At 32.8% G+C, this 60,948-nt stretch overlaps 5 protein-coding genes across 6 annotated transcripts; 1 reads left to right on the top strand and 4 right to left on the bottom strand.

Annotated features, from left to right (window-relative positions):
• The first annotated feature begins 2,923 nt into the window (after nt 1-2,923).
• LOC126717449 (acetylajmalan esterase-like) lies at nt 2,924-5,522 on the top strand. Its single transcript, XM_050419194.1, has 5 exons — nt 2,924-3,343; nt 4,036-4,254; nt 4,364-4,512; nt 4,645-4,918; nt 5,015-5,522. The coding sequence occupies exons 1-5, from the start codon at nt 3,076-3,078 to the stop codon at nt 5,224-5,226; spliced, it is 1,122 nt and encodes a 373-aa protein (XP_050275151.1). The 5' UTR covers nt 2,924-3,075; the 3' UTR covers nt 5,227-5,522.
• Nucleotides 5,523-16,959: 11,437 nt separating this feature from the next.
• LOC126717448 (pro-hevein-like) lies at nt 16,960-18,895 on the bottom strand. Its single transcript, XM_050419193.1, has 2 exons — nt 18,412-18,895; nt 16,960-17,438 (listed from the first exon to the last, which is right to left on the bottom strand). Exons 1-2 carry the CDS (start codon nt 18,835-18,837, stop codon nt 17,232-17,234), a joined length of 633 nt encoding a protein of 210 aa, XP_050275150.1. The 5' UTR covers nt 18,838-18,895; the 3' UTR covers nt 16,960-17,231.
• Nucleotides 18,896-23,797: 4,902 nt separating this feature from the next.
• Nucleotides 23,798-26,765, bottom strand: LOC126719377 (wound-induced protein WIN1-like). The gene is made up of 3 exons (XM_050421941.1): nt 26,468-26,765; nt 25,001-25,308; nt 23,798-24,003 (listed from the first exon to the last, which is right to left on the bottom strand). The coding sequence occupies exons 1-3, from the start codon at nt 26,763-26,765 to the stop codon at nt 23,833-23,835; spliced, it is 777 nt and encodes a 258-aa protein (XP_050277898.1). The 3' UTR covers nt 23,798-23,832.
• A 1,319-nt stretch (nt 26,766-28,084) lies between these two features.
• Nucleotides 28,085-29,960, bottom strand: LOC126717447 (pathogenesis-related protein PR-4). Its single transcript, XM_050419191.1, has 2 exons — nt 29,505-29,960; nt 28,085-28,544 (listed from the first exon to the last, which is right to left on the bottom strand). Exons 1-2 carry the CDS (start codon nt 29,916-29,918, stop codon nt 28,374-28,376), a joined length of 585 nt encoding a protein of 194 aa, XP_050275148.1. The 5' UTR covers nt 29,919-29,960; the 3' UTR covers nt 28,085-28,373.
• Nucleotides 29,961-53,649: 23,689 nt separating this feature from the next.
• LOC126717446 (auxin-responsive protein IAA16) lies at nt 53,650-56,921 on the bottom strand. Of its 2 annotated transcripts, XM_050419190.1 has the most exons (6): nt 56,725-56,921; nt 56,391-56,634; nt 54,512-54,735; nt 54,247-54,382; nt 54,087-54,148; nt 53,650-53,989 (listed from the first exon to the last, which is right to left on the bottom strand). In XM_050419190.1, exons 2-6 carry the CDS (start codon nt 56,615-56,617, stop codon nt 53,952-53,954), a joined length of 687 nt encoding a protein of 228 aa, XP_050275147.1. In that variant the 5' UTR covers nt 56,618-56,634; nt 56,725-56,921; the 3' UTR covers nt 53,650-53,951. The 2 variants fall into 2 exon arrangements, with proteins under 2 accessions (XP_050275147.1, XP_050275146.1); XM_050419189.1 differs by having other exon boundaries at nt 56,391-56,921.
• Nucleotides 56,922-60,948: the final 4,027 nt, after the last annotated feature.

Here is a 60,948-nt window from a genome sequence, read left to right as displayed (position 1 = left end):
AATTTCAAATTCCTAGTCTATCTTGGTAACTAAAGATGAATGAGCACATGTTTGCAACAGCCACCAAGGTTCTCCACAACACATCTCCTCCATTCTTGTTAGGAAGGAAGTTCAGGAATCATGAAAGGTAGGTGTGAAAAGTTGGACATCTACAAAGCTTGAACCCAAGAGTTACAATCATGAAGATTTGTCACCAGACTCCTTACTAAGAGGGAATACAAATCCTTTGTACCACATTTTATATTCCACTTTATGTTTCACCAATCACAACTTATCATTTTTTTTTTTTTTCATTTTAAACTTTGGCTATTTTATAAGGAAATTTAAAGTTTAAACAAATACATGACAAGTTGTAATTAGTGGAATATAAAGTGAAACACAAAAAATGGTATAGAGGATTTGTATTCACCAAGAGGTAGTGCAAATGAGTAAGAAAACGAGTTTCCTTTTTTGATCACATGAGATTTCAATTACATTGCTACACTAACGTGTTGTATCCACCAAAAAAAAAAAAAAAAAACACAAAAACAAAAACAAAAACAAAAACAAAAACAAAAATAAAAAATAAAAAACAAAACAAAACACAACAAAACAAAAAGAATATCATACGAGCTAAGGTTAAACATGTATTTGTGCATTTGGATGCAACTTTATTCTGATTATTTCTTTCTTAGTTGTTGGAAGTTAGTTATGGTATGATGTAAAAGAGGTTTTAAAAATTTTCACATAAGCAAATAAACTATAAAGTTAAATGAAAAAATTGATGTCAAATTAGAGACTCCATTTTGTGCAATCTCTTACACAAAGAGAATAAAATTTTTTGAAAGCATGATTATGTGAGATGAGATTTGACATCTTGATACAAAATAGAAATTCTACTTTAACCTAATATAAGTGTATATATGTGTGAAGCTCCTTCCTAAAGACTTAAACCCCGACTCTTACCCCTACACCCCACAAGCATTTAATACTTGTAGAGTGACCATCGCGCCAAGGGTGTGCGGTGGTGAGATTTGACATCTTGAATTACATTAATTTGTGTACGACATAGATTTGGTCTTAAAATGCAATCTCATTAGCTTATTTTTAAAGAATGAAAGGCGATTTAATTTTAATCTTTTATTGAATAATAATAATAATAATAATAAAAGATGCATTTTTTGTTTTTTTGATTTGTTCCTAAAAATACTCAAGTGGCGACTCAATACTAATTAATATAGAAAATAAATTATCTAAAATAATTAGAATTTTCTTAGAAAAAATTAAAGTCTAATTTATTAATTAGATTAAATTAACATAATTCAACACTATTTTTTTAGAAGAATTCAACACTCTTTGAAGATTTAAAAATCATATATATATATATATATAGTTTTTTTTTTAAAGTAAAAAGTTTTTAGTGAAAATATTTTTGGTCAAAACATTTTCAAGTGTTTGGTGTGACATAAATTTTGGGTAAAATATTATTTTGATTCCTAAACTTTAACAATTTTTTTTCCACCCCTAAACTTTAAAAGTTCTTTCTTCGTCTCTAAACTTTATAAATAGTTTTTTCAATAGTTTAGAGGCAAAAATAGGGGTAAAAAAAGTAATTTTTTCAATAGTTTTGGGACAAAAAACAAATTTCTAATAAAGTTTAAGGACATAAATAAAAAAAATTTAAAAGTTTAGTGACAAAGAATAAACTTTTCAATAGTTTAGGAACTAAAAATAAATTTCTTATAGTTTAGGAATAAAAAACAAATTTAGGTAAAATTTAGGGCCTAAAATAGTATTTTACTTTAAGAATTTTAAAACTAAAAAGGGTCAAAGAAATTTCCAATTAATTAGCAAACTACCTGGCCCATTAGGTTTTTAAAAGGGTTTGCTTTACCTCCAGTACTTTTTTAACTGAATATCTCATTTTGTTTTAAATACACAATAACAAGTGGGAGTGACTTTTAATTTCCACCTTTTATTTAGTTAGTGGGGGATGTGACCGTTTTTCATTAAAACAAAAGAAGATTCCAATTAAAAAAGTATTAGAAGTAAGTCAAACTCATTTTTAAAAGGAATCTCCTTTTGTATTAATAAAAGACTACCACATCACCCACTAATTAAATAAAATGTGAAAAATTAAAACCTACTATCACTTGTTATTGTATATTTAAAACAAAATGACATGTCTAGTTTAAAAAGTATCAAAGGTAAACTAAACCCTAACTAAATTATTATTCATAAAGTCGAAATATCATTCAAAACTGCATAGGGGTGGCTTGATGCATTTGGAGACCAAAGGCAAAAACTGTAATTAAGGCATTTTATATATATTTAAATATGATTTAAAACATATATATATATTTATATATATTAATTAAATTCTACTATCTTGTTTTAGATACAAAATTATTACTAATTAATATGAACAATGTAGATTTTTTTTTTTTTTAGAAAGTCTGTAGACACAAAAAATTGACAAAACATTAACACCTGTTGATATGATAGATTGATAGTGATAAGTAAAAGAGTAATATTAGTGGTGGACCTAGGCAAAAACTAATAAAAGTTTATCAACTCAATTATTGTGGAAAACGGTGTGAATTTTTTCTGTGTACTGCTCTTTTTATATGTGCTACATTCACAATATTTTTCACAACAAATCCTATTTGTTAAGTTGTTACTAGTTTTAATTTGAACTCACTACTGAAATTATTTATTTTGTTATCAATAAGTAACAGCTTCTAATAATCTACTAATTAAAATTTATTGTAAAAATAATGTGAAAAATGTTGTGAAAAATAACATTTCTACTTGATAAAAAAAAAAAAATATATATATATATATATATATTTTATGTAATGGTTAATATTTGAGTTTAATTAAATTAAAATTTGGGGCATTTTTTCTACTTAAGATGACCGCAAAAAAACTTACCTCGCAGAGCCGGCACTGAAACTAGAGAATCAAAGTTAACAGAAGCTAGCATTTCTTTTTCTGTTTCTTTTTGTTTTGTTTTTTTTCTGACGGAAGAAGCTAGCATAGCCTCTCATTTCTAATCTTCATAGTTTCATAACCGAGTAATTCTGTTCTTGAGCAATGGCTAACACCATTGCAGTTTTCTCTTTGCTTTTCACTCTTAGTACTACTTTCTCTCTTCTTCTTCTTCCTCATTGCATTGATGCTCAGCCCCTTAAGGTTTGCAAGTTTGATGCAATATATCAACTCGGGGACTCGCTCTCTGACACTGGCAATTTAATTCGTGAGGTCCCAACTTCGACTTGTGCTCGGCTTCCTTATGGCCAAAACTTTCTCAACAATGCCACTGGGCGGTGCTCCAATGGGATGCTAATGATTGATTATTTTGGTAAGAATCTAACTTGTTGTCCTTGATGTTTATTTGTTTATTTTTGCTCTTTTTTACTTCTTGTTGGATTTTGTTAAAAGAACACAAAAAATATTTTGTTCCTTATATATATATATATATATATATATATGGATATAAAGGCCAAACTTGTCGGATTTTTTTTTTTTGGTTCTTCTTATTAGTTGCTGTTGGTTTTTAAAAGAACCCCAAAAACAATACTGTTTAGAAAGTTTTCAAACTCCATATATTTCAGAAAGAATGTTTTCCTCTCTCTCTCTCTTGATTCTTTAGAATGTCATTCAATACTGTTTCAATGACACATATCTGAGAATTTTTCTCTCTCAATCCTGTTTCGATTATGTCTGAGTTCTATCATTATCATACAAGATATAAGTGGGGTGGGGGATTAATTTGTGATGCTTCTTCCTTGTTGATTGCTCACTATAAAGTTTATACTACATGCATGTTTGAGCCTTGAAGAAATCCTCTGTTCTGTGTTTTCCGGCTAAGTATTATTTCTTATGTTTGAATTTTTTACTAGTTTTGTACATTATGGCATTATGCAAGTTGATTTTAGTCTTTTGTTTGACTTGATTGCATATGTTAGAATTCAGAACCACCTTATTAACCAATATTACTGTCAAAGTTATGTTATACTAAAAATTTTTTTGTTATGTTCTATAATTTCCCAGCTCAAGCAGCTGGACTTCCTTTTCTCCCTCCCTACTTGGATCGGAACTCATCAGTTAATGGCAGTCATGGGAAGAATTTTGCAGTAGCTGGTGCAGCTGCTTTGCCCACAGAGGTTCTCGTAAAAAAGAATATTTCAGTTGTAGCTACTAATAGCTCTCTCAATGTTCAACTGGATTGGATGTCCACATATTTCAATGGGATCTGTCACAATGCTGAAGGTTAGCCTCTCATTTGAAGCATATATAATACCAAGTCAAATTTATTGTCTTCATATTTTCAACTTTTTTTAAAAAAATTTTAAAAAAAGTTTCTTTTGATGTTGAATAGATTGTGCTGAGAAGCTTAAAACAGCCCTATTCATGGTTGGAGAAATTGGAGGGAATGATTTTAACTTTGCATTGGTTCAAGGCAAACCAATTGAGGAGCTTAGAAACCTGGTTCCAGAAGTTGTCAAAGCAATAAAGGATGCTGTTACGGTACGTTTTCAGTTTTCTTAGTAAACAAAGTAAATTCCTTTTATATAAATATATATATATATATATATATATTTTCATGCAAAATGACTTGATTGATTATTGATTCCTAATTGTCTATAATATTGGTTCCAGAGGATCATTGGTTATGGTGCTACCCGAGTGGTTGTCCCCGGTAACTTCCCAATAGGCTGTTTACCAATCTTTCTTACAGCATTACATACCAACAATTCTGCAGCTTATGACGAATTTCATTGCCTGAAGGGAATGAACGATTTCGCAATATATTACAATGATCAACTCAAACAAGCCCTTGAAGGATTGAGAAAAGAAAATCCTAAAGTTGCTGTAGCATATGGTGATTATTACAATGCTTTCCAATCGGTTTACCGTAATGCTTCACTTCTTGGTGAGTCTCTCTCTGCTTCTAATAAACTTCATGGATATTAATAATAAAATAAATCTGATGGAGAATAATTTTTTTTGGGTTGCGCCCAATGTACAGGATTTGATATTGAATCTTTGCGAAAAGCTTGCTGTGGTGCTGGAGGTGATTATGACTTTACACTTAGAAAAGGGTGTGGAGATCCAGATGTACCAGTTTGTCCAAATCCAGATAAACGCATCATCTGGGATGGAGTTCATTTGACACAACAGGCGTACAAGTATATTTCTGACTGGCTTATCCGTGACATCTTGCCCAACCTTCATTGCTAATTTTAATTTGGTTTAGTTTTGTGAGGCTTGCATAGAGTTAGCAAGTAATAAAGTTCTTCTTATATGGTTCTTTTAGAGAGTCTTATAATTTCGAGTTCTGTTTGTTTGAATAATGTTGATATACAATTAAATTAAGCATTAAAGTGCAGTAATTACAAAATTCACTTTGAGCATTGCGACTGTAATAGAGCAAGGAAATTAATCAAATTCACTTTCCCTATTTAGTGCATCATGTAATGCCATAGACTGTCAATGGGGATATCTGTATCAGAAATCAAATTTATTTGTTTGCCTTACTTTGATTAGAAGAGTTTATATTTTTCTTTGTTGAAAAATAATAGCAAGTTGTTTGTAGAGTCTTTTTCTAGATTCTGTTTTCCTTACTTGAACTTTATGATTTTTACATTGTTTAAATACATTGGACCATTCAATTAAGAGGAATGTAAGCATAAGGGTACTCTCCCATGCCTTAATGAGTCCTCCCTATGTTCTGAATACATGGGCTACTGAAGTGTGTGCCTAAGTAGTAAATGGGGCCCGAGGTAGAGGTCTATTAGACCAAGTTTGAACTAGACCAAACTTATGGAACGTCTCAATATGAAACCCCCGTTTAGAACCAAACCAAAGTTCCCTTTTCCAATATGCATCTTTTAAACTAGTGGAAACCAGAGTCCTTTTTTTTTTTTTAACCAGAATCTTTTAAACCAGAGTCTTCATTGCACATAGTGGGATCTTTTATCTTAAACTAGTCGCAACCCCACATATCTAATCTGACTATTTTGTTATGAAATATAATATATAATTTACTTTATAAAATATTCATAAAATCATGTATTAAGATTTTTTTTTTTTTTTTTAGAGAGAGTTTCAACCTATGGCGTTCACTCCTGATAATAGCTCTTAATTATCGGACCAAGACACCAATTAGTTTTTAATGTAGGCTAAGATTGAACCCCAAATCTCTTAAATAACCATCAGAGACTTTATCAGTTGAGCTAACTGGAATCCACATGTATTAAGATTAGTAATAAAGCATTTTTCTTATAAGATAATTTAATTTTAGGTGTATTAAAATATTAATTAAGAAATGTTTTTTTTTTTTTATATAACTCATTACAATGTTACATTTTGAGTTTTATATATTATATAAAAAATAGAAGTAAACACTCAACTCACAGCTTCTACTTGTACTTGTTAGAATGTGCAAAACAACTCTAATTGTAGCCATATAGTCCATTAGAACAAAACTACAATAGCCTTTATTTTGGTAATGGCGTATGAGTTTAACGCCAAAAAAAAAAAAAAAAAAAAAAAAAAAAAAAAAAAAAAAAAACCAAAGTGGTGATACTGTGATGGGTTTTTTATATTGATGTGTCACAAATCACAAAAAAAATAATTAAGATATTCCTTAATTATATTAACTAGAATGTAATTCCGTGCATATGTATAGGTATATTTAAAACCAATCACAATTATATATATAATTTGGAATCTAATTGGATCTAAATTTTTCGGTTTTTGCATCCAATAATTCACTTGTTACAAAAATTAAAAATTAGATGGGGCACATAGCACAAAATTGAACTTCAACTAAATTCAATTTAAAATCTAATTGAATTTAAACTTTGAGTTTTGAACCTAATAATTCACATGACACATAAATTTTAAATTAGATAAGACACGTGGCACAAAATTAGACTTTAATTTAGAATTTAATTGTATTTTCTCTCAGTTTCACCTATTATTATATATACATACATAGATTAATAAAATTCACTCATCACATACGTTAGCGTGTAGACTTTATGTTAAAGTCAAATTTGTAGTAATTTTAATAATTTAAGGTCTGTTTGGTTGTGTTATTTAAATAATAGTTTTCATTATTTAAATAACACAACACGTATTTTCATAACACTTTTCTATCAACACATATTTTTACAATACTTAAATAACGTTATTAAAATAATATTAGAGTCCTTAAATTTGTAAGAGAAATGCTAACGGATACCGTTAGGGTATTGACTAACAATTCATTTAAAGAAAATACTTATGAAAAAAAAAATCAATTAATATTTTGACAATTTTTTTTCATTTCTTATAAAAATAATGTTAAAACTTTTATAAAATGAATGGTTGACTAATACTTTCAAAACACGCATCAGCACAGGCCAATTTTTAACCCACCCACCAGTGTTAGGTAGGCACCATTACAACAGCGTCGGCAGTAAAAAAAGAAACATTTATTTCTTCTGAACATTTATTCAAGAAAGTCAAAGTATGAAGTACGAACATCTTTCATTAATCACCGCAACAGGAGGGTAGTTCTTACCGTACGTAGTTCTTTTTTTTGAGAAACAACCGTACGTAGTTCTTAATGGCCTTGAGCATTAACCTTTCTACTTTCTAGGCATCGGTGTATGGTTGTTGGAACATGCCTGCATCATGTGATCTACGTTAAGTTATACTGTACGTTGCTCGTGCTCTTGTTTGAGTTTTTGTTACTTGAACAAACATGATTTTTAGGCGGAGTTTAGAACTTTCCTAAAAACTAACATTGAAACTGTCACGCCCATAACCCAGGGAAAAGTAGTTAGACACGTGGCAACAACTACACATTTATAAAGTTTACACTTTACAAGTGTGAAAGACCTTTTTTACAATTAAAGAATATATCCTCAAAGAAAATTTCATTAATAAATCCAAAAAAATTTCTTCAATAATGCAATTATCAAAGGATCTCCAAAATAATAATCTTCCAACATCATAAAGAAAATAAACTAAATCTTGGAGACTAAAGTCAGAACAAAAGACAATATTAAACATAAAAGTCAAAATCTTATTATAATGATTCCTAAACTTCACTCATATGCACGTCCCAGTGGAAACCCAAAATATGTTATTCTTCTTGATCAGAATCTAAAAGGAGAAAGAAGGGGGGGGGGGGGTGAGTGGACAATTTAATAAGTAACCAAAGTCCTAATAAATTCTATCAAGCAAGTAAACATGTAAAATAATAAGTTGAACATAGGTCAAATATTTTAATCTTACAAATATATCATAGATGGATTAGAAAAAAAAAATCAATTTTCCATATATTAAGCTATAATTTACAATAGGTTCCAAAAAACACATAAGCAGTTTCAAGGACTTAAAATATTCAAATATTCAAACATAATTCATATTCTTAACAATCTTTACGATTATGGTCACGCTATATTCCCGTAACTGGGCATCAGATTCAAATGATATTAGTTTTGTGCTAATGTATATCCCCCATTAGCTGGGTCCAGAAACACTATAAACTCATGATGCCCTAGATAGAACTAGTTTCAATACCAATTAATGACCCCATTGGGTAGGTATCAGAGTACCAATAAATAACCCTCATTGGTTGGATATCAGAGTCAAAACATAGTTAGATTGTCTAAAATCATATATATCAAATCATAGTTCAAACAAAAATATATTTCATTCAAATACATACATATATATATATATATATATATATATATATTCAGTAATCAAAATATATTTATGATAATTCTTTATTCTTTACTTTAAATCAATGCAGCTAAAACAATTAAATAAAATTATAACAATTAAAAACAAATTTCAATAGTTAAAATACAACAGTATAAGCAAAATAAAATCAATTAGGATAAGGTTACTTACCTCAGCTAGCTCACCACAAAAAAACTTTTCCCTAACACTTTCTCTAAAATCCTTAAATGTCACCTAAAACAATTTTAAAGCACCATTTACTCAATAACCAAATAATTCAAGAAAAACTTATAACAGTACCCGACCAAAAGAGAGACTACTAAAAATATCCAATAACTCTCCATTATTATCTCACACCAAAATTTCACCTAATCATAATATTTTTCTTTATATATAAATTTTTTTTTTTTGCCACAACTAAGACCATAACTCTTATTACTATTTAGGCCCATGGGCCATCTTCAATGATGTGTGTTCCTTTGTTTCCTTTCTTTTTTTTTTTTTTTTTAAATAATTATAACTTTTCAAACTTCATTGACTTTCCTATTCACTTCTACCAAAATCAATAAACAAATAATAAGAAGAAGAAGAAGAAAGAAGGAAGTTGAATGTTGCTTTGTTTTAATGTTTTCTCAGAGAAAATTCTGGGTGAGACGGGCATATAAGCCCATTGTCTCATTGACATGCGGGACCCACGCTCATGGGTCCCATATTTCAGTGAGACAATGGGCTTATACGCCCGTCTCACCTAATACCTTCTCGTTTTCTCCTTTCTTTTTCTTTTTTTATTTTTTTTTATTTTTATTTTTAACACACATGGCTCTATGTCAGACCTCAAATCATGCCTAGACTACTAGGCTTCTATATTTCCCCCAATACCACTTCGGCTTCTGCCATATATCCTAAGAAGTCCACATCAAGTACTATTTATCAAATAAAATTGTGTAGAAACTTGAGCATTAAGCCTAAAAGTTTACAGCCTCTGTCTACGCTTAACGCAACAAAACTTAGAAAAAAAGGGAAAAAACTTAGGTGCTCTGGAAGCAATGCTCCCTAAATAAACAACAAAAATCTCTAATTCACAGTCACGATTACTTCACATTTGGTCCTCTAGAAAGAAAGGTGAAGCACTACGGTGGCTAGAAATTATACCGAAGGTGATGACTGACGGTGCTTCACCATTGCTTCACGATTATACCGAAGGTGTTTCATGATTGCTTCACGTTTCCAGATTTTCAAGCAATTCTATACTCATGGATACAGGAGCAACAAAGGAAGACAGAGGTGGTATTTTGTGTATAGCAAGAAATGCAAACCTTTTTACTCGGCTCTGACTTTAGCTAGACTTATCTCATAAAACAACGACCATTCTACTTGCTGTAAGAGAAGCTTTATTTAGCCTTAAGGAGCTTTGGATTTAAGTAGTCATCCTTTTGACTAGTTGGAGGGAAGTATTTTTGTTCTAAAGCTATATGAGAAAAAGTAATTAGGGAAGGAATGCAATAGTGATCTTAACAAGTTATGTAAAGCTACCTGTCAACAAAAATAAGAAGTTATGTAAAACTATTGCTCTTTTTTGAAGATTTGTAGATCCTACTTGTTATTGTGGCAGAGCAAAGAAAGTTGGCATTAGAGGAGGCCTCTTGGTCTTTTGTAGATAGATTTGATTTGTTGTATTCTCTTTTTTATCTTGTTTTGTGTACCGATGTGTTTGAACTTTTCTTCGTTTAAATAAAATTTTCTTGATACCCAATTTTTTGAATAAATGCTCTTCAAATGAATTCATTGGATTTTTTTTCCCCTTAAGTGTAGAATGATTTTGTTGTATAAAACCTGTGGACCCACTGGAATCTGAAGCCACTGGAATAGAGAAGGCGTCGCCGGAAGGAAGGAGAAAGCGCCGCCGGAAGGGAGGAGAAGAGATTTTGGATTTTAGGGAGAGTGTTTTACATGGGACTGTGAGTATCCCTGTTTAATGAAATAAACAAAATTCTTAATCAAATAAAAAAGATTTGATTTGGGTTTTTATATATATATATATATATATATATATATATATATATATATAAAAAACTGATGTGTTCTCTACCAAAAAAAAAAAAAAACTGATATGTTAGTCTAGGTGGCGATTGATGTGGCAATTTATTTATTTATTTATTATTTAGGCTGTTTGACATGTCAAACTTTTCCATCCAAGAGATAACGGCAGAGACTAAATTGGCATGCCATTGAAAAGTTAGGGACCAAATTGACACAATTGAAAGATTAGATACTAAATTAAAATATATTGTAAAGGATAGGGACCAAATATGTAATTTACCAAAAAAAAAAAAAAAAAAAACTTTAATTCCAAATAAAGCTTAGATTTGACAATAAAGAGATTCTTAGGCTCTTACCTTAATTGTGTAGTCAAACCTTCTCTACTTGAGTATTTTGGGTAGTCTCCTATTTCAATATATCTGTCATTATACACTGACTTAAATTAACTTATATATAGTTAGGGTTTTAACATTATTTTCTAAAAACCCCTTAGTAAAATTAATTGTAAAATTGACCCCACAAAGAGCTTTACTTAGATACCCCTCCTTTTTTTTTTTTTTTTTTTTTTTTTTTTTTTTTTTTTTTTTTTTCTGGCTATTACAGAAACCCTTTAGTTTAATTTAATTAAATTTTTAATGACCCATGCATCTAGTGCCACTGCCCTATGTTGGAATAAAAAAGATCTTAAACTCTTAATGGACCATGCTAGACCTGGACGGGGTCAATGGGTGATCAAAAAAAAAAAAAAAAAAAAATGGACCATGCTAGGAGCTTAAGAAAAAGGGCTAAGTTAGTCGTTATGATATGCATAATAAAGATATGTACATCTCATAATTTAGAGGAAGTTGGTAGAATTTAAGGCATTACAAATTTTTTTACAACAAGCCATCCCATTAGTACATTATAAGTTTATATGAGATTATTTTGTAATGAATTATTTTATAATTCATATATAATAGTAAATAGGTAGTACTATATTTGAGAATTAGTTATATTACATGTCATGAAAAAGAGGGAAAAATTAAATTATTATGATTGATATGATTAAGTATGCAGTATGAATGGATTCACAAATGTTTAATTATTTTGACTAAATTAACCCCATAATTATTTTCTATATTTTTTATTGTCTGTGTTATTAAGTGTGGGGCCAAAGAATTTGTGATTCCGGCCCACTTTCCATTAGGGCCCAAGGCCCGCGCCGAGAATAGACGTTGTCGAGGACATGCAACGAAAGTCCACGTGGCCTATAGATGTAGCCGAGGACGATCCTGTCCTCGGCATCCCAAAACCTAGAAGGAAAAAACGGCACGCCATCAAAGGCAGCCTCCAAAGCGCTCCCAGAAGAAAGGGCGAGTGCAATAGGACGTGCACAGGGGTACGATGTAGGAGCGGTTCAAGGAAAAGCTGTCACCTCTGCATTGAATGCGCCAACAAACGTCCTGATCGCATTAATGGGGAAAGGACCTCTGAACAGTGTGACTTCGGTTACTGCAACTAACAGAAAGTGGGGGAAGGCGGTTGATGGGACAAGCACTTGAGTAGTTACCTGCCTGATCAACAGATGGATGGTCAGGATCAACTGAGAAGGGCTATATAATGTAAGAATTCATCCACACCAAAAATGGCATGAGGCATCGTCTCTAGTACCATGGTAACCTAGCGTAAAAAGAGTAATAAGAACATTAAGCTCCCCGGACAAGGCCCAAAAACTAGAGCCACCCAGGCTGCGCTGAGGAGAAAGTCTTCTTAGATAAGCTCAGCTCACCTCTATGGGATCATCATGAATACCATGACTAACGACTGTCCGTTCACCAAGGCCTAGCCTTTTAGCCTACTCTCTACAAATTTATTGTTGGGCCTTAACGTTCGAACCCAATACCAATTTGGGATCATTACAAATTGAGTCCTTACAATTGGTACCGTTTGTGGAGAAAGGCTTGTGCATTGGCGCAGACAGTGGTTAGTCATGATGGGATCAAGCCCCTGTCAATAAGGGTCCCTCGAAAGAAATAGTTTTGGCAGTGGTGCAAGCTATGCGAAAGCCTCTCCATCATTTCCAGCAGCACACGATTATTGCCCTAACTTAGCTCCCACTCAGGGCTACACTTCGAAGTGCCAGTGGCACGGGCAGTTCTAGGGGCTTCTAACATAAAGTTTATGCCCCACACATATGCTAAGGGGCTAATCCTCGTGGGACTAAAAAATATAAGTGTTGGACAGAACCAAGGTCTTGCATAGTCCTCAGACTTAAACCTATGAGGAAACCAGCTACTTAAAGAAGAAAGTGCTAGACAAAACCAAGGTCTTGCATGGTCCTCAGACTCAAACCTATGGGGAAACCAACTACTTAAAGAAGAAAGTGCTAGACAGAACTAAGGTCTTGCATGGCCCTCGGACTCAAACCTATAGGGAAATTAGTCACTAGAAAATATAAGTGTTGGACAGAACCAAGGTCTTGTATGGTCCTCGGACTCAAACCTATGGGGAAACCAGCTACTTAAAAAAGAAAGTGCTAGACAAAACCAAGGTCTTGCATGATCCTTGGACTCAAACTTATGGGGAAACCAGCTACTTCAAAAAGAAAGTGCTAGACAGAACCAAGGTCTTGCATGGTCCTCGAACTCAAACATATGGGGAAACTAGTCACTTAAAGAAGAAAGTGTTGGACAGAACCAAGGTCTTGTATAGTCCTCGGACTCAAACCTATGGGGAAACCAGCTACTTAAAGAAGAAAGTGCTAGACAGAACCAAGGTCTTGCATGGTCCTTGGACTTAAACCTACGGGAAACTAACTACATTAAGAAAGGCTTAAGTCCTAGACAGAATGGAAATCCCGCGCGGTCCTCAAACCCCCAGCTCTAAGGAAACTAACTCAACCAAGTGTTTAGACCCAGCACAATCATGCCTCGGTCCTCGGACCGGATGCCCAAAACAAGTTAAGGCTATGAATATCATCTGAAATGTGGCGAAGCACCCTAGTGCCCGGTGACCCCCTCGGGCAGTTCGTTTTAGGTTATACATCCTCGGGTGATCACCCCATATGCAATACAGAACATTCAGCTGTTATCCCGGTTAGTCTCATATAGTTAACCTGTTTGAAGTCGGCATTGTTGTGCCCGTCAGTTTTGATAAGTTCAAAGTGATAACTCTTTGCTAACATGGGCATCGGCTCTAAGTGCTGTTCAAAAGAAAAGGACACCAACACATCCATTCACAAAATAATTATTGTAGAAAAGAAAGAACACGCAAAATGGGATAAAATCATCTTTTATTAGACAAAGAAGTAGTACAGCATACAAAAAAGGGGCTTAGACAAGCATATACCAGAAGCTAACTACAGAAAAAAAAAAAAAAAAAAAAAAAAAAAAAAAAAAAAAAGGGATACACGGGAATGATAGATCCTTCAAATTTTGCTCTAGTAGTGACTGAGCAAGTCTGGGTGGCACCAGTGATGGAAGAGAGGAAGAAGCGAGGATTCCAAATCCCCATACCAGCTCTAACAACAATCGAGCAAGTACCGTATTAGCAGCAATCAAGTGAGAACGGATGGTACCGGCGATGGGAAATCTCAATGCTGTCGCACCAAATATCTGATGCGACCTCTGCCTGCTTCGGATTTTGGCTGAAGGAAGAAGATGCTTCTTTCTTGCCTTATCGAGGGGAAGAAATGTCTTGAGTCTATGTCTTCCTTACCCTGACCGAGCCATCTTGAATCTCAAAGATACCCAAGACTTCTGAAGAGGGTGTGATCCCTTCACCCTCATCCTGACCTTGTCCATGTCACCCCCTAAGGCTCAATCACACTGGTAATGGGGACTTTGGGCATAATTGAAGGGTTAGGGATTTGAAAACCCTAAAGGATCTGCAAATAAAGGGAATGACCTCCCATCGTGCTTCTTATATGGGGGGCAAGCCTGGCGGCATTTAATCTCTGCAAATCTCCAAGAAAAACTACAAACGAGATAAGTCCCACCCAATTCTCAAAGCAGTCTTCAGCCGTTGGATTTGCGTCGCCTAGTAAAGAGACCTTATTAAAGGCACGCCTTGTGTACTGAAACGGCAGGAACGCAGCATGGGTAAACTAAAAGAATGTCTCACAATCAGGAGCGTGTCCCAGGCAAACGAAGAGGCTCCGGCCTTGATGAAGGACAAGACTTGGCAAGCCATGACATAGGCCTGTCGTCACCAAAACCCTCCTCTCCGTCCGAGGAGCCGGACAGCAAGATTTTGAGGGGCTATTGTGGGGCTAGAGAATTTGTGATCCTGGCCCACTTTACATTAGGGCCCAAGTCCCACGCTGAGGATAAACGTTGCTGAGGACATGCAATGAAAGTTCAAGTGGCCTATAGATGTAGCCGAGGACGATCCTGTCCTTGGCATCCCAAAATCTTGAAGGAAAGAATGGCACGCCATCAAAGGCAACCTCCAGAGCGCTCCCAGAAGAAAGGACGAGTGCAGTAGGACGCACACGGGGGTACGGTGTAGGAGCAGTTTAAGGAAAAGCTATCACCTCCGCATTGAATGCGCCAACAAACATCCTGATCGCATTAATGGGGATAGGACCTCTGAACAGTGTAGCTTCGGTTACTGCAACTAACAGAAAGTGGGGGAAGGCGGCTGATAGGACAAGCACTCGAGTAGTTACCTACCTGATCAACAGATGGATGGTCAGGATCAACTGAGAAGGGCTATATAATGTAAGAATTCATCCACGCCAAAAGGGGCATGAGGCATCGTCTCTAGTACCATGGTAACCTAGCGTAAAAAGAGTAATAAGAACATTAAACTCCCCAGACGAGGCCCAAGAACCAAAGCCACCCAGGCCGCGCCGAGGAGAAAGTCTTCTTGGATAAGCTCAGTTCACCTCTGTGCGATCATCATGAACACCATGACTAATGACTGTCCATTCACCAAGGCCTAGCCTTTTAGCCCACTCTCTACAAATTTATTGTTTGGGCCTTAACATTCGAACCCAATACCAATTTGGGATCGTTACAAATTGAGTCCTTACATTACGTATACAAACATATTGGCCGAACAAACTCACAAGTATTTAATTATTTTGACTAACTCAACTGCATAATTATTTTCTATTTTTGATTGCATGTATTATTAATATTTCATTTGTGTGTGTGTTTGTTTGTTTTTTTTTTTTTTTTTTTTTTTTTTTTTTGAAAATTTTACACTTTTCACATTAACCTTTTTTGTGTGCTCAATTTTCTATATTAATTATTGAAATTAAATGAAGATGAAATTGGAGGATGAAATTGATATTTTATTTATTTATTTATGAGAGAAGGATGAAGTTGATTTTATTTTGAAAGTTGAGGGATTAAATTGATACGAATAATAGTTTGAGGATTATATTAAATTTTACCCCATAGTTGGAAGAACAAATTAATAATTTAATTATTATTATTATTATTATTATTATTATTTGTGTTGAGAAGAAACATGCATACTGCATTAATTACTAAAGGCTTTTTTTTTTTTTTTTGGGGGGGGGGGGGGGGGGGGGGGGGAGCGAATATCAAGGGAAAGGTAAGGCCCATAAAGTCTTACCCCCAACTTATACAACATGCTTGCGCCTCACTATCCATAAACTAAAGAATTATATAACTTCAAGAATATATACGAATGTGAATGTGATTTAACTTGATTTCTTGATAGTTCATGAAGCTCTGAAAGTTGGATTGCGTTATATTATTTTTGAAGGGACTCTAAAAATGCAATTATGATAGTAATTCTTAGGGATCCAAGTGCATTGAAGTTTAAACTAGGAGACTGAAAGTCTTGTTGAGTATATTCACACCAAGCTTTCTTATTATTGTGGCTGGGCTTTTCGTTTTGCCCCTATAATAATAGCAAGTTGTATAGCCCATAATCTTGCAGCCTGTGTTGCATCTCGAACTACCTGGTTGGGCCTTCCCTCATTTCCTCTATTCTTCTCTGGGTCCTCTTTTGGATGGGATGGGTAGGGCCCATTGATCTTTGCTTAATTGCTTATTTGCTTATCTTCTTTCAATAAAAATATGTATTCATGAAAAAACAAAAATATAATTGGGTACGCCCAAACTCATCTTCATTAAGAGAGGGGATTTTTTAAGTGAAAGAGTGCCTTTTCATGTTGTGTAATCCATAAGCCCAATAGACCTCTACAAAAGAGAAATACACACATTGCCTTAAAAATAAACAAAACACATGCCAATCTATCTTATACATATATGATTACAATGCAATCCTAGCATATGATAAACTTTCAAAATGACTTGAAAGAAATCAAGATGACAATAATTTATTATTTCAATCCAAAATTTCAAAAAGGGAAAATTAAAGATTAACCAATTGCCATCTTATCTTTTATAGCTACTCGCACCAAAACATGTAAGCCTTATAGCCATTTGCGCCCTTATTAACAAACCCATTGTAAAGTCACTTTTTACATTTTATGCATAAAATCTCTATTGATCATTGATAATAGAAAGCAGAGGGTTAAACCCATCGCCACAATCCACAAACTGGTAATTCACCATAAGGTGGCCTTGAGCATATCCTCTTCCATCTGTGTCCAATCGTTGGAAAACCCCAACATCCAAATCCAACCCTCCATTACTGCACTGATCCACAATCCTCACTGTTGTCTGTGCCCCCGTCCACGCATTTGTCACCTAAATAAAAGTCAAGATAGGATCGAGATCATCAATTTGCTAGTAACCATTATGGATACTCTTGCTCTTATTGAAGTGAAACTTTATGTTGATCACTATAATCAATACTCCAATACCAATTAGTAGTGCCTTTGAAATTGGGTTAATCCTGATTTGTTCTAATTGGTGGGCTATCAAGTATTTATTTCTCCTTAATTATGTGGCAGGTCTTGTGAACTTACTATTTATTGCTATCCCATAAACCTACTATTTTTCTACACCAATCACAGTCAGATAGAACAATTGTGTCAAAATATGTGTGAAAATTTGTGGTATTAGCATTAATTATTGGTCTCTATTATATGCCTGACCAACTGGGGTGTACAGCAGCAAATTAAAAGTAAAAACTAATAAAAGCTCTGAGATAGACAAGAAACATTGACCCTTTTTGTGGGTAAGATTCGTTGAATGAAACAATTGAACACGGTTTTGAAAAACTTTATGTTGATCACTACAATCAATACTCCAATACCAACTAGTAGTGCCTTTGAATTTGGGTTAATCCTGATTTGTTCTAATTGGTGGGCTATCAAGTATTTATTTCTCCTTAATTATGTGGCAGGTCTTGTGATGGACTGTTTATTGCTATCACATGAACCTATTATTTTTCTTCACCGATCACAATCGGTTATATAGAACAATTGTGTCAAAATATATGTGAAAATTTGTGGTATTAGCATTAATTATTGGTCTGTATATATGTGCCTGACCAACCGGGGTATACAGCAGCAAATTAAAAGTAAAAACTAATAAAAGCTCTGAGACAGACAAGAAACATTGACTCTTTTTGTGGGTAAGATTCGTTAAATGAAACAATTGAACACGGTTTTGAAACAATTGTCTATCAATAACCCCATTAGCAAATAGCTAGCCTACTCATATTTTGGTATCAAGTTAAAGAATGTTACAAGAAAAAATCAGTTTCATTTCTTACCTTCAAGCACTTGCCACAAGAAGCCTGACCACGAGGCCCAGCCGGGCCACAGAAAGCTGTCCATCCATACTTACTACGCCATGCATAGGACTTGCCAGCATCCCAAGTAGAGCAATATGCACTAACAGCATTTAAGTCCCAGCCATGTTGCTCTGGATTATAATAATGATATGTGGCACGCACATTAGATGCACTCTCTCCACCACCTCCGCCTCCGCCACCACCACCGCCGCCGCCACCTTGGCAGTTACTTTGGCAGTTCTTGGAGGGTGAGCAGTAGTCATCAGTTGTGCCACAATAGCCATATTGGCTACAACATAGGTTGTTTGAGCAAGTCTTTCCACCTACTTGCCAACCACATTGTTGAGCTATGGCATTAGCTACTAGACACAATAAAACAACTGAGCACAGACCAAGCCTCTCCATTTTTTGCTCAATTAAAGCACATCATGGTCTAAGATGGCTTGGGGTTATATGGTAAGGGTGCCCAAGTGAGAATTACCAAAATACCAGTAATATTGGATATACATTAGGACCTAGGTGTAATGTTGGTGTGCTTATGGGGACTACATACTCATCAATTTTGGGCCAAAATAATCCTCGAGATTGGTGGAATGTGATTATTCAATTGATCAAGTGGCATGGAACTACGGTGGACTTAGTCAGGAAGATAATCTGAGGCGGCTAAGCCTAAGCGCATGGGTTGTTGTCAAAAGACATGTGAGGCGGCCACAAATAAATGTTAATAAAGAGAAAAAGGCCAAACTTTGAAAGTCAGAAGATAAGGTACCTGGCCAGCTTTGTTTAATCGTGATTCATGTATATAGATAAGCTTTCCTACTCACCCTTATGACTTTTGTGTCTTTCTTGGTAGGAACACAACGAACCTATGGAAATGAGTAATAAGTAAATCTAGATCTCTGGCATCAAAGAGAGCATGTAGCAAATAAATGCGAATATTCCACATTTTGTTCATAAATTGGAATACTATTGTGTTTCTTAAAAAAAAAAAGAAAAAAGAAAACTGTCATTGTTACGATAATTATTATTATATAGTTATAATGGGCTTATGCAAAACAGAAAATAAGAAATACAGATCTAAAAAAATAGGCAAAAACAATGCATGATGTTAACACTTAACAAAACGGGGAGGAGGTGTTAAGGAGCCAAGTGATGGTTGACCTCATTCCAATTGTTAAGAGGAATACCCTATGTATTATCAATTTTTGTTAGGTATATAGTACACATGTGAATAAAGTCTCACATTAAATAATAATAAAAAGAATAAATGATTAATATAACATAATTACACTCATACACTAATGCACATTAGGTTTAGGTCTTTCAGTTAAGTGATGTCTCTATATGTTATAATTTTTTTCATGGAAAGAAAAAAATTACTATAAAATTTATTATTTTTATAACTAATTTAGAAATTTACTAAAAATTATTGGGAGCTATACATCTCTATCCCCATACATAGTGAGGGTCTAATAAAAGTTTCAAATAATTTTTTCTAGATTTATTGCATTTTGCAGCCAATTGAAGGCATAATTGGAACTTGTTCAACAAAAACCCCATTTTGAATTAATGTTTTAAAAAGTGTAAATGCTATCCCTTAATTTTTTAGTAACATATGCAGTTGGAACTTTTTTTTTACATGAAATAATAAGAACAACTTAATTAAATTGGATGGTTCACTTGTATATGAGATTAATTAATAGTATAATATTTCAGGATTAGTCTTTTGTTTTTAAAATGGTAATTACATCCTATCACATGTTGGGTGATTGTCTTGTTTATGCATGTGTACTGTGAAATGCCTGTTGATGTTGATTGTATGCTAGAATATGTTATGAAACATATTGGAAGAAGAATCACTAAATTTAGGTTTAATTTAAAAAGATTAGTTAAAATTTTACCCTGACTATTAATATCAAATGCAATATTTTGAGTGGAAATGCACTCCAATTACACACATGTACAGGACTTTTTTTTTTTTTTGGGTGAGTGATGGGGATAATCTCATAGTTACAAGTGAGAGGCAGGGCCGACTGAATAGGGGAGCAAGAAATGCGGTCGCCTAAGGCCCCAAGGAAAAAAAAGACCCCCAAATTTTAACTAATAGGGTTATTTATAATCAATAAATAAAATAATTTTTTTTTACCAGATGAAAAACAAATAAAAAAATAGAGAAAAATGCAACGTTCACAATATTTTTCACAACATTTTTACAACTAATGCTAAGTAGCAGGTTGTTACAACTTGTTGTTGATGGCAAAAAAATAATTATAGTGATATTTTCAAATGGAAAACAAAAAGCAGTTTAAAATATAGGATTTGTTGTAAAAAATATTGTGAATGTTGCACTTCTAAAAAAAAGGAATAATAATAAGAGTTTAGTTAGCAAACTTTTACTAGTTTTCATCTAAGTCTACCACTAACACCACTGTTTTACTTACCACTGTCAATCTACCACATCAATAAGTATAAAAAATTTTGTCAAATTTTTTCTGTCTATAAAATTTCTAAAAAAAGAAAAAACTTTACATAGTTCATGTTAATTAGTAATAATTTTGCATCTAAAACAAGATGATCAATCTTCGCTTTAGGCCCCCAAATGCATCAAGCCATCCCTGGTGAGAGGAAGAATTTAAACCCTAGATGTCATGAAAATAGGTGTCAATTAGTTGAGTTATAATGCTCTTGACATGTACAGGTGTTCTTGAGCATGCAAAAAAAGATGTTTCTTGGACAAATAGATTTTAAGTGGTGCATAATTATGAAATAAAACAAATAATATTATCACTAGTGAATCTTGTTAATTTATTATTGTTAATATTAAGTTCATAATTTAAATAGTATTGCACCCCAAAAACCTAGTAATAGTGAGATTTTACTTTTTTTTTTTTCTTTTTTTTTTGTTGAATAAAAATTTTATTTATGAATATCAAAGTACAAAAGAAGGGAGGGTTTGGAATCATCTCTCCTCACAACCTGAGTAACTAGGAGAGGGACCCTAGAGATGGGAATTGACCCTACCCAATTAACAAAAATAGCCTATTGAGCTAAAAAATGGACTTAAACATTGCCTTCTCTATACATAAAAGAAAAGGAGATAGCATCAAAACACTTTACAAAATCCAAAATATCTGCAATCACCTCTGCAATACTTCAATGAGAAGCATAAATAGGAATTAAGTTAGGAACCAATTTGTGATCCCCGTATATTTGTCTTTTCAATTTTTGCATAAAATTCCCGTTCACATTGATATTGGATGATTTACGCTTTTATTCTCTATTTGTAATAATTTTAAAAAGAAATTAATCTACATTAAACCAAATAGTTTACCCCTGACTCACCCAAGGCAGCTGTGGAGGATTTCCATTCAGCTTTGGAGTATCTCTTAGCTGGATTTATATAGGATTTAGAGAAAAAATGTCAATTGATTTGTAGAAAGTTTCAACTATTAATGGACTAATTTAGAGGTCAACAGACTATAAATTCTTAAAAAGTATGAAGTTGATGAACAACGTTGGGGTCCTGGGGACTATATACGTGTTTGTGTGTGAGAATACGTATTAGAATAGGATTAGGTTTTGTGTTATACCACTCCTAGAGCCTATGTGTCGGTTTATATCTTTTTTGTTGATAATTAAGATGCACTCCAATTAGCGTGCTTCAAAGAGTTTGATCATGCAAAGAGAGATAAAAACGTAGATGGTTCAGATCTACACTCCGACTAGGTATAGGATTAGTATTTATTAGGGAAATTACATTAATTTCTTTAGAGGTTTCATGAAATTGCGCTACATTCCGCTCCTGTTTTTTTTTTTTTTTTTTTTTTTGAGAGAGAGAGAGAGAGCTGTTTTTAGTTACGTATTAACTCTTTTTTTTCTTTTCTTCTTTTTCTTTTTCGGTGGTGAAAGTACGTCCTAACCTGTTTTTTTAGAACATGTACTAACCTATTTTGAATAACTAATAGATTATTTATCTAAAGTAAAAGACATTAAGAAATTTGTTAAAATGTTTAAATAAAATAAATAAGGCATGTGTTTGCATCTCTTAGGTTTGCTTTCATTAGACTTTCAACTAGGGTTGTGTATTCACTACACCAATCTAACGAACTCGATTCATCCCAATTCGATGTCTTGAATTGTCTTTTTGTGGGTAAATAAGTTGGGTTGGCTTTTCTCTTTCTTTTCTTTGCTCTCCTTTCTATTTATATATATAAATAAATATATATATATATATATATATTTTATTTATTGAAATTTGGGTAGTGTTGGATTTGGCTTGGCAAAATTTTCAACCCAACCAACTTGACACAACTAACGTTGTTAGTAGTTTAATATATATATATATATATATATTTCTCAGTTTAATTTATTTTTTATTTAAGATTTATTTAAATTTGTTAGTTAGATTTATTTTGATATTTTAACTTTTTAAGACATAATTGTAATGAAATTAAATTGAAATATTATGTCAAATTGTGTAAATTAGAATAATTTATTAAATAATGCAGTTGAACGTTTGAATGGAACTTTTATTTCACTAGGTTGAAGATTTTTCAAAACAAAGAGATCGGTTCAGATTAGAAAATACCCCAACATAACCCATTCACACAGGCTTTACTTTCAACCTCTATATTTCATCACTATGCAAGATTTTAAGCAGAAACATGTAACATCAAATAATTAAATCCATCATGCTTTAATGCAAATTATCAACGAAAATTTTTTTCTAATAAAAAAAAAAGATTTGATTTATTTGTTCACAAAATCTAAGGTTCAAATTCACCCACACATCAAAATCCAAATGTGATATTTGTAAAACCCATAATATTTGTTTGTTAGAGATATATTAGCCCATTAGCATAAGCCCAAGCCTAATTCTACTTTGTGTGCAAGCTAAGTCTCCTACTTGTACTAGAAGTCTATTAGTTTAGGGTTTAGTCTACTATATATACACATGTTATGATTCATTGTAATACAGGATTTGTACTACACTCTAATATATTATTGATGTAGCCCTTTAGGGTTTCCTCCGTGGATGTAGGCCGTTAGGCTGAACCATATAACCCTCGTGTGTTATTGTGTTCTATACTTTATGTTTTCGCTTCCGCATCCATACTAGTATATTCAACATGGTATATCAATACTAATATTTAATATTGTTAAAGCTCCAACAAGGTGGATCCACTTTTGAGCAAAGAGAACGAAAATGACAAGTATATATCTAAATTTCATTCTCAGTCACCAAATGCTGTCATTAATTTACTAGACTTCCTTCCAACGGTTTAGTTCTTTTCTTATTCTTAATTATTCATGAAGCACTGGCTCCATTTATTTCTTGGCAAATCCATGGATTATGAGACGTTGGGCTACTTGGGCATCATGAAAATAGAACACCGCGCTTCAATCACCACAGTTCACAAACTGATAATTCACAATAAGGTGGCCTTGAGCATTGCCTTTTCCGTTAGTGTCTAGTTTTCGGAACACACCTACGTCCAAATCTAGACCACCATTACTGCATTGATCTATAATTCTCACTGTTGCTTGAGCTCCTGTCCCGGTGTTTGTGACCTGCACAGTACAAATGAAATTTAGCGGCTTTCTTCTCACTTTCCTTATTAAAAGAATGTGATACACTTGGTGTTCTTTTGAGAATAGTTTATCTAACTTTTTGCTTAAAGTGTGCTAAAATATACTTGTATTTTGAAAAAAAGATTTAATAAGTGAGAAAATACGGAAAAAAAATAAGGTCTTAAAAAGTTATATATAAAAATTAAAAATTGAAGGTGATGCCAAACAGGCTCTCGGTCTAATAAAATTAATAATTGATGGTCTCTAGTGAGCCTACACTTTGTTGACAAAACCCTCTTAAGTTAAAAAAATAAAATAAAATAAAAAAAGAGTTAGCTTTTATGCATAGTTTTCAATGTTACATCCGGCAAGCGTATAAAGAATGAGTTCAATACTTCTATGGATTAGACTCATCAAGACTATGATACATGTTTATTTTTTACCATGTGTCATGACTTTGATGGTTCTAATTTACAAAAGTACTAACTCTTAGCCAATTCCCTAGCAAGCATATCAATTTGTCGAATTTCATAACATCCATGATTTGATGGTGCAAAAAGAAATCAAGGTCTGAGTTTTGTTCGTCTAAGAATCAAGTTATTGACATCTTCATAAAAGTTGTTTAAAATTGATACTGTTCTAAAAATAAAGAATAGATAGATTAGAATTCTCTTTTCAATTTAAAAAAAAAATTCCAACCCCATCATGTCAAATTTCTCAAATTAAAAATGAAAAATAGCCAATATCAATTAAAAATCTGTCACAAAGAGAGCTACACTATTATAAAACCACAAAAAAACAACAAAAAAAAAAACAAAAAAAACAAAAAACAAAAAAATAATAATAATAAAAAAATAAAAAATAAACTCAAATTCGATACCTGAAATTATACTAATTAAGTTGTTTTATTCTAGTTTAGTTCTACCATAATTTTCCATAATAATAGTAATAATAATTCTACCATGAAAGTTAACTTATTACACCACTTAGTACTTACCCTTAAGCACTTGCCACAAGCGGCTTGTCCACGAGGCCCAACAGGTCCGCAAAAGGCAGTCCAACCATATTTGCTACGCCATGCCAAGGGTTTGTTGGCATCCCATGTGGAGCAATATGCACTCACAGCGTTCAAGTTCCACCCATTCTGCTCTGGATTGTATAAGTGGTACGTTGCTCTCTCATTTGAGGCACTCTCACCCCCACCGCCGACGCCACCGCCACCGCCAGATTGACAGTTGCTTTGACAACTTTTGGAAGGTGAACAAAAGTCATCACCAGTCCCACAGTACCCATGTTGGCTACTAACTATTGATGTAACAATTTTTTATAATAATTTTTATGTGATTGATGTAACAATTTTGATTTGTGTAAAATTATTCAATTCCTTTCCCTTGGATTCCTTTAGAAATTACTTATTCCATTTCTTCGTAAACTCTAAAACGAATATTCTAAAATTTGGGAAATTTATTGTGTCTATAACATTGTTAATTGTGTTGTCTCTATCTCCCATTTTCTCCTTTTTGTCGATTGAGGTTGAAGGATATCATGAGAGGCGCCCTTGATTTGTTCTTAGCCCAAAAGTGAATTATTGTCACTTGCATGGTATGAAATGTTCCTTCTTGGTGCTATAGGTGGTGGTGACTATGTGTTAGGAACCTAGTGGTTCTTAATAGAGGATGGGTAGGAATTGTTGGGGAACTGACAGGAAAATTGAAGAAAATTAACATAATTCGAGATATTCACTCTCCATAGAGAAATATTGAGAGAGAGAGAGGGGGGGGGGGGGGAATGCACTAAGCAATCAATTAGTTTATTCTTCAATGATATCTAATATTGAATTACAATTGTGGATAACAATTTTGTCTCGCTTCGCTTTGACCTGACCTTCTCTGCTTTATCCAACACAAGTTTTCCCTACCCCACAATGGTTGTCGGGTAGAGATGGGTCTAGACATTTTAAACCCCACCCCTCGTTGATAAAAATTATAATTGTAAATATTTCACATCTTAAAACCCTACTTTTTAAACAAACATATCAATATTAGCTTATTTTATTCTACTCATGACTAATTGCCTCTATTTTGTTATTTGTTAGACTATGAAATTTTTGTTTTTGTTGTGATATTGTCTTGTTAAAGACTTGGATATATAATATTATTCAGTTTTTGTCAAAAATTTATTTGATTCGATAGGATAAATTTAATTGTAATTTCAAATATATTTTTAATTATGAAACAAGTTTTATTAAAAGAAATTATAATAGTTGTAGGGAAAATTAACAAAAAGTAGAGTTTAAATATAATACGAAATAACACTTTAACAGCATACTAGCTAGTTTTTAAATCCAACACAAACAAAATAAACTTAGGTTATTGAATGGAAAGAACTAACAAATTAAACAATAAAACTTCCTATTCTACCAATTAAAATTGGTGCACTTGGCTTTGTTAATATTGAAAACAACATGGGGAGCATTCGTTGGCTTCTTCTTCATTAGCCGCCTTCTCTTCCTTGACGAGTTGTAGTATCGACTCAAACAACCATGTAGAGTAGGGTAACGTGATTGGCTCTTTGTTCCCAACCTCAATCTTCTCCTCCTTAAGTTGACAGAGTAATGCTTGAAACATTATAGAAGACAAGTATTGGTTAGGAATCACATATAGTTTGCGCTTTTCACCCACATGCATGGCCGTGAGGTTTTTCTTGCTCTTCATTTGTAGATTTGCAAAGAATCGCTGAACTTTTTCTATAACTTTCATCATCTTCAACCCTAGTGCCACACTTAGACGCAAAGAAAATTTAGAAAAGATTGGAATTCTTAAAAAGTATGAAGTTGATGAACTACGTTGGGGTCCTAGGAACTATATATGCATGTGTGTGAGAATACGTATTAGAATAGGATTAGGTTTTGTGTTATACCACTACTAGAGCCTATATGTCGGTATATATATATTTGCAACTATATCATTGTCGTTTTGATCAAGCACTCCAATTAGCATGGTTCAATGAGTTTGATGACAACCATCTGATCATGCAAAGAAACATAAAAACGTAGAAGGTTCGGCCTTCAGGTCTACACTCCTTCTAGGTTTAGGATTAGTATTTATTAGGGAAACCACATAAATTTCCTTAGAGGTTTCGTGAAATTACGTTATGTTGCCCTCCTGTTTTTAGTTATGTGCAAACTCTATTTTTTTTTTTTTTAGAGTATGTACTAACCTATTTTGAATAACCAATAGAAGATTTTCCTAAGGTAAAAAACATTAAGAAATTTGTTAAAATGTTTAAATATACTAATTATAATCAATTAAGTCAATATGGTTTAGGCTTGTGTTTGCATCTATTAGGTTTGCTTCCAATTGACTTTTAAATAGGGTTGTGCATTCATTGCACCAACCTAACTAAATAGATCCAACCCAATATATTGTCTTGGATCGTTTTTTTGTGGGCTAATGAGTTGGGTTGGGCTTTTCTTATTGGAAAATTAGGGTTGGGATGGATTCGGTTAGCCAGATTTTCAACTCAACTAACTTGACACAGCTAGCTCACGCTATTAGCATATATACACACACACACACACATATATATATATATATATATATATTAATTTGATTTATTTTTTATTTAAGATTTGCTTTAAATTTGTTAGTTTTATTTATTTTGATATTTTAAGAAATTATTCTAATGAAATTGAAATATTATGTCAAACTGTGTAAATTATAATAATTTATTGAATAATGTATATGAATAGTTGAACGGAATTTTTTTTCTTTTTCCTTTTTTTTATTAGGTTGGAGATTTTTTCAAAATAAAGAGATCAGTTCAGATTAGAAAAATACTCCAACTTAGCCCATTCATACATCGAAAGGCTTTACTTTAAACCTCTATATTTCATCACTACGCAAGATTTTAGGCAGAAACATGTGGTATCAAATAATTAAATCCATCAAGCTTTAATGGAAATTATCAACAAAATATATGTTCTATTAAAAAAAAAATCAAAATAACAAAAGATTTGATTTATCACAAAATCTAGGGGGTGAATTATTTAAAATGTAAGGTTGAAATTCACACACGCATCAAAATCCAAATGTGATATTTGTAAAACCCATAATATTTGTTGAAGCTCCAACGCGTTGGATCCACTCTTAAGCAAAGAGAACTAAAATTGCAAGTATATATCTAAATTACATTCTCAGTTAACTTCCAGCAAATTCAAACGCTGTCATTTACTATAGAATTCCTTCCAACAGTTTAGTTCTTTTCTTATTCTTAATTATTCAAGAAGCACTAGCTCCATTTATTTCTTGACAAATCCATTGATTATGAGACATTGGGCTGCTTGCGCATCATGAAAATGGAACAGGGCTTCAATCACCACAGTCCACAAACTGATAATTCACAATAAGGTGGCCTTGAGCATTGCCTTTTCCGTCAGTGTCTAGTTTTTGGAACACACCTACATCCAAATCTAGACCACCATTACTGCATTGATCTATAATTCTCACTGTTGCTTGAGCTCCTGTCCCGGTGTTTGTGACCTGCACAGTACAGACATGAAATTTAGTGGTTTCCATCTCACTTTCCTGATTAAAAGAATGTGAAACGCTTAGTTTAAGAAAATTAATAATTGATGGTCTAAAGTTTGTATTTGATTGAACTGTTTGTATTCATCTTTAAAAAAGAAAAATAGATGGTCTAGTGAGCCCATCTATTTTGAAAAGAAAGATCTTTTTTATTATATACTTTTCCAAAATCACTGATACAATCATTCATCAAAAGAATAAATAAATAAATAAATAAAACATGATCAATAAAAACATTTAGCCTTTTAGTTTTCGTAGGTAACTTTTAAGAATTTAGTAATTTCAAGCCATTTCATACCGAATCATCTCTAAGGAAAAAAAATCATAGCCTTTTATGCATTGTTTTGAATGCTACATCTAGCAAACAAGAAAATATTGAGTCTAGTGCTTCTATGTACTAGACCTATCAGGATTATGATATATTTTACTTATGATTATATATCATGATCTTGACGGATTTAATGTACAAGAATACCAAACCTTAGCCAATTCCCTAGCAAGCATATCAATGTGTCAAATTTCATTACATTAATCTGTAATTTGATGACACAAAAAGACATCAAGGTTGAGTTTTGCTTGTCTGAAGATCAAGTTATTGACAACTTCACAAAGTTGTTTAAAGTTGACACTTTTCTAAAACTAAAGGATAGATAGATTAGAATTTCTCTTTTTAAATTATTAAAAAAAAAAATTCCAAGACCACTATATCAAATTTCTTCCCCAAAAAAAAAAAAAATAAATAAAAACAAAAACAAAGAAGCCCATATGAATTTAAAAATCCGTCACAAAGAGAGCTACACTATATTATAGTTTTAAAAAACTCAAATTTTGTATTTGAAATTACACTAAGCTGTTGTATTCTAGTTTCTATTATAAATTTCCATAAAAAATAATAATAATTCTAGCAGTACTTACTTGTAAGCACTTTCCACAAGCAGCTTGTCCTTGAGGCCCAACAGGTCCACAAAAGGCAGTCCAACCATATTTGCTACGCCATGCCAAGGGCTTGTCGGCATCCCATGTGGAGCAATATGCACTCACAGCATTCAAGTTCCACCCATTCTGCTCTGGATTGTATAAGTGGTACGTTGCTCTCACATTTGAGGCACTCTCACCACCACCACCACTGCTGCCACCGCCAGACTGACAATTGCTTTGACAACCATTGGAAGGTGAGCAATAGTCATCACCTGTCCCACAGTACCCATATTGGCTACAACAAAGATTGTTGGCACATGTTTTGCCACCAGCTTGCTTGCCACAGTCTTGTGCAATTGCACTAGCAAGTAAGCAGAGAGATAACACTAAGCAAAAGCTAAGCCTTTCCATATTGTGTTGGCTGTTCACAATTTAATTTGGAAAAATATGGTTCAAGGGTGTATGAATTTATAGGGAGGAGGTGAGTATTAGAATTACGTATTATCCTTGGTAGTTTGAATAATATGGCATAGTAATGTTAGGTGTGATATTGACCTTGACTGGACTAAGTGCAACTTGCTACATGAACTACACAGACTTCTATTTGATTTGTAGCCAAATATAGATAAAGAATGACAACAATCTTGCACGATCGATGGTTAAGGGTCAAGAAAGGCAACCAAATTTGTGTCATCATGATCATGGCGTACTTTTCAATGTATTCCATTCTGCTGAAGATCTGCCGTGATCATCTCGGTCAATTCTGGCTTGCATTATTATTGTTGCATGGACTCAGAGAGGGATCTTCCTGGTGATCCATTTTGGGCCGAAGTTAAAATGGCCCTCTTTACTTCTACAATGACAAAGAAGGCCGCCATTATTTAATATTTCTTTTTTTTCTTGAAGGAGACCCCTTAAAGCCCAATCCATAATTCTTCTTGCTGGAATTATCCAAAAAGAAGGCCGCCATTATTAAATATTTCATTTTTTTCTTGAAGGAGAACCCTTAAAGCCCAATCCATAGTTCTTCTTGCTGGAATTATCCAAGATATATATTAACCTTATAACATCTCTAATCTTCAATGTGGTTAAATTACTTTCTCAAAAAAAAAAAAAATGTGGTTAAATTAGCTCCCATGAAAAAAAAAAAAAAATGGTTAAATTAGCCAGTATGGCGTATACGTTGTGCTGCAAAAAGTCTAATGACGTAATAAATTCAACAGCATTTTTCATAAATATTGATGAATTAAAAAAAAATCAATAATTACAATGGAGAGAGAGATTTGAACCATAAATATTTAGAGAAGAAATACTAAGAAGTGTCAAATAATTAAGTTACAAGATTCTTGATTCATAACTATTGATGTAACAAATTTTTTTTAAATAATTTTATTTTATGAGATTGATGTAACAATTATGATTTGTGTAAAATTATTCAATTCCATTCTTTTGGATTCCTTTAGAATTTACTCATTCCATTCCTTTGTTAGATTGTTAGTGGTGGTTTGAGTGAAAGTGGTGTTTTAGTAATCTCAATATCTATCACATTAATCGTAACGACTCAAAGAAAAACACTAGTCACATCGACACTATACCTCAAACTGATTAGTCATAATTAAGGTTACTCTAATTGTTAATAAAGCCCAAATCTATCCAGTATATGCCTGGTTTGGGACTTAGAACACACCCACATACATAACACAAATTTAAACAATATCCAAATCAAATTTGGGACATCACATCAATACTTCATTTTGGAGTTCATAATGAAATAGAATTAGTAAATCATAAATAGATAAAATGTAACATAGTGCATTTAAGTAATGAAAAGAAAAGGAAATTAAATGAATGAAAAGAAATTAAATAATTTTGCATATATCGATGTTATTAGCGAGATTAGCGAGCAGTTTAGTCTAGTTTTAAATAATATTGTTTTTTTTTTTTTTTTTTCAGAATCTAATTATAATACTGTTTTATACTTCTGAATCTTATTCAGAGTTCAAGATGATCTTGAAATAGTGGACCTCTTTAGAAACAGTGAAAATAATGATGTGATAAGGAACTACTATATTATGTTGTAAAACTACTACTACTACTATTATTATTATTATTTGTATTTTGTGTTCCTTTTTTGTCCACTTTTGAAATAAAAATATAAATAATTCAAGGTTTATTCATTTCGTCTATAATATTCTTCGTTTACTATAGACGAAATGTTCTCATTGATACTTGTAGTATCCTTTGTTCTAAATTGAATCCCTGTAATACTTGTTGTATCCTTGGTTTTAAATTGAATCCCTGTTTGAAACTCGCATTCACGTTTAAGGGAGTCCATGTATAACATAAAGACTTCATAAATTATATTGTGGTGAAATATATCAAAAACATTTACAAGATTTTTTACTTCAAATATATCAATAACATTTACTATTCTTCTTTATTAATGAACTGAAAGAAGAATAGTAAATTAAGGAAAATTATTGTGTACTCTCTCCTTTCACATGAATGGTGGGTCCCACTAATTAAATTCATGGTAGGATTCACCATTCATGTGAGAGAGGGAGTACGCATTTATAGTACTCCGAAAGTATCTAATAATTTTCCGTAAATCAAAATAGAGAAAATCAAAATAATAAATAATTATAATTAAGAGAAAGTTTGAGTAATCTAAGGTAACATGTTTTTAAAGAAATTATTTTTCGAATGGTAAATATTTATTCAAACTAAAGTTTACAATTTGGAAATATTTCTAATGTATATAGGTAACCTAGTTGTACTTGTAGGGAAGCAAGACCCAAATATAGGTATTGGGCTGTGGATCGTGTCCAAGGACGTCAAATAGCCCAAGAACAGGTAAATACTAACAAAGGCATACCGGTTAATGGGCCGTGAAAGAAGTCTGGTCATAAGGAACTGGAAATGTTGTCCAATGAGAAGTGTCTCCTCGGCTAAACAGAGTAAAGGTCAAAGGTTCGACCCTTCATCAAGACAAGACAACAAGCAATCATGCTAGTAAGGATAAACATCAGATAGGGATAATACAAAAGAGAGTTGGGAAATATCAGAGAAGAAAACTGTTACCACTGCATTAAATGCTCTGCATCTAATCCCCTGGCCGCATTAATGTGGAGGTGATACCTGAATAGTAATCTTCAGCCTTACAGCTACCCCCAAAAACTTCAGGAATGTGCTGATGGGACAAGTATCAAAGCCTTCAATTTGATCTACACATGGAGGGTTGAGATGAAAGAAGGAAGGAGAATATAAAGGAGAAAAACCCAATATAGAGAGATCATCCGAAAATCTAAGGAAAAATCACTGTACACTCAAGAACATTAAATTTGTATAAGTCTGAGAGAAATATATAAGAACAAATCATCCTCAAACTTGACCGAGGAGAGCTTTTCTTGCTTAAACTGTTTGTTGTATTCATCCCAACCATAACTAACCTATTGTGACTACTATTTACTTATCTCATGGAAAGTTCATCTTCAAGCCTACTCTCTAACAAGTTTATTGTTTTGGGCTTTTTGGGCCATTAACCCTTCATTTGGGCTTTAGGAGCAAATCGTGTCCTTGCAGTACCTTATATACAAATATTTCAATTATATATAGTTATTGTTATTATTACAACAACAACAACTACTATTATGATTATATTATTGTTCTAACATCGATGATGATAAAAAATGATTATGATGATATGTATAATAAAATTATTATTAGATTTAATTTATCTAAATGCTATTTTGGTCCTTAAATTTTTTTCTATATTTCAAAATAATCCTAAACCTTTCAAATATTTCATTTCAATTCCAAACTTTTTATCATTATTGTCATAATAGTTCTTATCGCTTAATAATGGATGAAAAGGTTTGACGCAGGTTAATGAGGATATTAAAAAAAATAATTCAACAAAAAAAAAATGAGGATATTAAAATAGGGGATAGTATTATTGGTCATCGCAATATTCTCATACAACTTATATCAAATGAACGTCAATGATACCTTTGGAAGAGCATCCTCATCGATCACAGTAATTCAAGACTCAAAAGGTCGGTCATTGACTTAATTTCTGACAAATATTCAAATTTTTAATTTGAATTTTTTTTTTTATATATCTCTGTTTGTAATGAAAGTGATGAAAAACTACTATATGATGCGACTAACTACTAAGAGACCTAAATCAAGCTTCTAATGGCCAATTGAATCAAGGCTAACTGCCTTTATTTGTTTTCTTTTTTGTTTGCTATTTTTGTGACCGTTCTGCCTTTCTGTTAGGAACCCCGCCTCGTTGACTTGCACTTGATTCAAGAGAACTATTTACTCGTTGACTTGCCATGCTTCCATGCCTTTCCAAGAGAATTCCTCTTGCACCTTAGGTGGTTCTTGGATCTTTAATTCTTGAATCCCTTTTTATTCTCTGCCTAGAGTCTTGCAAATTTCTGGAATTTTTTCTATAGACACTTAATCACTAATGTTTCTTCTTCTACCATGGTCTCAAGAATGTTTAAAATTTGGTCTTTGACTGTTCATGCTGTTGGGGTTTATGGAGCCTAGTTATATTTGATCAAGTAGACGACCTGACTCGACCTGAATAATATTGCATAGTTTTTAATGAGAGATTTTCTAAGACTCAGTCCATGGAGTAGAGGCTTGGGCTGATAGGCCTAAGCCGTAGCGCTCATGGACAAGCCAAAGATTTTTGGCCAATTTTATAGCCCATTGTGAATCTTGTGCTCAGGATATAGAAAACGCAACTTTGGTGATTAGGGTTTAGTCGATGTAACTTTGAGACAGAAAAAAAAAAAAAACTATACTGCCGCACTTGTATTTTTCCCTGATGATAATGAAATTCATGCGACCCCATGGACGTAAGCAAATTGCTGAACCACGTAAATACTGTCTTGTGCGTGTGATTATTTTTCTTTGGCATGTGTTTTCTCTATTTTTTTTTTCTCGCAGGTTTGGGAATTTCGGGTTGATTCCCTACAACTGGTATCAGAGCCTAGGGTTAGGTTTGAGTGACAATAATGGCAGAGGAAGCAGAAAAGGCATCTGGAATAGAAAATTTTAATGGCACAGACTTTGGATTTTGGAGGATGCAAATCGAGGATTATCTTTATGGGAAAAAGTTGCATCTACCACTTTTAGGGGAAAAACTTGAGATTATAAAGGTTGAGGAATGGGCTCTTCTTGACAGACAGGTACTGGGAGTTATCAGGTTAACTCTGTCTAGGTCTGTTACACACAATGTTGTAAAGGAGAAGATCACAGCAAATCTGATGAAGGCTTTGTCTAGTATGTATGAAAAGCTGTCAGCAAACAATAAGGTGCATTTGATGAAGAAACTCTTCAATCTGAAGATGGCAAAGAACGCATCAGTAGCACAACATCTGAATAAATTTAACGCTATTATAAATCAATTGTCATCTATAGAAATTGATTTTGATGATGAGATAAGTGCACTGATCGTTTTGGCTTCTTTGTCAAACAGTTGAGAGGCAATGAGGATGGCAATAAGCAATTCTATAGAAAAAGAAAAGTTGAAATACAATGACATACGAGATTTAATTCTGGCTTAGGAGATTCGTAAAAGAGATGCAGGTAAAACTTTAGGATCTGGTTCTGCCCTAAACCTTGAGACAAGAGATAGAGATAGAGATAATGATAGAAATTCAAATTGGGGCAGATCAAAATCCAAAAATTCGAAACAAAAGCAAATTTAGATCAGGCAAACAAGAACAATGCTAGAACCATGGGAAAACGGGTCACTTTAGAAGGCAATGCAAAAGTCCTAAGAAGAAAAATGAAGATGATTCTGCTAATGTTGTAACAGAAGAGGTACAGGATGCATTACTTCTTGCAGTAGACAGTCCACTTGATGATTAAGTTTTGAACTTAGGAGCTTCGTTTCATACCACTCCATAACGAGAAATCATACAGAACTATGCTGCAGGTGATTTTGGTAAGGTGTATTTGGTTGATGGTACAGCCTTGGATGTTATGGGTATGGGAGACATCCGTATATTATTGCCCAATGGGTCTGTTTGGTTACTGGAGAAGGTTCGACATATTCCTGATCTGAGGAGGAATCTAATTTTTGTTGGATAACTTGATGATGAAGGGCATGCAATACTATTTGTTAGTGGTACTTCGAAGGTTACAAAGGGAGTCAAAGTATTGGCTTGTGGAAAGAAGACTGGTAATCTATATATGACCTCAAGTCCAAGAGACACAATTGCAGTTGTTGAAACAAGTAATGATAAAAGCCTATGGCATTGCAGACTTAGTCACATGAGTGAAAAAGGGATGAAGATGTTGTTGTCAAAAGGGAAACTATCAGAATTGAAGTCTGTTGATTTTGACATGTGTGAAAACTGTATCTTAAGAAAGCAGAAAAAGGTGAGCTTCTTGAAAACTAGTAGGACACTGAAGGCTAAAAAATTAGAGTTAGTACACACTGATTTGTGGGAGCCTTCTCCGGTTGCATCCCTTGGAGACTCAAGGTACTACATCACTTTCATTGATGACTTAAGCAAAAAGGTATGAGTTTATTTTTTGAAAAATAAATCTGATGTATTTGAAACTTTTAAGAAGTGGAAGGTCATGGTTGAGACAGAAATAGTTTTGAAAGTAAAATGTTTGAAGTCAGATAATGGAAGAGAATATATAGATGGAGGGTTCAGTGAGTATTGTACTGCACAAGGAATTAGGATGGAGAAAACCATTCCTGGGACACCACAACAAAATGGTGTGGCTGAGCACATGAGCAGAACTCTCAATGAGCGTGCTAGGAGTATAAGGTTGTATACTGGACTACCAAAAACTTTTTGGGTTGATGTTGTTAGTACTGCAGCTTACCTGATAAACTGAGGATCATCAGTTCCCATGGAGTTCAGACTTCTTGAGGAGGTTTGGAGTGGTAAAGAGGTAAAGTTTTCACATTTAAAAGTTTTTGGTTGTATTTCTTATGTTCATATTGATTCTTATGCTCATAGTAAACTTGATGCAAAGTCTAAAATATGTTTTTTTTTTTATTGGCTATGGTGATGAGAAATTTGGCTATAGTTTTTGGGATGAACAAAACAGGAAAATCATCAAAAGTAGAAATATGATATTTAATGAACAGGTTATGTACAAGAACAGGTCAACTGTAGTGTCAATGTTACAGAGATAGATCAAAAGAAATCTGAGTTTGTCAATTTAGATGAATTGACTAAAAGTACTGTCCAGAAAATGGGTGAAGAAGATAAGGAGAATGTAGATTCACAGGTAGATCAGAGTACACCTGTAGTTGAAGTTCATAGATCTTCCAGGACTATTAGACCTCCACAGCGTTATTCACTCACTCTAAATTATCTCCTGTTGACTGATGGTGGTGAGCTAGAGTGTTATGATGAAACCTTGCAAGATGAGAATTCAAGCAAGTAGGAGTTAGCCATGAATTCAAGATGAATTACCAATAGGAAAGAAGGCTTTGCACAACAAGTGGGTATACTAAATAAAGCATGAGCATGATAGAAGCAAGCGTTATAAGGCCAAATTAGTTGTCAAAGGGTTCTAGCAGAAGAAGGGCATTAACTACTCAGAAATATTTTCTCCAGTTGTGAAGATGTCAACAATCAAACTGGTACTAGGAATGGTGGCTGCAGAAAATTTACATCTTGAGCAGTTAGATGTGAAGACAGCATTCCTTCATGGTGACTTAGAGGAAGACATTTACATGATTCAGCCAAAAGGGTTCATTGTTCAGGGACAAGAGAATCTAGTCTACAAACTAAGAAAAAGCTTGTATGGCCTAAAACAAGCTCCAAGACAGTGGTACAAGAAATTTGATAGTTTTATGCATAAAATTGAGTTCAAGAGATGTGAAACTGATCACTATTGCTATGTTAAGTTCTTTGACAATTCTTATATCATTTTACTATTGTATGTGGATGATATTCTCATTGCATGGTCTAGAATTGAGGAGATTAATGATCTAAAGAAGCAATTGTCAAAATAGTTTGCAATGAAGGATTTCGGAGCTATAAAGCAAATCCTTGGCATGTGAATCATTAGAGACAAGACTAATAGTACATTGAAGCTTTCACAGTCAGAGTATGTGAAGAAAGTTCTCAGCAGGTTCAATATGAATGAAGCTAAACCAGTGAGCACACCCTTGGTTAGTCATCTCAAACTAAGTAAAGAACAGTCACCAAAAACAGAAAAAGAAAGGGACCATATAAGTAAGGTTCCCTTTGCCTCAGCTATTGGCAGCTTGATGTATGCTATGGTGTGTGCAAGGCTAGACATTACACATGCAGTGGGAGTTGTGAGCAGATTCATGAGTAGGCCTGGAAAGCAGCATTGGACGGCAGTCAAGTGGATTTTGAGATATCTAAAGGATTCATCAGATACATGTCTTTGCTTCACAGTTGCAAGTTTGAAACTGTAGGATTATGTAGATGCTGATTTTGCTGGTGATATCGATAGTAGAAAGAGTACTATTGAGTTTGTATTTACTCTGGATGGTATAGCTATATCTTGGGCTTTAAATCTACAAAAGATTGTTACTTTGTCTACTATAGAAGTTGAGTATGTTGCAGCAACTGAAGTTAGAAAGGAGATGATTTGATTACATGGCTTCTTAGATGAATTGGGTAAGAAGCAGGAGATGGGCATTCTACACAGTGGCAATCAGAGTGCAATCTTTCATGCTAAAAATTTGACTTTTCATTCAAAATCGAAGCATATATAGACAAAATACCATTTTATCCGTTACCTTGTTGAAGATAAATTGGTAATACTTGAGAAGATTTATGGATGTAAGAATCTGGCAAACATGTTGACTAAGGGTGTCATTATTGAGAAGCTGAAGCTCTGTGTAGTTTCGGTTGTCCTTCTAGCTTGAGGACAGGAGGATGAGTTGCAGGGATGAGGGATTGTTTTTGGAGGATTGCGATTGATGTTGGTGATTGGACTAGTCTCCAAGTGGGAGATTTGTTGGGCTTTGCGGAGCCTAGTTATGTTTTATCTGGTTGATGACCCGACCTGACCTAAATAATGTTGCACGGTTTTTAATGGGAGATTTTCTAAGACTTAGTCCATGGAGTGGAGGCTTAGGTTGATAGGCCTAAGCTGTAGCACTTATGGACAAGCCTTTTGGGGGTCCAAGGGCAACACCCCCAAGAAAGATTTTTGGCTCGTTTTATAGCCCATTGTGAATCCTGTGCACAGGATATAGAAAACGCAGCTTTGGTGATTAGGGTTTAGTCGATGTAGTTTTGAGAGAGAGAAAAACTGTACTGCCGCACTTATATTTTTCCCTAATAATAATGAAATCCTTGCAACTCCATGGACGTAGGCAAATTTTCAAACCACATAAATACTGTCTTGTGTGTGTGATTTTTTTTTTTTTTTGGCATGTGTTTTCTCTATTTTTTGTTTCTCACAGGTTTGGGAATTTCCGGTTAATTCCCTACACATGCACCCTTGATTGCGTCTCCTTCAAGACTTTGAGACTTTCAAAAGGTTGCATAACCTCCTACAAGGTTGTTTGCCATAGTTTTTTTACAGTCTTGATCCAAGTTCATATATCTTCTTGTAAATCCTTTTGATAGTTTTGAACCATAGGTAGTGCAGCATTTTGATTGTCTTGAACCATATGGAATGCAATCATGAATGAGATTGTTATATTCTTGGCAATATCCAACCTAGGACCAACATCGAATATGGATTCAAAGTTTGCGAGAAGACCTTCTACAAAAGTCTCCCAATTGGTAAAAATTGCCTGCCCTTTCAGCTTCTTGGAACAACCCCAAGGCCTTTCCTTCCATACAATGAGAATCCATAATGGTCTATTGGTGCAAAGGAGTTTTATGATGGGTGAAAAATAGGTTAGCCGCATCAAACCAATTGTATGGAAATGCTCCTTTAAACTTAGGAAGTTCCATGGCTTGGTTTCTAAGGTACTAAGGTTAGATTGTGGAATGAGAACAAAGGTTTTGGGTTTAGGAATGAGTTATTGTTGGAGTGATGAGTTACTGCATAACAAAAGGGTGGGATGAACTAAAACTTTTGGTTTGGACAATTTATCCCAATGTTTAATTTGAGGCCCATGAGAATGAGGGTTAAGGGTTCTTTTGTGAGCGTGTGGAAACTGATTCTTGGATTTAAAGAATTGAGTTTTGAGGGCTGGAATGAAGAACATGCAGTCAAATTCTACAAAATTTAGCTACAGAACTTTCTTGTGTGGAATCTTTCATTGAGGGTTTTCTTGGAGAAACAGAACAGATTTTGTGGAATAAAACTTTGGTTTTGGTGAGATTGACTTGGATTAATGGTTGGACAAAAAATGGAGAAATTACTCTTGATGTTTATGGTTTTAAAGAATATGAATAATGGAGTTCCAATTCAGATTCTAACCCATAGTTTGCTGTAGAATTTGCTTCGACAGACTCTGGAATTACAGAAAGGATGAACTCATTTCATTGGTTGCTGCTCTAAGTTTCCATGTAAAGATCGAATGCTTTAATACCAAATGTTAGTAACCTCATTTAGGTGGTTAGTTAGTCTACGAATTAGCTACTTCAAAGGAGATAGGCCTCCAACAAAGAGCAGGAGAATTGAGAACCAAGAGAGTAAGAAATTGGTTATTATTCTGCTGAATGAGATTACAAGAGGCAGGGCCTATTTTGGTCGTTTTAGAGTTTTAAAGTTATTTTGGTCATTTTAGAGGGTTTAGGGTATTTTTGGTAATTTTAGAGGTTTTGGATTATTTATGGTCATTTTTTAGGTTTTGGGTGTATTTTGGTCATTTTAAAGGTTTAGGGGGGTATTTACGTCATTTTATAGGTTTAAGGGTATTTCGGTCATTTTTTAGCTATTCATGGGTATTTTGGTCATTTTCTAGGTTTATGGGGTATTTGGTCATTTTTTAGGTTTTGGGGGGTATTTTGGTCATTTTCTAGGTTACAGGGCTATTCTAGTCTTTTTTTAAGTCTCGGGGGTATTTTGATCATTTTTAGGTTTTCAGGGTAATTTGTTCATTTTTTAGGTTTCGGGAGGTATTTTGGTCATTTTTTAGGTTTCAAGGGTATTTTGGTCATTTTTTAGGTTTTGGGGGTGGTAAGGTTGAAAAATTAGTAGGCTGATGGGTCGGGCTATGATAATAACTTTGTAACCTGAAAAAGAAAAAAATTATCAAATGGGATCGGTGTAGACTGGCCAAAGATCCTCTGATAGTTAAGTTAGTTTTCTCCTTGTGGAATTGTTATGGAGAATGGATAAGCGGTGAAAAACTTACCTTAGATTGTTAAGGGTGGATCCCTTTTATAGAGATCTTGGAGTGGGTCTACTTGTGTGATTCCACTAACATCATGGGAGATGCATGGATTTTGTAGAGGGTTGCATGAGAGACAAGTGTACTTAGCAAAATGTGGGAGATAAATTCAAGGAGTTCATCCCACGTTTTAGGAAACTGAAATTTAGTAATCCATGATGAGCAATCAGAATGCCTCATATTTTTCCAAGTGTTTATACTCGTCTATACCTTAAGTTAGTGTAGACGAGTATATCAGGTTGTCAAGTGCCCATTCTTTGTAGTCTTGGTAATTTCCCTTTTAGGGTCTATCTCGAGCATTGGTAAGTTTAGACGACCATTATGGATGAACTATACTTTGCACTTTACCATCAAGGGGTATTTTGGTCATTTTTAGGTTTCGAAGGTATTTGAAAAGAACTCAAATACTATTGCAGAAGTGAGAATATATAGCTAGGAGACAAATGTTGAGAAGGAACAGAATTAGAAATGGGATACCCAGTAGAAACTGTATTGCACTGATAGGATTGGAAATATGGAGGAGGTTTAGACACCCTAGTAGACCTTCTAAGAGAGGGAATAAAAGCAGTAGGTAAGGCTGAAGGAATAGGATCAGGTTGTAAAATAACATCATTAACAAAGTCATTAGGTAAGTATATGGACAAATATTCTGGAAGATCAGAAAAATGATCTTCAAGGATGTGAGATTCTGGACTAATAGTATGAGAATGGACCTTAGAATGTGTAATAGGATCATCAATAGGTAAAGGTGGGGCATCAGGAGTACAAATATCATAACTCTTGAAGAAATCAGTCATTTAAAACTCAAGACCATTATTTGTTCTAAAAACATTAATAGATTTGTTGAACTGAGTTTTGATCATGAAATAAAAGAATTGTAAAAGAGGCCTAGTATCAGACTTGGACTTCATGAGATAAACCCAATTTGACCTAGTACAATCATCAACAATAGTAAGGAAGTATTTGTGGCCATCAATAGTAGGGACTGAATATGGATCCCAAATATCACAATGCACAATATCAAAAGGGAATTCTGAAATGTGATTTAGAAAAGGAAAAGGCAGTCTTTTGTGCTTTGCAAGTGGACAGATCTCACATTCTTTATTAAAAGTACAAACAACATCAGAAAGTACATTCTTTAAGGAAGAAAGTTTAGCATCAGAGGGATGTCCTAATCTAAGATGCCATAAAGAATAAGGTACAACAACATTATTGATTACAGGAGATTGTGATTTATTTAGAACAGACTTGAAAAAAAAATTGAAGAGAGACTGAAAGGATGAACTAGAGTTGATTGGAGAGGTACAAGCATCAGAAGGGTTTTACTGCAACAAATACAACCCATCATGAACTTCACCCACACCAATCGTCCTCCAGCAAATAAGGTCCTGTATGAAACAAAGATTTGCTAAGAAAATAAGGCAACAGGAAGAAGATTGTGTAAGTTGACTGATTGACAAAAGGTTAAAAGAGAAAAAAGGGACATAAAGAACATTATGAAGAACTAAAGTGGCTGAAAGGGAAATAGAACCTATATGGGTTACCATAGCTATTTCACCATTTGGAAGCTCAACATTAGTGCTGATGGCAGTAAAATTACTAAACAGATGAATAGAATGCATAATATGGTCAGTTGCCCCAGTGTCAATAACTCAAGTATCTCCATTAAAGGCTGTCCTATTCACTACTTGAGTAGAAAAAACATAATGCCTCAAAGTAATGCCTTCAAAAAGGGTCATACCTGACATATTAAGAACATTGTCAGACTGAGAGTCTGAATGAGACTTGATCAGATTACCAGCCATATGGACCTCCTTATTTCCCATATTAAATTGAGCAGCTTGCATCTGATTGCTAACATAGCCAAGAACTGCTGACATTGCTCCTTAGTAAAAGGAAATTGATTAGCATCAGTGACTGATTGATTGTTCTCTACAAGATCTTCTTGAACACCCACTTGATTCACCATTGAAGTATTTCCTTTAGGCTTGAATCCAGGAGGGAATCCATGCAGTTTGAAGCACTTCTCCACAGTGTGACCAAGTTTCCCACAATGAGTACAAATAGGCCTATCCTTGCCCTTAGAATTCTTGCCCCCAGAGAAAAAGGAATTAGAATTGGAACCTTTCACAGCAAGAGCAGTGGACTCAATGTAAGTATTAGAACTTCCCACACACCTTTACCTTTCTTCTTGAATCAACAAAGAGTAGACTTTGTTAATGGATGGAAGTGGTTCCATTAACAAAATCTGTCCTTTGATTTGAGAGTATGAATCATTGATTCCCATTAAGAATTGCATCACTAAATCTTCAAAGCAAGGATGTCAATACCGTATCGGAGGCCGTACCGGTTTGGCCATTGATACGATGTATTTCGGATACCGGTCAATACCGGTGTACCGTTTCGGGTTTACCGCTATTTTATATATTTAATATATGTATATATACACACACAAAATCTCTATTTACCATAAAACAATACCTCAAAAATTCATGTTTACCATAAAACATTACTTCAATTAAGAACAAATAATTCATAGTTTTAAACTTTAACATCAACTAAAAGAAAAAAAAAAAAAAGGTATATTTCATGTTTCGGTCCGGTATCCAATTACCGGCCGGTACAGCTGGATTTCGTTGGTACGATGCCGGTACGGCTGGTATTTTTTCCAGTACAAAACAGGGGGGTCGAGTGAACCAGATTGCTGGTTGGTACGGTATATTCTAGCCGTACCGGCCGGTACGGTACGAAATCAATAACCTTGCTTCAAAGTGAACATTCTAAATTCTTTGTGAAAGATTACAAGTACATTTTCCACAAGAACAGGTTAGGGTAGGCCTGAAATTCTTGAGTTGATCCCAATACAGCTTCAATTGAGTGAAATAAGCAATGATTGAAGAATCACCTTGATTGATTGATGCAATATCCTTTACAACTCAAAAACCCTAGGTCCATTGCCTTGGGCATGTGTGTCTCTGAGATCATTCCAAATCTCTAATGTCGTGTCCCTATAAGTGATGCTTATTCTAATCTGAGGTGAAATAGCTTTCATCAACCATGAACCAACCATGTTATCACAACAAATCCAAGTATCAACTGCTGCTGGTGTTTTGATCAGTGGAGAAGATAAAGTGATTGTGCCATCAACAAAGCCAAACTTATTCTTTGCAATTAAAGCCTTCTTCATAGATCGAACCCAAGCATGGTAATTTTCACCAATTAAGACCTCTGATACGAGCATAGCTCCAGGACTTTCAGCATGATGAAGATACAAAGGATTACGGATATCCTCTACCAATGCTGGATCACATTCAATCGAAGTAGAAGGAGAATCTGATGCAGAAGCTGTGGATGCCATTGAAGCAACTCCAAGCTTTCAAGAATGAAAACCCTAGAATTTGGGAATTTTCTAGAACGAGACTCTAGAACTTGAGAGAATTTCGCTCTGATACCATATAAGATTTTGTTGAAATGAAAATCTTATTACTTAATGAATGATTACATGGCTGTGCTCTTTATATACAAAAACAAAGCATCAGTAACTAACTTAACAAATTAACAGATTAACTAACTCACTTAACACTAAACTAAAAACTCACGTGCTCTCTCACGTGCAACACTAAAGGCTATATACAATAGAACTAAAACTACCTACGGTTTATACACAGTGAACTATACAAAACTACAAGTCGTTGCCTTTTTGTTCTAAGTCTGACTCTGCTCGAAGTCTAACTGTTGCTGCTGCTGCATACTCTGATACTCTGCTAATGCTACTGCTTCAATCTTTGACTAGGTCCTGTTGTGCATTATAAGAAGAGAGAAAATGCCTTGAGAGAGAGAGAGAGAGAGAGAGATGAAGACAGTAAAAAGAAAAAAAAGAATAAAAATTACTTTTTATAAAATTTGCATGTCAGTGTCCTTGCTGGTAGCCGTGAGCATTGCTCTAAGCTCTTAGCTAAATACTTTGGACTAGTTTGGTGAGATTGATATGTGAGTGTTTTTTGAGTTTTTAGCTATTTATTTGCTGAAATATTAAAATAGCTACACTGATATGAATGTTCAGAGACCTAAATCAAGCTTCTAATGGCCAATTGAATCAATGCTTTAGCAGCGTATAATCATTATGACGTTGAATTTGTTACAACTTTGCAAAGAACACATATAAACATATGCACAATATATTTATATATATATATATATGCTAAACGATACTAGTATCTGGTTTCCAAGGAAAGTTAAGAGTGCCAAAATATGCTGGTGTATACCCACTCCAAAGCTGACTTGGATGCTACTATGTGCAATTGAAAAAATTATCTTACATACAGAATATAAAATTATATGGACAAGCATTTATGCAAATAGAACGAACATACAGATAATTTATACCAGTAATTGGTTTATATGTAAACCGGAGAATTATTTGCCACCCTGCTACGAGCATTTTCCTGATCAAAATGGTTATATACGTACCATTGTTTGACAAAATATTTAATAATATACTATTGTTTGTGAAATATTTAACAATCTATCACCTTTGTGAAACTTGAGTTTATTATGTAACTCGAATTCTTGAAACTCGAGTTCTTTGAAAAAATAGCCTTCAAAATTTGCTGTGTCATTTTTTATGGAACTCAAGTTCCATAAAAAAATTTCGATGGAACTTGATTTTGTGAAACTCGAGTTTCACAAATTCAAATTTTAAAAAAGTGGTAAATCCTTAATTATTTCACAAATAGTGGTAGATTCATACATATTTTGCCAAATAGTGGTACTTGGTCATTTTAGCCGTATTTTCCTATAGTAAACAATATCTTGTAATTCTTAATAAAACATAATAACTTGATAAAGAACTAATCTCATAGTTTGTACTTTTTAATACCTGAAAATTTATACTCTATTGGGTTCCCATTACGTTTTCATGGTGTGGAGTACTTAAAAGTGGGAAAACAATCATCACCTACATCAACTTTGACTGTGCCACTTGAGAAGTCTTTCATAATAAAAAAATGTAATCGGGGTAAAGAAAGATGCTAGATACATTCTCTTCAAAAAAAAAAAGATGCTAGATACATTATTTGGATACGTAAATAAATGAAAGGTTAGAATTACAAATTATTTTACAATATTTTTTTACAAATTGTTGATATGATGAAAGGATATTAGTATGTAAAAAAATCATGTTAGTAGTGGGCCCAAATAAGAACTAGTAAAAATTGAACATATTGACAATTTGTAAGAATGTTGTAAAATAGTTTATGGATATAGCATTACTTGTAAATAAATACATAACACACAAATAAATAGAATGGTTAGTATTGGGGTTAAGATTTCAGTTTAGGAGGGACAAGATTAAAAACAAAGCTAATTTAAAATAAAAATATTAGTCAATATTAATAACAAAATAAATAAAAAATTGTAAACTAATATAAATGTCAAACAAAATCTAATATAATGTCGAAAGCTCACTAGTATAAATACTAAAATGAGTTAAAGACTCCCAAATTTTAAATTACAGCTAGATTAGTTTAAATTTACGCTAAACAATGAGGAATAAGATTTACTTAGGGTACGTTTGGTACACTGAATAGGAATTACAACAGAAATTGTAATCTTTATTACTAGGAATAAAATGTGTTGTAATGTAATAACTAAACATATTCATTAGTTTGGTTGTGAGTTATAACATTAGAATGAAACTTAACATTTATTTTTGGAAATTTCTTACTCATACAATTATATTTCCTTAAAAATTGTTATTTTTAAATTTAAGAGAGATATGTGTTATTTTTTTATGATTTTTTATTTTTATAATTGTTATAATTGTTAGATGTATATGGAAAGTTTGTTTACTTGGAAATATATTAAATTTTGAAATTATTGCACTTACTAAAGAATAGCTAATACAATCTTTTAAAGAGGAATAGTTATTCCTCATTTTGAAGAATAATTATTCATAAGGAATGATTATTCCTTGTAATAAAAACATAACCAAACTAAAGAATAACTAAACCATAGGAATAACTATTACATTACAATACCTATTACAGTTTACCAAACATGCCCTTAATGAATAGGTATAGTCCCCAAAACCCAACAAAAAGCTCTCACGGAAAACCCTTTTAAATACCCAGAATTACAACTCAAAAACCCTCTCAAAATACCCAAAACAACTCCAAGAAATACCATGAAAAACAACCAAAACCCCACTATCAAACCATTAAAATAGAGACAAAGAAGGAAGAAAAAATAAAAATAACAGAGATGCAGCCAGAAACAAAGAACCAATCATAACCATGAGCTCTCTCTCTCTCTCTCTCTCTCTCTCTCTCTCTCTCTCTCTCTCTCTCTCTCTCTCTCTCTCTCTCTCTCTCTCTCTCTCTCTCACATTTATTGATTTTGTTTTAGCTTACACCTTAATTATTATTATTATTATTATTATTATTATTATTATTAAGGCTAAATAACATCAATATTCATAAAACTACATAAATTGTATTGAGGTGGAATAACAATATATTCACAAATTTTTTTTTAACTTAAATAATAAGGGAAAATTATAATGACCTAAAAGAAGAAAAGTTAATCAAAATAAAGAAAAATTCATAAAAGAAATGATTGTAATTTTCTTTTACAAGAATAAATAATTCTAATTGAAGAGAAGTTTGAGCCATCTATGATAACATGTTTTGAAACAAATTATTTTGGAACATTAAATATTTTTTCATACTAATGTTTACTGTTGGAAAATTTTTCATTAAATTCAATTTGGACCAGAGAATCAACTCTATTTGATTAAAGGATATAAGTAATCTAAATTGTATTTTATATGCAAATATTTCACTTATATATTGTTATTGTTATTTTTTTTTTTTTGGGTTAAAATTGTTATTGTTATTATTACAACAACAGCAACCATCATCATCATTACTATTTTGATAACAAAAAACGACAATAATAATGATGATGATGATGATATGTATAAGTATAATTAGGGGTGTTCATCAAACCGCATAAACCGCACAAACCACAAAAATTGCACCAAAACCGCCCGCAAAATAGCATAACCGCATCGCACTGCAAGTAACAATGTACCGCACCGCATGGTGCAGTGCAGTTTGTGGTTTTATAATAAAAAAACCACACAAACCACACCGCACCGCACTCTCTCTATATATTAATATAATTATTTATTTTTAATATTAAATATATTAAATAGTTTAATAACCCTAATTTTCAAAAAAAAAAAAAAGTTTGATAACCCTAACAAGTGTTAACTAGAAAAGCTAACCCAAAATAAAGAAAAACTAGCTCAATAATTTATAACTTGCCCAAAAAAAAGGAAAAAAATTCGTTTTGGGCTGGGTAGGAAAAGTCCAAAATTTTTTAAAAAAAATATTGACTTCAAGCTGCATCTTATACATAGCACCACACATGTGACTGCAAAAATGAGGTGCAGCGCGGTTATTGTTTTTGGCTAAATTGCGGTGCAGTTATGGTTTTAGTTAAACTGCACTGCAAAGTTCGGTGTTAAAATTGACCTAAAACCACACCACACCGCACCGCACCGCACCGTACCGCGAACACCCCTAGCCTATAACAATATTATTATTAGATCTAAATGCTATTTGGGTCCTTAAATTTATTTCTATATTTCAAAATAGTCCTAAACCTTTTTAATGTGTCACCTTAATCCGTAATTTTTTATCCTCATGTCACAATTATTCTTGCCGTCCAAGTAATCTATGGAAAAGTTTGATGTAGTAAATGAGATAATAAAATAATAGGCATATGCTGACAGGATGTTACTGTGTATGTCATATGGCCTCAAAAAGGAAAATGCATGAACTCAACCTGTTACTGCCACCCTTATTAATGAAAAATATTTAAAAAAAAATTAGCACAGTTGAGTCAAGGATATAGTGTTATTGGTCAATTCCATATTTCCATACGAAAAATGCTAAAAGTGACCACCACCAGGGTGTGGTACAACTGGTAGGTGACTGCTGAGACTTTCACTACATCCTAGGTTCGAGTTCTCATGAGAACTGTAATTGCAATTTTTGGAAGTCCCAGAAACCAATAAAGCTTGGGATGTGTGTGGGTTCGGAGCTTTCGAGCTCCAGTTCGAGCTGGTGGTAATCATGGGCTTACCCAATTGTACCTTGGGGCATGGGTATATATGTGTGCGTGCGTGCGCTTTAGAAAACTTGATAGATTGAGTCTAACAAATGAACGTTGGTGATACATTTGGAAGAGAATCATCATGGTTCAAAGCAATTCAAGACTCAAAAGGTAGGTCATCTACTTGATTTCTTACAAATATTCAAATACAAAATCAATTTTTTTTTTTTTTTTTAATATATCAGTGTTAGCAATGAGGAGTACTTTAGTCCAGTTTTTAATAATATTGTTTCACGCATCTTACTTAGAGTTCAATATGATCTTGAAATAACGGACCTCCATAGTACTATATTGATGGGACTAAGAGACCTAAATCAAGCTTCTAATGAGACCGGAAGATGTTTTAAAGATAAAGCCTGGATTCGATTGGGTTCGGTCCATATGGGTCAATTGATAGGGGTTTGTATTGCGGCTATGAGATTTTCTGATGGTTTTATGATGGACGTTGATGTGATAAAGGGTTTCCATGATGACTAGGTGGCTTTGGCATGGGTTGAAGATGTATTTGTTCGATCCCAAATAATATTATCAACAATATTATTAATTCAAAATAACAATTATATACAAGAACATAAATATTTACATGAAAAATCTTTTCTTTTTTAAGAGAAAAACAACAGGACAAATTTCGAATAATTTCACTATTATCAAATTAATTACAATAATTCTTGTATATGTCTCATGGTTAAAGAAAAAATCTCTCTTGTTTTCTTTGCTCTCACACACACTAATTATTTTTCTCAAAGACGGCAACACTTTGCTCTACGGCAACACTTTGCTCTCTCCATTTTATTTTCTTTTTATTTTCTTTTTCACTAATTATCTTTCTCAAAGACGGCAACACTTTGCTCTCTCCTTTTTATTTTCTTTTTATTTTCTTCTTTTTATTTTCTTTTCCACGCACAGCTCTATTTCTTGACTATCTTCTTTAGCAGCTCCTTCTCTTTTTTTTCTTTTTTTCTTTTTTCTTTTTTCTCTTGTGCGGCACCTTTTTCTTTTTTCTTCACTATGCTGCACACAAAACCTAATAAACCTTATTTATATACAACCCAGCCACCACACCATCCTAGTAGCACACAAACTCTAATCTATATATATATATAAAACCGAAACCTTTGCTGGCACCACAATTTTCCACGTCAGCACAATATTTAAAAAATAAAAAATAAATAAAAATTATAACTCTTCAAAACCCTAGCAACCTTACCCCTCTCTCAAGTTAAGAAATATAAAGTCACGGTTTCTGCAAACTCTCTCTCTCTCCAGACGTAGGAAGCCCTAAAGCATTCAAGATCTACAATGCACGGTATAGATTTTAGCTTATAAAGTTCAGCTTTTAAATTATCTATAATATTTTGTCCTCTGAAAATTTTATCTCTTTGATTTTATTATATTGTGTTTCTTAAGCTATAGAGAGATTTTCTTTGGTTTCTGCAAACTCTCTCTCTCTCCAGATGTAAGAAGCCCTAAACGCACGGTATAGCATTCAAGATCTACAACTCACGGTATAGATTTTAGCTTATAAAGTTCAGCTTTTGTAAGGTTAGTTTGTTTATATATTTAGTCCTTACGTTTAGGTTTAGGTTTAGGTTTTAAGAGATTTATATATTACTACTATGTGGCTAAATTTCCCGTTACATCAGTTTTATGTTTTTAACCAAATACATCAGGAAAGCAAGAGAAGGCGCATAAATATTTAGTCCTTACGTTTAGGTTTAGGTTTAGGTTTAGGTTTTAAGAGATTTATATATTATTACTATGTGGCTGAATTTCCCGTGACATCAGTTTTATGTTTTTTTTTTTTTTTTTTTAATTTGTTTTATGTAAGGTTAGTTTGTTTACATCAGTTCTTTATCTCAAAGATAAGGCTTTTATTTCTACCGCAAGAACTATTTAGGTATGTATCCCTTGCAAACACACATGAACTTAAATTGTCTTTTAATATATGGATGCTTTATTATTTTCTAATAGTTTTCCCGTGCATCGCACGGGTTAGCGACTAGTTCACTTGAATGAGGAATTCTTGCTCCTATTGGCCACGGGAATAATAATACAAGCCCATATGTGGGCTTTTATTTCATGGGCTGGACCACGCACTTTATGCACCCAACAATAATATTCGGATGTGTAGGCTTTTATTGCGAGGATTTATGACCCAACGAGAGTAGGTGTTCATGATAGTTTTGCATTTTTTTTTGGTTTTTTTTGTTTGTTTGATGAGGGTGGTATAGCTTCACGGCTTTGCATTTTTAAATAATAATAATAATAATAATAATAAAGGGCATGTGGCATTCAATAAGTAAAAACATATTATTTTGATATCACCATTTGCGGCATCAAATTTTTAAACCTACTATTTGACAAAAGAACAAAATGTTAAGGATTAAAATAAAACATTTGAAATGATAGGGACCATTTTGAAACATGGGACAAGAGTTGAGGATTTAAATTTTAATTGATTCTTGTTGTTGTTTGCTATGTAATAAGTTTTATTTAATAACAATAAAAAAAGTTTTACTTAGGTGAAAAGTAATGCATTCAATACGTAAGGGTGTACTTTCTTCAATTAATAAGTTAAAAAAAAATAAAAAAAAGAGTTCATAACTATATATATATATATATATATATAAAGGTTAAGAGATGCTTATGGAAATAATTGTAAATATCATGGAAGAGATCACCAACAAAAATTCATGGACATGGAAGATATTGTGTTTATTGATTTCTTTTCTTAACAAAACATTTTCTTTCTTTCAAAAGACCAAATTGTCAAACTATTTACTAAATTATATCTTAAAATTTTATCAAATAAGTGATTTCGAGCACATTAAAAAATCCGGATGTTTTTAAGAACTTGTTTGGATTAAGCAGATTAAAAAGAATTCATCTGGTTAATTTGACCGGGTCATATGCATTAGATACATAATTGGGCAAAAATGGTCCACTACCACTATTTAGCAAAAAAGTTAGCAATCTATCGCTATTTTGAAAATATGTAAAGATCTACCACTTTTTTGAAACTCGAGTTTACCGTGAAACTCGAGTTCCAAAAACTTGAGTTTTTTGAAAAAATATACTCTGAAAAAATATATATCTTTACATATTTTTAAAACAGTGGTAGATTGCAACATAATTTGTGAAAATGTGCTATTTGGCTATTTTCGCCTACATAATTGGCTAATTGTTAATTGAACAAAAAATTTGATTTCAAATTTTTTTAGAGAATGAGTTGATGACAGATGTTGTATGGGATGTTTGTCAATTCTATGAGTAGACATGCAGTTCATGATCCCACTATTTTTATCCTTATCACCTAACTGTTAAAGGTGATGGATGCTTATTTTTGTGAGGATATATTAAAGTTCGTAATAATTTTGTTGTCTTGTGGCCAGTTTCGGATATTAATGAAATTTCACATAATAATATTTCATTCTTGAGGAAGACCAAGGATACTTACTGAAATAAATGGCATAAAGAAATTACAAATATAACAAAAACTTCACAACATCATATCATTGGTTATCAATGATTCCTTGACTTTGCATTGACGAATTAACAGAAGACAAAGCAATTTGTTTTGTTCTGATTAGTACTATGTTTTGTTGAGGTAAAAAGTAATGCATCAAGTACACAAGGGATATACAAGATAAATAACACATCTAAGTTCAAAGATTACAACAATTCATAAAATCTAATAAATTATAGAAAGAATATGCTCATGCTACCAGCATCCACTCAAAAAATGCTGAAAATTTTGCATATTCACTTCTAAAATAGACTGTTCACACTCCTCAAAAGTTCTAATTTTTCTTTCACACCAAATACAATATATCAAGTTATGAGAAATAGTCTTCCAAATTAGCCCTGCCAATAATCCAGTAAATCTAAAAGCTCCTTAGGCATCACCTAATAAACTCCCAAAAAAAAAAAAAAACCTAAAACCCATATCCTATAATTTTCTAGCAAAAGGGTAAATGCAAAAGCAAATGAGTCAACGTCTCCACATCTTGCTTACACATACAATACCAACTAACGAAAACTAGATGGAAGAGATCATCCAAAAAATAATGATGTATTCACTAATTGTTTTGCTTAATATAGAATTTTTCTTCTTTGAAAAGACCAAAATGTCAAACTCTTCATAAAAACACATCTTAAGAATCTGTCTAAAGTAACCAGATTACAAAGAACCCATCAAATTTGATCTAATCCAATACTTTTAAGCAATCTAATTGAATATTCGAACCGATTAATATACACATCACCAGTTCACTAGTTCAACTAGATCAATTAATTTTGGTTAATTACCCATGTGATCACCTTCCCAAAGTTTGGTTTGGGAATGAACTAACCTCAATGTGTAGCTTGATATTAAATTTCTTTTTTTCCTTTAAAAAAAAAAAAAAAAAAGAAAAAGGTTGACAACTCATACTGTACTGGAATCAATAACGCTCCCAACATTATGCACATGGCCATGCTCCCCACCTTATCACGTTCTCAACCAATCAAATAAAATACAACAAATTTAATTATAAAGTTATGCATAGTTCACAGAATTTCATCATACACTAGAAAAAAGATAACGCATGCCATTGATACATCAAGATTTGGAGGGGGGGACAAAAAAACAGCCAATGAGTCACGACAACTAGAACGTTGACAATTATTATTAGACAAAACCATTGGCAATTAAACAAACTTACACATGAACATCTTTGAGCAAAGTCTTTATGAACATCTTCTATTATTATTGCTTCTTTTTCCTAACAAATCTCGAATATGTCTCTCATATGCTTATAATATATATAATATATATAAAGAAGAAAAAATGAAAAACATGGTACAGACACATCCAAACTTTGTGCTCTCTCTTGCAGAGTCCTCTTGAGCTGGTCTGTCTTCTTTTGATCATAGACACAGCTCTGACAAAACCCACTTCAGCTTCTGTTCTTGCATTTCTCCACCGCTCTTGGTGCTGTAATAATTCAAATAAAACTCATATTATAAGCACAGATTTATGTAGGGGTTTGATATTAATGTTATTTACTAAGTGTTAATTGAATTTTACTAACCGAGTCCTATTGCTTCAGATCCTTTCATTATCCGCAAACGCTTGCATGAATCAACAAACATCCTGTAGAGTAATTACACAAGGATTAGTAATGTGCTAATTATAAATGCAATGTAATGTAACACGTAATTAGTGAAGAATGTAGCAAATTAAGAACTTACTCCCATGGCACATCGCCTACAAGCATCCAATCTCCATCCTTGTCTTCGTAAGTTGGCACATACTCAGAATCATTCAAAAGGTCTATCAATTTGCTCTCGTTCATGAAATCTTTCATTCCTTGTGACCCATAATTACCTTCAAATCCAAAGCAAAAATTTACCACTTTTTCAGTTTATATACATGCATAACAAGTTGACCATGTTTCCCTTATTTTATTAGCCAAAATGAAATTCACATATTAAGTGGGGTTGTTAATTTAATTACCAATGGTAAAGGAACTGAACATTTTGCCTAAGGCTTCAGAGAGGTCCTTGTAGCTCTTGTACAACTTCAAGTCCACCTTACGTAAATATGGTGCACCATCCATGCTAACCTTAACAAAGGCTGCACTGCTGCTAGCCTTTTCGGCTTCATCGTTACTATTCTTCTGGACGGACACGATGTTCTTTCGGAATGATCGGACGGGTGGCCAACCCACAACTTGTGCCCTGAAAATTCAAAGGTCACATCGTTTAATATTGTTGGCTGCCCTTAACTACCAATACCATCCAAGCATCCCAAACATTTAGATCTAGTCAAATTATGTTATTAATTGTCATAATGTGTTGAAAGAGAAGGCACACCAAACAGAAACATATTTATTTATTTTTATTTGTGTATACATATACAGCTACAGTTTACCTTTAATACAAATTTTACTATATAAAATTTACAAAGTAATGTATCACTCATCAACAAAAAAACGATTAAAGCGTTCGTATATTAAGCATAAAACCCGTCATCATATTCTTAGTCACACCAGTTTATAGACTTTATGTATATAATTTTTTATTCTTTAACATTTTCTTTGTTTATGTTTTATGTTAGGTAACATTTTTTTTTTTTTTTTGTAAAGTAGGTCATTGTCTTTGCTTATCAACTAAGAAAATATACTAGCCTTTACTTTTTTCAATTATTTAAGGAGTAAAAAGACATTTTCCCCCACCTTTTTCTTTTTTTTCGGCTTTGATGCTTTTCTGAGTATATTTTTATTGTTCTGTACTTTTGAATTCGGTTAAACAATGCGTTAGGTCTCTTAGCTGTGGACTATCTTTTCCCTTGTCCTTGTTTGCCATTGAATTGTTCGGTTGTTGAGAAAAGTAAAGATTCCATATGTTTTGTTATTTTGCTATGTCTTCTCGACAACCAACCAAAGCCATGAAAAGGCCAACTCAATGGCTCACGAGTCTGCAATGTAAGCCTATATCCATAAAGTTCCCTTTGAATCTAATAAGAAAAATTAATTAATAATTCAACTTTTTTACATAATTTGTGGAAATGATAAGAGCGTGGGTGCCTGGCATGAATTTAATAAGAACAATGATTTAAAAATTCAAACTTTTTCATAATTTGTGGAAGTGATAGATCATAGAGTGTGGGTGGCATGAATTTAATAAGAATAATTGATTAATAATTTCACTTTTTTCATAATTTCTTGGAGTTATAGAATATGAGTGGTGGACAAAAACTTTAACATGATCTAATCACTAACACTTTTTTTTAATTCTCCACACAACTCACAAACTACAATTTAACAAATAGTTTAGTAAGTTAAGAAAAAAAAAAATGGTGAGAAAAGTTGTGTGATATATGAAACTTCTTACTAAGGAAGAAGAGGAAGAAAAAGCTGAAATTTTGAAATAAATAAATACTAGTTTTAACTTTTAAGACAAACATGGCTCAAAGGCCGATTCCATAAATGAACTCTCTTAAATTCTCACTTTAGTCTTACACAAACAAGTTTGCTTAATGAATTCTTAGCAAATAAAAATAATAGGGTATTATCGATAAAGGGAAAAAAAAAATCCTACAATATTAATTACAATCAAGGGCTAACATTAAAACCAACTAGCTAGGAAGGCAAGCATATCTTCCTATCTTTCATTCATATATGCATTTATTCATCACAAAATCTTAAATTTCTATCATTTAAAAACTAAAGTACATCAATATTCAATGCTTTCCGACCATACTCTTTATAATTACACCCACTACAGCCATTTTTCTCATTGAATATCCAAGGCATCCCCCCCCCATAAAAGATTATGAAGTTTGGAAGAACATGTATATGACTATAGTAATGAATAATATTCATAATACTTACTTGGATGGGGGCTTTGCAGGATCATTAGAACGAGGTGTAACAACACTAGTCTTCTCCTTCATCTTCTCAGCTTCAATATTCTTCCCGGAATCCTTTGATGATAGGTTAAGCTTCAAATCAACGGTTTCCAAAAATCCTCTCTTCCCGTTGTTCTTCGCCGCCTCGCCATCGTTACCACCTCCTCCGGGTAGTCCTAGTCGTAATTCCGTCTCTTCGAAATTAATCATACTGTATTTGTCACGCTCTGCATCCAAAACACTAGTCATTTTGCACCAACAATTACGTAAAATCCAATACTAAAAACTTTCAATAATAACCCTTTCCTTCTACGTACCTTCTCTCAATAATTTTTCTCACCCTTAATCTGATTTTCTCTCCCTTTCTTTCTCTCTCTATCAATTTTGTTTGTTTTCTTTCTTGTTGAAGTGTTTTTTTCTCTTGCTAAATGCTAATTAATGTTGCTAGAGGAGGGTGCATGAAAAAGTAGAGACTAGGGAATATGAAAAGTGTGGGAAGACGAAGGGCAAATTAGCTGTACTGTTGATAATATATGGTTTTGGGTGGGATTGTTTTGGGGGAGCTTTTTGACGGTATAGATGATGCCACGTGGAGGCTTCTGTTAGTTGGATCAACCGAGACTTGTCGGGAGATTGATGTCATGCATGATGTCATGTTCAGAATGATTGTGGCAAAGCAAGTGGGCAGACCAGTTGGCTCTGTTTGCCTTTTTTTAAGAAAAGAAAAAACATAAAAAAAAAATTGGCAAATCCCTAGGCTCCACCTTACTAATTCCTGCTTAATTGCCTTAAACAGAAATGAAAAGAAAGAAGTAAAAAAGCATAAAGTTTGATTAGGAAAGAATTCCACCAGACGGTAAGTTATAAGTTATAACCTTTCCTTTCTAAGGCCTTGTAGTATTGCCTTTTTTTAAATAAAAAAAAATCACATTAGTCTTATTTTAACAATGAAATTATTATGGTTGCGGAGGGGATGTTGTGGCTAAAGTCATAAATGTTTTTTCTTATAAAAAAGAAAATCAATAGTTGGGGGAGGGTTTTTTTTTTTTTTTTTTTTAATCACATTGATCTTATTTTAACTATGAAATTGTTATAGTTGTAGAATAGATGTTATGACTAAAGTTATATTTTTTTTTTAATAATTCAATAATTAGGAGACAAGAATTTGAACCATAAATGTCTCTATTGAAAACACTAAAAAATGTCAATCAGTTGAATTATGAGGTTCTTAACTATTATGGTACTGCTTGTCAAAAGAAAATAAATAAATATTGGGTTCTTTTTTCTTTTATGAGCTCACATAGGATTCATAGCAATCATTTGAATAACTATGGTTTTTGTTATTTTAATTTAAGTAAATGTTTTTTCTTTAGAAATAATAGTATCCAAAGCTCTTTGAGCATATATAACTATTTTACAGGTACGTGCAATTATGCTGTCCTCTACGCATTCGGTTATTTTAAGAAAAAATTTCTTGGAGATGACCCCAAAACATTAGCTCTAAATTTCAAATCTAAATGCTCATGAATATCATGAGCCTTTAAAAACTATTAAAACAACCGTTTGGGGTTAATTTAAGTAAATGTTAGGAGCATGAATTTTTTCACAATTTATTGATAAAGTGATAAATTATTATTATTATAACACCATTTTCACATAAATATATTATAAAAGTCACTTTTATAGTGTATTAATCACAATATATAACCTTAGCAAATAATGAGTTGTTTTGATTTAGGAGATGCTTATTTTTCCCTTTGATAAATTTTCAAATATAATTGCCTTCTGTCGAATTTCATTTCAAGTTTTTTTTTTTTTAAGTTGTAATTTAGACAGTTTCCTGAATTTGGGAGAATTGTCACCTTTTGTCCTCTCTCTAAAGTGCTTGATTCCAACAATTAGTTAACTGATCAATGAATACCAAGAAACTTATTATAATATTAATACACCAAGAGAGGAATGAAAGTTTTGTAAAAAAGAAAGGTACGAAAGAGTTTAGCAAAAAAAAAAAAAAAAAAAAAAGCAAGGTACGAAAGAGAAATAACAAAAAGAAAATCAAAAGCAACCCCATTATCTTTATAGTTAAACGTAAAACCTCACAAACACCTTTATAGTTACACGTAAAAATATCTCTCTCTCTCTCTCTCTCTCGTGTGTATATATGTATATATATATATATAATGCTTTCATGCACTTTAAGAAAATAATTATTAGTCTAATACAGTCGTCTACTTAATTATGAGATCTTTTATATATCAAAAACTGATTAGTGTCTTGATTTGATGATAAAAAACTATTATCAAGAACGAACGCCATAAATTAAAACTCTCACTTACAAAAAAATACTTAATTATGAGACAACATGATGTAAAGTCTTCATTTTCTCTTCCCACCGCCTCTAGTTTTTGCTTCATTGGCAGTTTGGAAGCTATAACATCTTTTATAAAATTAAGGAAAATATTTATTCATAAAGTTGCATGACTGCATTATCGAAAGAATAATATTTATGAAAAGAGTAGGACAAAATTTTAATAATGTGTCATCAGACTATTAGCTCCAATCAAATCAAATAATTAAACGGAAGATAAGGTTTATAGAGATTCAGAAAAAAAAAATGGACATTTGTGCCGCTTGAAGATTACCTTTAAATCTTTTCAATCTTTTAGTACTGTTATCCTTTACCACTTTGTGTGGTCGGCATTCGAAGCACCTTCAGCATGGCATGGATGGGTCCAAATGTTCCCTCAAGAGAGTAGCAAAAATATTGAAAAGAGAAAGAGCACAAGTATATCACAAAAAGAAAAACTTTATCAGTTGCTTACAGCCCATAAAATATTATGGAAAAATCACTATCAAGCATAGTAAAACTTTAGGTATGATTATGATTTCGCTCAATTTTTTAGTGCGTTTGGTGCGAGGAGAGGAAATTCTGAACCACTAATCTTTGATTCAGCGGTGGTGATTGATTTCTGTCGTACCATTTTAATTAAAATGAATAAAAATGATAACTTAAATGTTAAAATATGAGAGTTAATATAAAAAATAAGAAGTTAGTTAAAATGTTTAATCCCACGTTGAAAAAAGAAAACGACTTTTTTTTTATAAGTGCGATGATTAATAGGCTAAAATATATTGAAACAGATATTATGCTAGATATGTGCACAGAAAAAAGGTGAAGGAAGGAGGTGTTAAACATAACAATTAAAAGCATTTTTATAAAAAAAAAAAAAAAAAAATAGAGAGGTTATTGGCAAAGAAGGGTGTTTTTTTTTATAGAGTTTTGGTGTTTAACGTCTTGTGCAGAAATTGTTCTAATCATATGACATTTTTTGGATTGTTGTATCTCGGGAAAGACAAGTCAAAGAAGGTTTACACTAGTTATAAAATTAAGACAACCGAGTGCTTGAATCTCCATATAGAGAGCAAGTATCATGCCTCAGTCCAAATATTGTTGTATATCAAATAAATAATATTCAGAAGTATTTTTATCTAATTTTCTCTTGTGTTATTTCCATTATTATCGTGTTTGCACCAACAATTTCTAACCCTTAGCAAAAAAATCTCTTTTCTTAATAAAGCACAAAATTTTGATTAACAAAAGAGTATGTTTTGATTGAAGCGCACGAAGATTTGATTAACAATTCTCTTTGAGTATGTTTGGTTGAAGGGAGGGAAAAGAAGAGAACAGAAAATGGCAAGAGAAATGAGAAAGAAAAGAAAAGAAAATATATGTTTGGATGTAAAGGAGAAGAGAAATGAATTCTTGGGATTGTATTTTATATTTTTTTATCTTTTTAAATTATAAATTAATAAGGATATAAAAGTAGTTCCAAAAAAATATAATTTTTTAATGGTATAAGAGAAATTTTGTAATTGGAAAAATGGTGGGTGGGTCCCACAAAAAGGTTTTTCCTCCTATTCTCCCTTCTTTCCTCTTTTTAATTTTATCAAAACAAAAGAAACAATTTCCTTTCTCTTCCCTTCCTTCCATTTCCATGCAACCAAACATAGTCTAAATATATATACAATTGATAATATCTATTAATTAGACTAAATTCCTGACTAAATTATTATTCTAATAAACAAGTAGTTTAGGAGGTAACATCTTAAGAAGACTTTAAGTTAAGTATTAATATAAGGACAAAGTTTAGCTAGAAAATTGTTATATCCTAAGACTACAATCTTACTCAATAAAATAAACTTTACTACATATTTTAAAAATCTAACAATTCAATAGCATATTCTTTACGCTCTTAATACACATGTCAAATTTTGTGTCAATCGAATATTATTTATTATATGATCTATAAGCTTATATTTTATGCATAATTTTAAACTACAAAAATCACCCTATTAAATTGTAAATTTATAAATAAAAAAATTATAAGCTAATAATTCTAAACATTTCAACCACTTACTAGAGAAATTAGGGATTAGAATTCTAATAATAATTATTAAATTAAACACAAATCCCTTATTTTTTTCAGATGTATATATAATATTAAAGTTGAAATTTAGAGCAAGTTCAATCAATAATTCAA

Source organism: Quercus robur, chromosome 3, assembly GCF_932294415.1.
Source record: "Quercus robur chromosome 3, dhQueRobu3.1, whole genome shotgun sequence".
NCBI lineage: Eukaryota > Viridiplantae > Streptophyta > Magnoliopsida > Fagales > Fagaceae > Quercus > Quercus robur.
Note: the sequence above shows the minus strand (reverse complement) of the source record. Positions and strands in the feature narration are given on the sequence as shown.

Bases quoted from the DNA above. Each gene is read 5' to 3' on its own strand.
- LOC126717449 (XM_050419194.1), top strand. From the start codon at position 3,076: ATGGCTAACACCATTGCAGTTTTCTCTTTGCTTTTCACTCTTAGTACT. The intron at 4,255-4,363 runs GTTAGCCTCTCA...GATGTTGAATAG, and splicing joins GATCTGTCACAATGCTGAAG to ATTGTGCTGAGAAGCTTAAA. The intron at 4,513-4,644 runs GTACGTTTTCAG...TATTGGTTCCAG, and splicing joins CAATAAAGGATGCTGTTACG to AGGATCATTGGTTATGGTGC.
- LOC126717448 (XM_050419193.1), bottom strand. From the start codon at position 18,837: ATGGAGAGGCTTGGTCTGTGCTCAGTTGTTTTATTGTGTCTAGTAGCT. The intron at 17,439-18,411 runs GTAAGAAATGAA...ACTTTTATTTAG, and splicing joins CTTGTGGCAAGTGCTTGAAG to GTGACAAATGCGTGGACGGG.
- LOC126719377 (XM_050421941.1), bottom strand. From the start codon at position 26,765: ATGATGAAAGTTATAGAAAAAGTTCAGCGATTCTTTGCAAATCTACAA. The intron at 25,309-26,467 runs GTTGTTTTCAAT...TTACATCAATAG, and splicing joins AGCCAACGAATGCTCCCCAT to TTAGTAGCCAACATGGGTAC. The intron at 24,004-25,000 runs GTAAGTACTAAG...TGTACTGTGCAG, and splicing joins CTTGTGGCAAGTGCTTAAGG to GTCACAAACACCGGGACAGG.
- LOC126717447 (XM_050419191.1), bottom strand. From the start codon at position 29,918: ATGGAAAGGCTTAGCTTTTGCTTAGTGTTATCTCTCTGCTTACTTGCT. The intron at 28,545-29,504 runs GTAAGTACTGCT...TGTACTGTGCAG, and splicing joins CTTGTGGAAAGTGCTTACAA to GTCACAAACACCGGGACAGG.
- LOC126717446 (XM_050419189.1), bottom strand. From the start codon at position 56,656: ATGACTAGTGTTTTGGATGCAGAGCGTGACAAATACAGTATGATTAAT. The intron at 54,149-54,246 runs GTAAGTTCTTAA...ATTACTCTACAG, and splicing joins GTAGGCGATGTGCCATGGGA to GATGTTTGTTGATTCATGCA. The intron at 53,990-54,086 runs GTTAGTAAAATT...GAATTATTACAG, and splicing joins ATCTGAAGCAATAGGACTCG to CACCAAGAGCGGTGGAGAAA.